At 43.3% G+C, this 60,948-nt stretch overlaps 1 protein-coding gene across 1 annotated transcript; it reads right to left on the bottom strand.

Annotated features, from left to right (window-relative positions):
- Positions 1–1,265: 1,265 nt before the first annotated feature.
- SBSPON (somatomedin B and thrombospondin type 1 domain containing) lies at positions 1,266–47,859 on the bottom strand. The gene is made up of 5 exons (XM_073583834.1): positions 47,307–47,859; positions 20,646–20,840; positions 19,711–19,801; positions 4,072–4,248; positions 1,266–1,827 (listed from the first exon to the last, which is right to left on the bottom strand). Exons 1-5 carry the CDS (start codon positions 47,575–47,577, stop codon positions 1,710–1,712), a joined length of 852 nt encoding a protein of 283 aa, XP_073439935.1. The 5' UTR covers positions 47,578–47,859; the 3' UTR covers positions 1,266–1,709.
- Positions 47,860–60,948: the final 13,089 nt, after the last annotated feature.

The following is a 60,948-nucleotide window of genomic DNA, read 5'->3' as shown; positions in this document are numbered from 1 at the left end:
GCATATAACAGTTTTATTTAATTGGATTTTTTTTCCATTTTCCAGTACACTATATAGTAAAATTAATGGTGTCGTTCAAAAGTACAACTCTTCCTGCAAAAAAAAAAACAAGCCCTCACAGGGCCATATTGACAGAGAAATAAAAAAAGGTATGGCTCTGGGAAGAAGGGGAGCAAAAAATGGAAAATACCAAGGTAGGGAAAGGAATAAAATCGGCTAAACTTTCAGGTTTTGTATGTGGGAGGATCTCCTCACAATCTCCCTAAAAGGAAAGTTAGAGAAATTTGAATTCATTATACAGTAGGTTAGACACGTGACCCACACTGAGAACCGGGCCACATTGCGGGCCTCTCACAGCGGGAAGACTTCTCTTCATTCATTTGTATGGGAGGTCAGAAAATTACACAGCTCGTTAAAGGGCCCACAACTGTTATACATGTGTAGTGTATCGTGGACATGCTATAAATGGATGAGATGAGAATGCCACAAGGAAGAGCACATGGCGTCCAGGTGACATTCGTTTATCTCATTGTTTGGAATGACTGACGAGAACATCTACAAGTATATCCTGCTTTTTTTTTGTGAATCCAGTCTAATTTTAGCCTTCGGAAGCTGACAGATCTATCTTTCAGACATTCAGGCATCCGTTTATTTTTTTTTTTTATTTTTCTTTCCTGTTATGTTATTTTTGCTTGTTTACAACCATTTACATAAACCTGCTGAGTCTTCCTGAGCCTATTTGGCACGGCCGGCCTTATTCTAATGCAGACACATTGTTCTTGGACCCTAACAAAGGCCATAAGCAATACATTTCACAGAAAACAGGAAAATAAAGGACATTGCAAAATTGCAAAACCTTTTTTGTTCAACAGCGAATAAGGCCTTACATCACATTTGTTTGTTATACATGAGGAAAGTTCTGAATATTTATACACACGCTGTATATGTGGGTTTACATTTCTTTCACACTTCATCAAATAGGCCCAAAGTGGAGGATGACATGATCGCTACCACCCGTAAACGTTACTTGCTTTTTTCTTGCGGTCCTGGGGAGAGAAGCTACAAGGATTCTGAATTGTTTGAAGCTGTGCTGTATAAATTAATTTGTGCCGCTCATAAACAGCTGTATAATAAAAGACTTGCTGATGATATAACTACATAATAAACAAGTGAAAATGAAAAACCTGTAGAGGAAAGGAGATCTGTTATGTTTATGGCCCAAATATGACTTTCAGTAGTGAATGCTATATAAATGGCATGCGACATTATTATTACATAAAATATTTTATTATAACGATATTTTTACAGTTATTTTTGTGCATTATAGCAAAACTGTATACATTCATCACATAAGTTGTTTATCCTCCAAAAATTAGAATAGTGGCAGCCACCGCAAGTATACCAAATAAAAGTGATATTTTAATAGAAAAGAGCGGTTGTCATGTAAGTGACAATTCAGATTGATAAAACAATTACCATAAAGAAAAGATTATTATATTTATGGGCTCTTAGAAAACAGAGCCCTACAATTATAGCGTGGTAAGGGCCACCTGCTAATAGTACCAGTTATGTAGGAAACCAGTTATGCCCAACCTTTGATTATTTGATGGAAATACATGCTGAATATGTTAGTATTTTAAACATATTTACAAAAATATAACAAATATTTTTTTTTTCCCTAAGATGGCATTACAACATGTTATCTTACATCATGTAAAAATAAAGCTATGAACCATGGGGCAGGAGCAGCTCTCAACTTCTCTAACTTTTTGCCACGTGCCATAACACTTGCCGTTTCCCACAGCTTGCCAATGAAGAATTTGGTCCCTAAAACATAGAAAAAGCAAAAAAATTGTCAGTGATGAAAAACAATTGTTCATGGCTGAAAGATAGAAAAGGAGGCTGGCTTAGCTAATGAACTGAGCTAGCGTGCACCCTTTTTTCTTAAAGGGGTTGTCTCGCATAAATCGATAAGTCTGCAGTCACTCTGTGTGACTTTGTCACTCTGTGTGACTGCAGACTTATGAATCCCCCCAGCATGCACAGACTGTGCTGAGAGAATTTGCCGGTTTCCAACCAGGGACCGGTAGGGTATGTATGCGTTGTACATATTCCCGGACAGGGCCTGTCCAGTGAAAGCAGCCTCACCATACGCTTGTATTGAGCAAGGCCACACCCTGGCTAGTGGCATGGCCAGCCGGTGGGCATGTCTGACTAGAGGATGCGGCCTCGTTTCTCACTAGTGTATGGAGTGAGGCCGCTTCCACTAGACAGGCCCTGTCCGGGAGTATGTATAACGCATACATACCCTCCAGTCCTAGCTCAGACATCGGTGACTTCCCACAGCGCACAGTGGTGCTCTGGGGTGATTCATAAGTCTGCAGTGACCAGAGTGACTTCAGACTTATCAATTTGGAGCGGACAACCCCTTTGAGAATATCACTATGCACTGCAAACATCTTCAATCTGCAGTACATCATTTTATATTGGGAAGTCATAATCTGCCTGGCATGTCAATATCCATGTGGATTTTTTGTGTAGTGCCGCACTTTTCCTCTAGTGTAATATAAAATTCCCCTTCAGGTGGAAAATCCTCCTATGTCAACATACCCAAGGGTCTGACAGCTTAATACAAATGAATCTGTAAGTGACCCTCTACTTCAAAATAGAAATTTAATTATACATGGCAAATGTTATGTCATCACTATATGGACAAATGTACTTGACATCACATTGTAAATTGTAAGAGGTCCTGGCACATAATGTCTGTTTTAGTTCATAATATGAGGTGTTTGACCTTGAGGTCGGGCCTCTGTGCTGCCAGTCAAGTTCTGCACCAAACTTGCCCACCCATGCCTTCATGGACTTGGACTTTGCTTTGGGCACTGGGGAACAATCATACAACAACCCTTGGCAAAAATTTTGTAATCACCGGCCTTGGAAGATGTTCATTCAGTTGTTTAATTTTGTAGAAAAAAAAGCAGATCACAGACATGGCCCAAGACTAAAGTCATTTCAAATGGCAAATTTCTGGCTTTAAGAAACACTAACAGAAATCAAGATCAAAAAATGTGGTAGACGTTTGCAGCTAGAATAGTCATTTACCACATTAACAATGTATAGAGTGTATTTCTGAATCATTTAATGTTAGCTTCATTGGAAAAAAATGTGCTTTTCTTTCAAAAATAAGGAAATTTCTAAGTGACCCTAAACTTTTGAACGGTAGTGTAAAATTCATGGAGGCCGTGACAGATGCTATAAAGTGCTATCCATCATCCAAAGAGCCCCATGAAAAAAAAAAAAAACATATTGCATGGCATACAGTTTTTGTTGGATTTCAGTGAAATATTTCAGCAGCACTTACAGAATTCAGTGACCCGGAGGTAGTGATCACAGCCATGACAGGCGCTGCACAACTGTAATAGCATGGTGCTCCATTGTACACCAGTTGCGTAGCTCTTACATAATTTGAGTAGGTGACCCCATAAGAAGGTGTAGCCAGAGCACTACTAGTTCATTACAGCTGGTAAGACAACAGCTGCTGTATCTATACAATTATAAACATCAGGATGGATGGTACTCTTGCAAGCTGCTGGCTAAGTGCTTGTTCAGCCGACAACTACCATTTCATAACTCCCATACACAAGCATTATCAGCTTAGCCAAGCATACATTTTTCCTGACCGGAAAGAGATAAGCAAGTTCCTGCCAGACATTTTTGGCAGTGGCTTATCCTCCCTAAAAAGAAAATGATCAAGCATGTTGGAATCCAATGGCCAATCCAATACATTGGTTGTCCGGTTGGCCTACGAGGTGAAGGATAGATTTCTATGGTCTCATAGCTAGCAATGAGTTTGTGAGATCGGAATATCATGACCTTTTAGGTTTAGTTGGCCGGCTACAGATACCTATACTGTATATCATGTCTAGAACTGATTCCCCATACATCAAGTCAGCAGTCTCTTTTTTTTACTCCAAGATATAAGAATCGCCTCCGAGGAAAAGGTTTGCCTTTTTATGTTCCAGGTATGTTTGTTCAGCTGAGATATACACAAAACTATTGAATTCTTACCTGTTAGCATCAGTGCCATCCCCATAGCAGCGATGGTTCCGGATATTCATTGCAGGATCTTGGCAAGCCACACAGACAGTGTAGCCATCTCGGATGTACAGCATCCAGCGAGCATGTGGGCGATCCTCAGTCAAGCAGGCTGGAGAAAAGGATTCAATGCGGAATTCAACACAGTACCTGATGTAAAGATTAGAAGATAAGAATCTTCACCTTTGATTCTAGCCCTTGACATAATTCATACATTAAAAGGGCAATGTGCAATGTGATTTGATGGAGTGCAACATGAACCCCTTCCCGACCTAGCGATTTTCCGTTTCCAAGTGCCATAACTTTTTTCTGTCGACATAGGAGTGTAAGGATTTGTTTTTTGAAGGATGCGTTGAACTTTTTAATGACACTATCCATTTTATCATGTGATGTACTGGAAAGTGGGAAAAAAAATTATTATTATTCATTTTATGTCAAAAATGATCTGGCAATATGATTCTCCAGGTTGGTACAAATACGGAGATACCAAATGTGTAGTTTTTGTTTTATTTAAGTAGTAGGAAAAAATTCAGAAATTTGTAAAAAAAAAAAAAAAAAAATTTGTTTGCCTGTGTCAAAATGAAGCTGTATGATGGCTTATTTTTTGTGACCGGAGCTGGTGTTTTTATTGATATCACTTTGGGGGTAAATATGATGTTTTGATTGCCTCTTACTACATTTTTTTGTGTTGTTTCTGGGGCCATAAGCTGCAGTTCTGGCGTTTTGACTCTTTTATCATTATGACGTTTACCGATCTGATTACCGTATATACTTGAGTATAAGCCGACCCAAGTATAAGCCGAGGCACCTAATTTAGCCACGCAAAACTGGGTAAGCTTATTGACTCAAGTATAAGCCAGGTATGCATTGTCCCCTCATCCCTGTCCTGCTTTGCTCCCCTGTTATGATTGAGTCACCGTAGGAGGCAAAAACAGAAATGCTAGCTAAGTCCTGAAAACCAGAGAAGTTGGCAACTATCAGATTGCAGACCCCTGAACCTATCAACACAACTAGCAGTAGCCATGGGGGGTTCCTACGATGACCTAGACCCCTCGATCACAGCCGGAGAGATACATAGGCCTAAAGAAGGAAAGGGGAAATCTAACTGCCCCAGAGCAGACCCCAAAGCAATAGGCAGCCCCCCACATATAATGACGGTGAAGCAAGATGAAAACACTTACACAGACAAAAAGACAGGCTGAGCAAAGACGGGGCCAAAAAACTACCTAGATAGGAACGGATAGGAAGGCTGCTGTCTGCAATCTGCCAAAACCCTATCAGAGACAAAAGCCAACAAGCTGATATAAAAATGGCCCTGAAGCAACTAAGCTTCAAAAACTAAATCAGCACTCAGGTACTTTCAGAAGACAGAGCTCAAGGAACACTGCACACTCCAGCAGGGAGTGGCAGAATCCAAAAAGCAAGAAAAACAAAACTTAGATGCAAAAAGGCAAAACAGAAAACTTAGCTTTAGGAGAGCAGGAATCAGACTGGTGTCCAAGAGTCCACAGAGAAATCACCCGCAGGGCAGAAAGGGCGTAGGCTGCCTTAAATCCAGTCAGTGACTCCACTCAGCCAATCGTCTTCATTAGTCCCAGGTGCCTGATAATCAGGCTCACTACCTTCCTTCACTAGAATAGGGAGTTCACCAGGCCTCAGTGACGGAGGGGAAAATGAACTCACAACAGTACCCCCCCTTGAGGAGGGGTCACCGAACCCTCAACAACGCTACCAGGGCGATCAGGGTGAGCCCGATGAAAGGCACGCACCAATCTTTTGGCATGAATATCAGAGGCAGAGACCCAGGAATTATCCTCCTGACCATAACCCTTCCACTTAACCAAATACTGGAGTCTCCGTCTAGCCAGACGGGAATCCAGAATTTTCTCTACCTCATATTCCAAGTTACCTTCAACCAATACAGGGTCCGGAGGTGCCACCTCAGGCACAACTGGCTCAACAAACCTCTTCAACAAGGACTTATGGAACACATTATGGATCTTAAATGTGACAGGAAGAGCCAAATGAAAGGAGACAGGATTAATAATCTCCAAAATCTTGTAAGGTCCAATAAATCTAGGCTTAAACTTAGGAGAAGCCACCTTCATAGCAATATTTTTTGATGATAACCACACCATATCACCAATCTTAAACTGGGGACCAATGGTCCTATGTCGATTGGAAAACCGCTGGGCCTTTTCCTGGGAGAGAGATAACTTATCCACCACTTGGTCCCAGATCTGATGCATTCTCTCCACCACAGTGTCAACACCTGGGCAGGCAGAAGGCTCCACCTGCCCTGAAGAAAATCGAGGGTGTAAACCAAAGTTACAAAAAACAGGTGACATCAAAGTGGCAGAACTAGCCCTATTATTTAAAGCAAATTCGGCCAAGGGCAAAAATGAAACCCAATCATCCTGATCAGCGGAAATAAAACATCTCAAATACGACTCCAAGGTCTGGTTTGTTCTCTCTGTCTGCCCATTGGTCTGAGGGTGAAAAGCAGAGGAGAAGGACAACTGAATTCCCAACTTGGAACAGAACGTCCTCCAAAATTTAGACACAAATTGAACTCCTCTGTCAGATACAATGTTCTCAGGAATCCCGTGCAAGCGAACCACCTGTTGCAAAAACAGAGGCACCAACTCAGAGGAAGATGGCAACTTAGGGAGTGGTACAAGATGAACCATCTTAGAGAACCTATCACAAATCACCCAAATAACAGTCATTCTTTGAGAGACCGGCATATCAGAAATGAAATCCATTGAAATATGGGTCCATGGCCTCCTGGGGACCGGCAAAGGCAACAACAACCCACTAGAGCGAGAACAAGATTTAGACCGGGAGCAAGTCCCACAGGACTGCACAAAATTCCTGACATCATGAGACAAGGTGGGCCACCAAAAAGAGCGACTCACCAGATCTCTAGTACCAAAAATACCTGGATGACCAGCCAATGCAGAGCAATGAACTTCAGACATCACTCTCTTCTTCCACTGGTCAGGAACATACAACTTTCCACTGGGGCAACGCTCAGGTTTGTCCTCCTGGAACTCTTGCAGAGCAAGTCTCAAATCGGGCGAGATGGCAGAAAGAACTACCCCTTCGCCTAAGATGGTGGCAGGCTTGGTCACCACAGGAGAATCAGCAAAGAAACTCCTAGAGAGGGCGTCTGCCTTGACATTCTTAGTTCCAGGAAGGAAAGAGACCACAAAATCAAAACGTGTAAAAAACAAGGCCCACCTAGCCTGTCTAGGGTTCAAGCGTTTAGCCGACTCTAGGTAAATCAAATTTTTGTGGTCAGTGAGGACCACAACTTGATGTTTGGCTCCCTCCAACCAATGTCTCCACTCCTCAAATGCCCATTTCATGGCCAACAGTTCCCGATTCCCCACATCATAGTTACGTTCAGATGAAGAGAACTTACGGGAAAAGAAAGCACAGGGATTCATTTTAGATGTTACCGGATCCTTTTGGGACAACACCACTCCTGCACCAATCTCAGAAGCATCCACCTCTACCTGGAACGGGAGTGAGACATCAGGTTGCCGCAGAACCGGGGCGGAGGTAAATCTACGCTTCAGCTCCTGAAAGGAAGCAACCGCCTCCGGAGACCAATTCAACACATCCGCACCCTTCCTGGTCAGGTCAGTCAATGGTTTGGCAATACTAGAAAATTTTGCTATAAATTTCCGATAAAAATTAGCAAAACCCAAAAACTTCTGGAGGGCCTTCAAAGAAGTGGGCTGAACCCAATCATAAATGGCCTGTACCTTGGCCGGGTCCATTTCAATAGTTGACGGAGACAAAATAAATCCCAAAAAAGAAATTCTCTGTACTCCAAAAAGGCATTTTGATCCTTTGACATACAGAGAATTCTCTCTCAAGATCGGAACACAGTCCGAATATGTTCCACATGAGAATCCCAATCCTTGGAGAAGATCAAAATACCATCCAGATAGATAATCAAAAATTTATCGACAAAGTCTCGGAAAATATCGTTCATGAAGCACTGGAAGACAGAAGGGGCATTAGTGAGCCCAAAAGGCATCACCAGGTACTCAAAATGTCCCTCCGGAGTATTAAACACCGTCTTCCATTCATCCCCCTGCTTAATGCGGATAAGATTATACGCCCCCCTGAGGTCAAGCTTGGTAAACCAGCAAGCACCTCTGACTCTAGAGAATAGATCCGAAATCAGGGGTAACGGATACTGATATTTAATAGTAATTTTATTGAGGGCACGATAATCAATACAAGGCCTTAAAGAACCATCCTTCTTGGCCACAAAAAAAAAAACCGGCACCTAAGGGTGAAGAGGATGGTCTAATATGACCCTTCTCCAACGCCTCCTTAATATAGGACCGCATAGCCTCGTGCTCGGGTACAGATAAATTGAAGAGCCGACCCTTAGGAAATTTACACCCCGGGTTTAGTTCAATTGCACAGTCATAACTCCTATGAGGAGGCAAGGACGCAGACTCATTCTCACTAAATACATCATAGTAGTCCGCCAAATAGTCAGGAACCTCATGCGACTGAGGAGAGGTGGAAAAAAACGGAGCCTCACTAAAGGTACACCGGCAACCCCAACTCACCACAGACACAGACTTCCAATCCAAAACTGGATTATGAATCTGCAACCAGGGAAACCCCAGAACAACGGCATCATGCAGACCATGCAACACCAAAAATCTGCAATTTTCTTGGTGGTCTGGGGCGACCCGCATGACCAACTGGGTCCAAAACTGAGGTTTATTTTTAGCCAGAGGGGTAGCATCAATCCCCCTCAAAGGGATAGGCGTCTGCAGAGGTGTCAATGGAAATCCACAACGTTTAGCAAAATCCAAGTCCATTAGGTTTAGCGCTGCTCCCGAATCCACAAAAGCCTTGGCGGAAAATGTGTACTGGGAACAGATCAGAGTAATCGCCAAAAGAAACTTAGGCTGAACCCCACCAACAGAAAACGTGTGTGCAAAGCGTTTCTCACGTTTAGGACAAACGGAAATAACATGTGAGGCATCTCCACAGAAAAAACACAGCTTATTATGCCTTCTGAATTCCTGACATTGCGCCTTAGACAAAACTCTATCATATTGCATAGGTTCAGACGTCTGTTCAACCGGTGGCAACACCTCTCGTGTAATCCTGCGTTCACGTAAACGCCGATCAACCTGAATGGCTAAAGGCATAGAATCGTCCAGACCAGAGGGAACAGGAAATCCCACCATAGTATCTTTTAGGGCTTCTGACAAACCCTTCCGAAAGAGAGCAGCCAAGGCACTATCATTCCAGGTAGTAAGGACCGCCCACTTTCGGAGCTTTTGACAGTACAACTCTGCAGATTCTCGACCCTGGTTCAATGCTAACAGGGTCTTTTCAGCCTGATCAATAGCATTAGGTTCGTCGTACAGCAACCCCAAGGCTTGAAAAAATGCGTTCACATTAGTCAGAATAGGGTCATCTGGTTTCAAAGAAAACGCCCAATCCTGGGGATCGCCGCGCAGCAAAGAGATGACAATTTTAACCTGCTGCGCGGGGCTCCCTGACGAGTTAGGCTTCAAAGCAAAAAATAATTTACAATTATTTTTGAAACTCAAAAATTTAGATCGATCCCCAAAAAATACATCAGGTGTGGGGATCTTTAGTTCAACAGCATGTGAACGAGCAAGATAGGCGGAAATTCCTCGCACTTCAGCAGCGAGCTGCTCCACACGATCAGACACTTGCTTTATCTCCATTGAGAGAAAAAAAATTCCCCCTACGGCCTCAGAGATATAGAGGAAAGAATAGACACACACCTTTTTTTTTTTTTTTAAACACAATTCTTTCCTGCTATTGAGTACCCCAGGATCTGCGGTTTGGCAGGTGATTCTGTTATGATTGAGTCACCGTAGGAGGCAAAAACAGAAATGCTAGCTAAGTCCTGAAAACCAGAGAAGTTGGCAACTATCAGATTGCAGACCCCTGAACCTATCAACACAACTAGCAGTAGCCGTGGGTGGTTCCTACGATGACCTAGACCCCTCGATCACAGCCGGAGAGATACATAGGCCTAAAGAAGGAAAGGGGAAATCTAACTGCCCCAGAGCAGACCCCAAAGCAATAGGCAGCCCCCCACATATAATGACGGTGAAGCAAGATGAAAACACTTACACAGACAGAAAGACAGGCTGAGCAAAGACGGGGCCAAAAAACTACCTAGATAGGAATGGATAGGAAGGCTGCTGTCTGCAATCTGCCAAAACCCTATCATAGACAAAAGCCAACAAGCTGATATAAAAATGGCCCTGAAGCAACTAAGCTTCAAAAACTAAATCAGCACTCAGGTACTTTCAGAAGACAGAGCTCAAGGAACACTGCACACTCCAGCAGGGAGTGGCAGAATCCAAAAAGCAAGAAAAACAAAACTTAGATGCAAAAAGCCAAAACAGAAAACTTGGCTTTAGGAGAGCAGGAATCAGACTGGTGTCCAAGAGTCCACAGAGAAATCACCCGCAGGGCAGAAAGGGCGTAGGCTGCCTTAAATCCAGTCAGTGACTCCACTCAGCCAATCGTCTTCTTCATTAGTCCCAGGTGCCTGATAATCAGGCTCACTACCTTCCTTCACTAGAATAGGGAGTTCACCAGGCCTCAGTGACGGAGGGGAAAATGAACTCACAACACCCCCCCCCTTCGCTGTCCTGCTATGCGTGGCTCCCTCGTCCTGTCCTATTATGCGTGGCTCCCCCCATCGCTGTCCTGCTATGCGTGACCCCCCCGTTCTGTCCTGGTATGCGTGGCTCCCCCGTCCTGTCCTAGTATGCGTGGCTCCCCCCATCTCATCGCTGTATGCATGGGCTTCCCACGTCCCGTCGTTATATGCATGGCTCCCCCGGTCGCATCGTTCTTTGCATGGCTCCCCCGGTCCCGTCATTGTATGCATGGCTCCCCGAGTCCCGTCGTTGTATGCATGGCTCCCCCGGTCCCATCGTTCTTTGCATGGCTCCCCCGGTCCCGTCATTGTATGAATGGCTCCCCGAGTCCCGTCGTTGTATGCATGGCTCCCCCCTCCCATCCTGGTATGCATGCTTGCTATTACAAAACAACCTTTAATCAGTCAATTAAAAATTATGCGTCACCCCTGTGAAAATAAAACAGCATAACACTGTATATCCAGCATATAGGCCTACAGTTAAGAAACAAGACAAGACCAATCCTGGATTAAGGATATAGAAGGTCACCTAAAAAATGAATTAAATAGGTGAACAAGAAAACATCTAAGAGGTACAGCAATCAAAATACATTTGGGACATCGCCTTAGGGAAAGTGCAGGGCATGTGCAATTAGGGTCAGCTGTGGACTGCCCTTGTTAGGGCAGGAGTCTGGGGAATAGCTTATTATAGTTGTTCAGGGATGTGACAGGGTATTGTCTCCCCCATTTGGACCCTCCAGTTGGATTGAACAGAGGATCTTCTTTGACTCCTGACCCATTTGTCTATTTGGTGAGATTGTTCCTTTGTTTACTTTTCTCACCTGATTGTTATTTTTGTGGTTCTAGAGACCATAGCTGTATGTATTCACATATATGAGCAAAGGGGTGACAGCATTTATAAGGCAAAAGATTTTGATTGCTGTACCTCTTAGATGTTTTCTTGTTCACCTATTTAATTCATTTTTTAGGTGACCTTCTATATCCTTAATCCAGGATTGGTCTTGTCTTGTTTCTTAACTGTAGGCCTATATGCTGGATATACAGTGTTATGCTGTTTTATTTTCACAGGGGTGACGCATAATTTTTAATTGAATGATTAAAGGTTATATTTTATTATTTTTTCACCTATGCTTTATATTCCTAATGTTATTTGGGTGTTTATTATGGCAGTTCCGAAGGGAATCTGTCTAGTGCTTTATACACTATTACAAAACAAAAAACATCCTACTCACCCTAAATCCAGCGTGCCCTCGCAGCATCTCGCTGGCGCCGGCTTCCAGCAGCTCTTATTGCTGAACGATTGTGGCCCCGCTCATTAAGGTAACGAATATGCGCTCCACGCCTATGGGAGTGAAGACGTGTGCATATTCATTACCTTAATGAGTGGTGCCACGTGATCACTCAGCACAGGAAGAGCTGCCGGCGACGGGACCAACGGAGATGCAGCGATGGCGCTGAGGAGGGTAAGTATGATGTCTTCTGGAAGCCGGCAGCTGCAGCTGTCACTGTGCGTGCTATTTAGCAACGGCACAGGCTTTAGCCACAGCCGCTGGCTCCTGATGCTGATCTGCTGCTCCCCCTTCCTCGCCGGCTTTCTGGACAATGATTCATGTATAAGATGAGGAGGGCGTTTTCAGCACAAAAAATGTGCTGAAAACTTGGCTTATAAACGAGTATATACGATAATCTATTTTATGTTTTTGATAGATCAGATTTTTATGTACGTAGTGATACCAAATATGTGAATTTTTTTATTTCTTAATTTTTAATGGGGGAAAATGGGACTGAGTTGAGCTTTTACACTTTTTTATTTTTTTCATATCTTATAAAACTTTTTTTTTCACTAATCACTGGATTTGTAAGTCTGTAAGGACTTGAACCTCTGATCACACTGTGTTACCAAGGTTTTGCCCCTCGGAGAATTTTGAGTGTTCCTGATAGATTTTTTCATGCTGATCTCAGAAATGACTTCAGATTTTTCCTATCATGTAAGGTTTTTGAGAAATCATGCAAAACATTATAATATTCTGTTATAATTCTAAAAACTCATATATGAACTTTTTATGAAACAGTATATTCTGAATTTTCCACTGAAATAACATAAATCGCTGATCTACACATATGCAAGCACTTATTATGCGAATCCCGGGCAGGCGCAGCGAATCATTCGGCTGACCATGTACAGAGCATACCACATCTCCTGGGCAGGGGAGGAATCAAAAGACAATACTGACATGCTTAGAGCATGGCTGAATGGATCACGTCCTTCAATACCGTTCGCTGTCCCAATGATATGGAGAGAGCAGAGAGATCATGTAACAGATTGCTACAGTACTTCTGCCTTACAAATGTAACAGGATATTCAGCAAAGAACAAGAAATCAATAGAATATCCTAATGTTCCTTCAGCCATAAGACCAGCGCAACACGATGAAAGTCTTCATGCTCCAAAGCCGCCCAAAGTATGGACAATGGAGGACGACGAAGATGAACTATCAATGTCAGTGGAAAATGAAACTGCTGCAGTCCCAGACTTTGAGCCTTCTACATCTAATCCATATCTGTTCAGACAAGCTGATCTGAGTGACTTGGTCAGAGATTTGAAATTGTCAAACAGGCAGGCAGAATTTTTGGGATCACAACACATTTATGTAGTGTCTCAGACGTCATAATGTAGACTATAAACTTGTTTCTTAAAACCTTACGTAATACAGACTTTTGGAGCACATATTCATGTTCAGCATATCAAAATCTATAAGATACAATGAAATTTTCTCAGGGGACAAGAACTTCCCTAAAATTTGTTGCGCGGTGTCATCTGACAGCGTGTGCTATATACCACAGTAGTGCTGTATATAGCAAAAATCACAGTCTCCTAATAACACCAGCCATGGGCTGTTTTTCACAGGCGTGCCATCAGGACAAGCACAGGGGTTTTCAGTAGACCCCTGGCTGTCATGACAACCCATCGGCATAGGTGTATAGAATGACGCCCCCCTGTTGGTGCACTGTAAATGACACTGTCAGAGATTGACACTGTATTTAACAGGGTAGCAACTGCGGACAGAGCTCCATTTCACCTGCGGCTGTTAGAGGCAGATGATGGCTGCATGTCACAGCCATCATGTGCTGACAGCTGTGGGCTCAGCTTGCATCAAAGTCAGCGAGCTAGCGTAAGTCGTTAATGGGTTAACAAAAGACTGTTTTTAGATTCAGTATTATGTGCTGATTCACTTCTTAACACTATGTGTTTATTCTTTAACCCCTTCTAATCAATGTCAATTTTTATCGTTTTGTTTTTTTACTCCTCTTCTTCCTCCATCCACAATCTTTTTTTTGTCAGTGGAGCTGTATTAGGAAGAGGTGAGATTATATTTATTCTAAATTACTATTAATACAGTCTTAAAAAAATTTGTACATTTTTTTTAGTTCCCCTAGTAGCATTGAACCTGCAATCGCTTGATGACTTGTACCATATGCTGCAATACTTTAGCATTGCAGTATATTATCAAATTATCAATCTCCTATCAACAACAAGAACAGGTTTTGTGAGGCCAACGATGCCATTGTTGCCACTGGCAGCATGCAATTGCATCACGGGGCAGCGATTGACAAAAGCATTTAAGTGTTGTAGTAATGCCAGGTAGGCTAGACTAATCTCCTAGTTCTGCAGGCTCTGATTTTGGGTACCTGGCTAGCACTGCATATAAACAAGCTAGGTGTTCATGTAAGGCAGTGAGCTGGGGAAGCTGAGCAGAGTGGATGTGTGTTGGAGCTAAAGAGAGAGACAAGTCAGAATCTCTCTGAGAAGAGTGTGCACAGGTCATGTGCACCAAACTGCAAGTTTCACTGGTTGCTATGGATGATTTCAATTTTGTGTGCCTGAGCTGGGACTAGCTCAGCAGTGTCTGAAGTAGTCAGGGTCTGTACTATTTAGTCAGTGCCTGGACAAGGCTAGGGATTTATGTTTATGATATTCTTTTTGGTGTTGTGCAACCTGGGGAAATAAAAGTTATCCTGTTTTTGGCATCAAAACCCTGTGCCTGTGTGAACACTGCTTTATTTAATTGTGCACCTGTATCTGAACCTGCATTGCCCTTCATCTATGCTTGCTGGTCAGGCAATGTGTGGAGGCTAAACCTGACACGTCTGCATTCAGACCTGGTTGGCCTTCATCCGCACTTGCCTTTTCTGGCATCATGGGAGCGATCCAGAAATGCTCAGGTACGGATTGCATTTAAAGTGGTCTTGCTTTTAATGTATCTAGGAGGCCGTAATGGCACAGTATTTATTAAAAACGTAGAGTAGGACCCCCCACATGAGATTGCCTTGGCGCGGCGGGGTGGCTCAATTGAATTGATCAATTTTTTTGCTAAATATCTCATTTTGAATACAGTTAGATGTTATGTGCAAATGCACTTTATGTTATGCGTTCTGACCTTGGCAACGCTGGCTTCTCTTCTCTTTTTTAGTGTGCCAGGAGGCACCACAAAGCAATGCAGAATCCAGAGCTAGCAAAGGAGCGTAGGCCGAAGCCCAGAGCCAGGTCAAGGAAGAACCTTGAGACTAGCCTGGAAATGTGCTGGAGAAGCACCATCGGTCAGGGAGCAGAAATGGTGCGTGTGCCAGGAGGCACAACAGAGCACCAGGCAGAGAACAGGGCTAGCAGCGGAGCGTAGGCCGAAGCCCAGAGCCAGGTAAAGGAAGAACCTTGAGACTAGCCTGGAAATGTGCTTGAGAAGCACCATAGGTCAGAGCAGGGATGGTGCGTGTGCCAGGACTCACAACAGAGCACCAAGCAGAGCAAAGGCAAGACATGGCACAGCAGGCAAAGGCAGAGAACACAGGAAGGACTACAAGTCAAAGCATAGCAAAGGCAAGACATGGCAAAGCAGGCGAAGGCAGAGAACACAGGAAGGACTACAAGTCAAAGCATAGCAAAAGCAAGACATGGCAAAGCAGGCAAGGCAGAGAACACAGGAAGGACTACAAGTCAAAGCATGACAGAGACAAAACATGGTAGAAAGGACAACACAAGACAAGACATGGCACAGGACAAGAGGCAGAATACAAGCACAGAGCGTGTGCAGAGACGCACGACAGGGCAGAGTGCAGGGACACAGAATACGGGGAGCGACCAAGCAGCCATGCAGGGAAGCAACACGGTAATCAGGCCCCGACCATAGGAAGGGGTGGTCTGATATAGGGCATTAGCACCTGCACTTCCGGGTCAGGACCAGGAGGGCACTTCCGGTTCAGATCCTCCAGGATCATAGAGAACATTGCTAGATCAGACTGGGCTGGACCATAGAGAAGGTCACATGATCAGGGGCTCCAGATACACAGAGAGGACTGCTGCATCAGACAGTGCTGGAAAGGTCACATGATCAGGGTCTTCAGGAACACAGAGGATTGCCGCAGGCAGAGCAGAGACAGCTGGTCACACAGCCACGGCATGCAGCCACGAGGTGAGGTGCGCATGCACACTGTTCCAGGCATCTTGCAGCACAACAGTCACGAGGTGCATGTGCACACTGCTCCAGGGATCTTGCAGCATAAGACATGAGAGACCTCCAGGGCGCCTGCAGGGACCCGGCACTGGAGGCAAAACGGCATGACAGGCATGGCAGGCGTGACGGTTATTGGCTAGTGTGTAATTTACTAGAGCCACACATACACATCAGATAGTCGCGGGCCGAACGATGGTTCTGCCAACAGCTAACTCTCCTGATTTCTCCATACACAGGAGCACTAAGCTTGGCTGATTGTTCATTTACCGCTGTTAGACTCACCTGACTGCCGCTTATCTCCCAGAGAACACAAGGATCGGTCATTAGAAATCCAACAGGTCATATTCTTCTCTAGCCCAACATCATCTGTCACTGACTATACTTGTCAGCCCATATTGACGGATTCGGTTGACTTAAATGTGTGCAGGATCTTTTTGTTCTCCCTGAGATAAGTCACCACGTGATGTCTGGTGCAGGCTCTCACATAGAGAACACAGGAGCGCTCGGCCAAAAAAGCACTTGTGTGTTTGGTAGAGCCAGCCGAACAATCTCATCTGTGAGACAGGCATAACTTCGCCTCATATTATAGAACCATTTATGCTGTTAATGGCTGATGCCTATTGCATGGGTAGTTTCAACCAAAGAGATAATTGTGATATATGAGAATGGGGAGAGTCTTATGTAATTTGTTTATAATACGTTGTAGTTTTTCCAGGAAGAGTGAATATATGGGAACATATAACATTAGATATCTCCGTTCATCTGGTTTAATACTCTACCTCGAATCTTCTGTATAGGACGTCAAGTCTATCGGCATATCTGATATCCTACTCTGCCCCCATCTATTTCGAGGTCTTCTGACATATAGTGAGGTGAACTACAAGAGTTAGGAACTATCCTGATTGGATACACGTTGTTGCGGCGGGATGGCTTTCATGCAGTTTTTATCAAAATAGTGTCAACTAAGTACACTAACTTACATACAGTATAGGAAAAAAAAGACCAAAATGTGGCTTCCCAAAGCGCTGCCAATGATGCAAGCAAGAGATTAGATTGTTTATAAAATCTTTAAAATTTATTGAGATACATGTTGCAAAGACGGTCCAGACCCTTCATTGGGCTCATACAGATTGATTAATACATGTCACCATTTACAGTGGGGAAAAAAGTATTTAATCAGCCACCAATTGTGCAAGTTCTCCCACTTAAAAAGATGAGAGAGGCCTGTAATTGACATCATAGGTAGAACACAACTATAAGAGAAAACTAATCCAGAAAATCACCTTGTCTGATTTGGCAACATTTATTTTGCAAATTTTGGTGGAAAATATGTATTTGGTCATTAACAAAAGTTCATCTCAATATTTTGTTATATGTCCTTTAGCAATGACAGAGATCAAATGTTTTCTGTAAGTCTTCACAAGGTTGTCACTCACTGTTGGTGGTATATTGGCCCATTCCTCCATGCAGATCTACTCTAGAGCAGTAATATTTTGGGCCTGTCACTGGGCAACACGGACATTCAAATCCCTCTCTATGGGGTTGAAATCTGGAGACTGGCTAGGCCACTCCAGGACCTTCATATGCTTCTTACAAAGCCACTCCTTCGTTGCCCTGGTGCTGGTGTGCTTGGGATCATTATCATGCTGAAAGACCCATCCACATTTGATCTTCAATGCCCTTGCTGATGAAAGGAGGTTTGCACTCAAAGTCTCACGATACATGTTCCCATTCATTCCTTCATGTACACAGATCAGTCGTCCTGGTTCCTTTTGTAGAGAAACAGACCCAAAGCATTATGTTGCCACCCCCATGCTTTACAGTAGGTATGGTGTTCTTTGTATGCTACTCAGCATTCTGTCTCCTCCAAACACAACCAGTTTTGTTTCTACCAAACAGTTCTACTTTGGTTTCATCAGACCATATGACATTCTCCCAATACTCTTCTGGATAATCCAAATGCTCTCTAGCAAACTTCAGATGGGCCCAGACATGTACTGACTTAAGTAGGGGGACACATCTGGCACTGCAGGATCTGAGTCCCTGGCAGCGTAGTGTGTTACTGATAGTATCCTTTGTTATGGTTCCAGCTCTATGCAGGTCATTCACTAGGTCCCCCGTGAGGTTCTGGGATTTTTTCTCACTGTTCTTGTGATCATTTTGACCCCACAGGGTGAGATCTTGCGTGGAGCCCCAGATCGAGAGAGATTATCAGTGGTCTTGTATGTCTTCCATTTTCTGATTATTGCTCCCACAGTTGATTTCATCACACCATGCTGCTTGCCTATTCCAGATTCAGTCTTCCCAACCTGGTGCAGGGCTACAATTTTGTTTCTGGTGTCCTTCAACAGCTCTTTGGTCTTCACCATAGTGGAGTTTGGAGTGTGACTGTTTGAGGTTGTGGACAGGTGTCTTTTATACTGATAACAAGTTCAAACAGGTGCCATTACTATAGGTAATGAGTGGAGGACAGAGGAACCTCTTAAAGAAGAAGTTACAGGTCTGTGAGAGCCAGAAATCTTGCATGTTTTTAGGTGACCAAATACTTATTTTCCACCATAATTTGCAAAATAAATCTTGCCAAATCAGACAACGTGATTTTCTGGATTTGTTTTCTCATTTTGACTCTCATAGTTATGGTCTACTTATGATGTCAATTACAGGCCTCTCTCATCTTTTTAAGTGGGAGAACTTGGTGGCTGACTAAATACTTTTTTTACCCACTGTATACCATCCCTAGTGATCTCATAATCTTGCTGATTGGTTGGCCTCACAAAGCTAGTTGATTACTTCACCTGTTTTAAAAAACATACATCAAATAGCAATTTACCTATGCCATTTGCAAATCCCTATGGACATATCCACACTAGCTGAAGAGCCCAACGTTTCCCGGGCATAGTAACTAACTGTGGTTAGTTGTAACAAATTATAATGATCATTCTCCATCCCATAGCCCAGTGCCCGTATACCCATCATAACTATCCTCCAATCCATAGGACTGGCTCTGTAACACAATAAATGTTAGCGTATTTTAAACATTATAATCTCTCCCTTCCATCCTTGGCAGTGCTTTTGGAAGCCCAATTTTTGGTCTCTTTTTCCTATATTTTCTATACGGATCTCCCATTGAGGTTCAGATGGCGAAGTTGCGGCGGTGGAGGATCATTTCTGCAATTTCCAGGGTTGCGCCTGCTACTGCACAACCGATCCAGGTGAGTAGAAGTTACTCACTCTTTTTCAGAAATAGCTTTGTTTTTATCCTAGGTTTTGGCCACAGTGTGAATGTGCACCTACGCATTACACTTATATCAACATTTCTTCATTTCATTAGTTTTTCTTTTTCTTGGATACGTGAATATATTGGAGCATATAATATTGGATTTCTCCACTGATCAGGTTATTACCGTACCCAGAATCCTCCGTATGAGATGCCCAGTCTGCCGGCACTGCGCGCCTCCTTCTCTCTTTGTTGTAGTCAGACGTAGTAATAAATGCCGGGACTATGGGGAAACGTAAATACAATGTTATTCACATTTACTATTTTTCCGAAGATTTTAATCTTTCTGTTACTACTGTGTGGGAAAGGATAGTGAAAGTAATGGAAAAGCAAGGTCTTAAGGCCCCATTACACATAACTATGTTCCAGCGATCCCACCAGCAATCCGACATGGATGGGATCGCTGGGACATCGTTAGGCTGATCGCTGGTGAGCTGTCACATAGACAGCCCCTCCAGCGATCAGGACCAGCGTGCACACTGGTTTCCAATGTAAACATCGGGTAACTAAGAGCCGCCGCGGCTCTTGATACCCGCTGTTTACGTTGGAAACCAGCGTGCGCTGATATCTAGGGTAAACACCGGGTATCCAAGAGCCACGCGGCTCTTAGTTACCCGATCTTTACGTTGGAAACCAGCGTCCAGTGTTGCTGATCGCTGGTCTCTCGCTGCCACACACAGCAATGCGCGCTGGCCAGCGGGAGACCAGCGATCAAAAAATGGCCCTGGACGATCGTGCACGGGGCCGGTCGCTGATCGCCATCACACACAGCGATCTCGCCAGCGAGATCGCTGTGTGTGATGGGGCCTTTATTTCTGTTCTCAGATAAGGGATTAGTGCTCAGCCTCCTGGTGTTACCAATCTAAGCAATGGTCTGAGAATAGACAAGGCTGGAAAAGTGAAGTGCCGGAGGAAATACATGACGACTGGTAATCACAAGAATATTACAATAATTAAATAATCTGTATAATAAAGAACAAAACATTGAGTACTTGGTGATATTAGGATAATAGTTGTCTTATTTTGCTTTCAGATCCTAAATAAAATCCTTTATATTTTTTTTTTACCATGCAAGTGGCCACATTCAATGCCCTGATTTGTGAAATATTCCAGACATCCAGCCTTCTCCTCTAGGTTTGGGCAGGGCTCTCCTCCATTTTCAGGCTCCTGTAACACTTGACGTCTTCGCACCCTATATGTTGGGCTGCACTGGATCGCACAGCCACTCCAATGGCTCCATTCACTAACGACACATGAACGAGCTGGAAAAACAAGCATAGATGTTTAGTTAATAACAACATATTCCGCAGCGCTTTACAGTTTAACAGTTTAAAAACACAAGTCATAAGTAACAACTTTAAGGGCCCCGTCACACATAGCGACTCACCAGCGATCCCGACAACGATATCAACGTGTCAGGATCGCTGGTGAGTCGCTACATGATTGCTGGTGAGCTGTCAAACAGGCAGCTTCACCAGCGATCAGCACCAGCAACGCCGAGCGTGCGGCGTCGCTGTGTACTTTAGTTACCAGCGCGCTGATGCAGGGAGCTGGTAACTAACGTACACATCGGGTTTCTAAGGGGCGTGCATCACTTAGAAACCCGATGTGTACCTTGCGTTTACCTTAGTTACCAGCACGCTGATCGCTGGTCTCCCGCCTGTCACACGCAGCGATGCGTGCTGGCCAGCGGGAGACCAGCGATCAAAAAAATGTCCTGGCTATTCCAGGACGATCAGCGATAACCGGCAGGGGGATCTGTCGCTGGTCAGTATCACACACAGCGATCTCGCTGGTGAGATCGCTGTTGCATCACAAAACTTGTGACTCAGTGTGACGGGGCTTAACAATACAATAATTAATGCAAAATAAGCCGCCCCTGCTCGTGAGAGCTTACAATCTACAATGAGGTGGAGGTAGTTAAGTGCTTTTATTATGTTTATTATGTTATCCTTTGTGCTTCCTTTATTTGCTGCTTTCAGTATTGTTTCTACATTGTAACAGCAAGGTGTTTCTACCTCCACATTGTTGTCACACTCACTCCACATATGAGATCTTGTTTTTACTATGTCAAAGCTGACCTATTAATGAGTATGTTTTATTTTAATTAATAAAACATCATCTATCTCTATCTATCTAAACAGGCAATCTCTGCATGTATTGTGGCTGTCTAACCTCTGCGAGACATGCAGCCATGGGGCACAAGCATATTATTTGAGCACACGGTAGACACTTGGATAGCGCATGAGCATGTACGCTCATCACTAATGTGCACGAGAGCGGATGTGTGTTCATCACGTGATCTGTCACATGTTTTCCACAAAATATCATATCACATGTCACGTGAAACATTGGGTACTGGGGGGCCCATGCACCCTAAACTGCCCGGGACCCTGGCTACCCTTAATCCGCCCCTGTTGTACTGTACATTAAGTTTATAATAGTCGTTACTATATTACGTATGTTTTCTCCCAACAGGAATCAATTAGCCCTGTAAAAAGTGTATTGCATCCATATTTGTTAAGAAATAATAAGTGAGGAATAAGACAACGTAGATCTTATGGACAAACACAGACTTGATATGGAATAGAATCCTGAGCTAATTATGGGCACACTACAATGTATTTTCTGCCCTTATTTTTCTGCATATTGCCTATATCTACATATACAACTGAACTGAACCCAGTAAACAGGGCAACAAGCTGTTTTGTGCCCACATTCCTGATCAGTTTTAGGACGCACTTTGCCGTCAAGTGGTTGTGTTGCTGGCATCTTGTTACCCACCACCGCCTTATTTTGAGTGCTTTGCAGTTTGTGGATTTACTGTGGAGCAAATTGTTCTCATCTCATCAGGCTGAAATTCTTCTAACAGCTTCCCAAGAGACTTTATCTAATCCTTTGCCAAGATTTTTCTGTTTGTCATTTTCTAGAACTGTCAAAACCAAACAGTGAGGAGTTGTGTTATTATAAGCCATTGTTAGTAATACGGCAGATGTACAGAAAGTCAATGTACACTTCCTATAGACGATGTCACATTTCTCTACCCTGGTGATAATAGAGTGGCGTAAGCTGAATCTACTTTGTTTTAACAGAGAAATGTTTCAACACTGTAGGATAACAGATGAAACTATAATAAATACAGAAATCCTCAATCGAATAAATTATAGAAACAAAGGGAGTTTCAATATTCCTACAGTGCCACCACAGGGCAAATTAAGAATTACATGTGACAGGTCCTCCGAGACACTATTTTTAGAGTGGACACATTGTGTCATACAGCAGATACTGGTTAGGGGCAAGTAGCAATCGAGAAGCAGAATGGGAAAACAATCTGGGTCAAATGCATATGGCAGAACACAAACCAGCTTTGCAAATTAGCATGAATCAATAACCTTAGTCTCTAAAGGCCCCGTTACACATAACGATGTCCCAGCGATCCCACCAACATTCCAACATGGATGGGATCGCTGGGACATCGTTAGGCTGATCGCTGGTGAGCTGTCACATAGACAGCCCCTCCAGCGATCAGGACCAGCGAGCTCGCTGGTTTCCAAGGTAAACAGCAGGTATCCTAGAGCCGCGCGGCTCTTAGGTACCCGATGTTTACATTAGAAACCAGCATCCAGCGTCGCTGATCCCTGGAAATATTCAGCCATAGTGTCACGGGTTTACTGCGACAGAGAGGAGCCAGAAGAATGCAGCATCTGATTTCTCCTATTCCTGCATTTATTAGAAGCACTTCATCTTCTTATTAAATGGAGTAAATTTCTTTTGGGAGCGCAGGGGTTAATCTGCTCTGTTGAGAGCTTCTGGAGCGTTTAGGCTCTCAGCTGTACACTGTTAGCCATTCCCATCTCCGCTTATGTTGCATGGCTGGAGGTTGTTGGTTATTATAGTAGAAGGCGGTTGGTGGATTTATCTGTGACTTGCTAGGTTTTGTTTGTGTGATAATTCCCTTTCTTCTCCTACTTTGCTTTAACCCCCTCCTCCACTCCCCGATGCATTCCTCTGTTATATGTGTGAGAAAATTTGTATGTTTGGTATTTTTTGTTATCCCTGTTCGTATTACCTTGTTAGTCTGATGGGTATACTAAGGTATACTACTACTCCCCTCTTCTCTGGGTGGGGGAAGGGTACAGATGAAGGGTGGATTCAGGCACTAAGGCAAGGTACGGGGCCCCAGCAACTTCACCATCAGTAGTAATCCGGGGAACAGGGTGAGCTTGGGCGCCTCAAGCATTAGGGACAGGAAAGGAGCCCCTGGTCCCGAGACACCAGGCAACAGAGTCATGACACATATCCTTGAAACCATCCGACTGCCATATGTCTTATAGTGTTTGGCATCTGTGTTTACCTTTTTAGAGAATGATGTGGCAAAACCGAGAGGAACGACGGCCACACAGATAGGCACTGTAGCCATCGGGCTGGTATAGCGCTCTCTGCTTTGGTTAACCAATGTACAGTAGGTCCTGAATAAAATCTTTTCCTGTATTACTGTGGCTGATTCACACAATAGCTTTCCTAGATTGAATTGATTTGTATTCACTCTACACATCACAGTAGCACAAGGCATATACAGTATATGTGTGCAGCCTGTAAATACAACAGATTTCCTTTCACTGACAGAAAACAGATCCTTGAAAATTATGAGAAATTTAAACACAAATTATTTTAGCAAGTTAAATAACATTTCCAATTTACTCAGTGATTATGTCTTGTTAATCTAAATCCAGAAAACCCTTCATGAAGCAGAAAACAACTATATCATCCATGTGAAAAATGAACTTCCCTCTTAAGCATAATTACTGGTTGCGCTGCTTTTAGTACGATAATTACAACCAAACACATTTAATTGTATTTCAGTCTTTCTTTTGGCTGCTGAATCCCCACTATATGCTGAGCCTAACCGGTGAGATAGAACACTTGGCATGTTAGAACTTTCAAAGGTTAAAATGATTGTAAAGAATCCAATGTAAAAAAATATAAAAGGAGGTTACATCATAAAGTCTTACCGGAGGATCCTAAACTGGTAAAGCCTATATAGGCTTTACCAAGTTATTAGCCAGAGGTAAGTGTTCACACTAAGCAGTTATGTCAAGGACCCATTTGATGAGATCACCTTGACGTTGGTGAATGGGCTCACATTTTTTGGCCAAAATTTGTGCTAAGCATCTCCTGTGTTTTTCCTAAATTACAAAAGCCATTATGCTATTCACACTTCATGTATTTCACATTGACATGCCTTATTGCAATTGAGTGCAACCATTTTCTCATTTTGTTATGTAAGCTGTCTTTTGTTATGCACTTGTTCAGACTAGTTCTTGATGTGCCGTCAGTTTTCTGTTATTTGTAAAGAACCCTGTTAGCCACACACTATAGATAAAGACCATAGAAATTAGCACTAAATCTATAGGGCTATAGCTCTGGAACCATATGGAGGGTTTCAACAAAACAAAATACTGATTATTTGGGGGACAGCGAGATAAATTTGAGCAAAAACCCACTTTGGTTCTGGTGACAGGCGCTCTTTAAACAAATTGTCTGGGTAGGAGATCCCATAATCATATAAACTTTTAGGCATTCTTCTTTAATATAGGAAAACACTTTATTCAGCCCCTGCATTGGTAAGACAAAGCATAGAGTGATTTAGTGCTTTATGCTTATGTGCACTCTCTTTTTCAGCGCTTTTACATACGATTCCAGGCAGAATCCACCTAAAAATGACATTGTGTACTCCTATAAAGTCATGCACCTGTGCAGGTTTTGCCTCTTCATAAGTCTTAATAGCAGATATCATACTTATTATAGAAGCTCTCCACTAGTCTTTTATCCCATAATATCACACTAGATACAGTGGGTACAGAAAGTATTCAGACCCCTTTAAATTTGTCACTCTTTGTTTCATTGCAGCCATTTGGTAAATTCAAAAACCAGAAATGTAGACATTTTTGCAAATTTATAAAAAAAATACCGTAACCGAAATATCACATGGTCATAAGTATTCAGACCATTTGCTCAGTATTGAGTAGAAGCACCCTTTTGAGCTAGTAGAGCCATGAGTCTTCTGGGAAATAATGCAACAAGTTTTTCACACCTGGATTTGGGCATCCTCTGCCATTCTTCCTTGCTGATCCTCTCCAGTTCCGTCAGGTTGGATGGTGAACGTTGGTGGACATTTCAGGTCACTCCAGAGATGCTCAATTGGGTTTAGGTCAGGGCTCTGGCTGGACAAGTCAAGAATGGTCACAGAAATGTTCTGAAGCCACTCCTTTGTTATTTTAGCTATGTGCTTATGTCATTGTCTTGTTGGAAGGTGAACCTTCGGCCAAAAGTCTGAGGTCCAGAGCAATCTGGAAGAGGTTTTCATCATTCATCATATCTCTGTACTTGGCCGCATTCATATTTCCTTCACGTGCAACCAGTTGTCCTGTCACTGCAGCTGAAAAATACCCCCATAGCATAATTGTGCCACCAACATGTTTCACTGTTGGGATTGTATTGGGCAGGTGATGAGCAGTGCCTGGTTTTCTCCACACATGCTGCTTAGAAATATCACCAAAAAGTTCTAACTTCATCTCATCAGACTAGAGAATCTTATTTCTCATAGTCAGGGAGTCCTTCATGTGTTTTTTAGCAAACTCTATGTGGGCTTTTATATGTCTTGCACTGAGAAGCAGCTTCCGTCTGGCCACTCTGCCGTAAAGGCCCAACTGGTGGAGGGCTGCAGTGATAGTTGACTATGTGAAACTTTCTCCCATCTCCCTACTGATTCTGTGGAGCTCAGCCACAGTGATCTTTGGGTTCTTCTTTACCTCTCTCACCAAGGCTCTTCTCCCACGATTGCTCAGTATGGCTGGATGGCCAAATCTAGGAGACTTCTGGTCATCCCAAACTTCTTCCATTTAAGGATTATGGAGGCCACTGTGCACTTAGGAACCTTGAGTACTGCAGAACTTAATTTGTAACCTTGGCCAGATCTGTGCCTTGCCACAATTCTGTCTCTGAGCTCCTTGGCCAGTTCCTTTGACCTCATGATTCTCATTTGGTCTGACATGCACTGTGAGCTGTGAGGTCTTATATAGATAGGTGTGTGCCTTTACAAATCAAGTCCTATCAGTTTAATTGAAACATAGCTGGACTCCAGTGAAGGAGTAGAACCATCTCAAGGAGGATCACAAGGAAATGGACAGCAAGAGACTTAAATATGAGTGTCTGGGCAAAGGGTCTGAAGACTAATGACCATGTGATATTTCAGCCTTTCTGTTTTAATAAATTTGCAAACATTTCTACATTTCTGGGACTTTTTCAGTCAAGATGGGGTGCAGAGTGTACATTAATGAGAAAAAAAATGAACTTTTTTTAATTTACCAAATGGCTGCAATGAAACAAAGAGTGAAAAATGTAAAGGGGTCTGCATACTTTCTGTTCCCACTGTATGTTGTAATTGCAGCCTAAGTGTATTGACTGATGGGCCACAAACAGCATGTTCAGTGCTGGGTGAAGATTGGGCGTTTGGTAGCCCATTAATTACACCTCTCTTGACATAATTACACTAGACAGAGAGTGACTGTGTCGGAATAAGACTGATCTCGATAACTAGTGGATATTAAAATGTGAGTTTTGCAACTATGCTTACATAGAGGTGCATCTCACAAAATTAGAATATCATCAAAAAGTTAATTTATTTCAGTTCTTCAATACAAAAAGTGAAACTCCTATATTATATAGAGTCATTACAAACAGAGTGATGTATTTCAATTGTTTATTTCTGTTAATGTTGATGATTATGGTTTACAGCCAATGAAAACCCAAATGTCATCATCTCAGTAAATTAGAATACTTCATAACAACAGCTTAAAAAATTATTTTAAAATCCAAAATGTTGGCCTACTGAAATGTATGTTCAGTAAATGCACTCAATAATTGGTCGGGGCTCCTTTTGCATCAATTACTGCATCAATGCAACGTGTCATGGAGGCGATCAGCCTTTGGCACTGCTGAGGTGTTATGGAAGCCCAGGTTGCTTTGATAGCAGCTTTCAGCTCGTCTGCGTTGTTGGGCCTGGTGTCTCTCATCTTCCTCTTGACAATACCCCATAGATTATCTATGGGGTTAAGGTCAGGCAAGGTTGCTGGCCAATCAAGCACAGTGATACTGTTGTTTTTAAATCAGGAATTGGTACTTTTGGCAGTGTGGACAGGTGCCAAGTCCTACTGGAGAATGAAATTTCCATCGCCAAAAAGCTTGTCGGCAGATGAAAGCATGAAGTGCTCTAAAATTTCCCTAGTAGATGGCTGCGCTGACTTTGGTCTTGATAAAACACAGTGTACCTACACCAGCAGATGACATAGCTCCCCAAACCATCACTGATTGTGGAAACTTCACACTAGACCTTGGAAATCAAGGTCCCAGAGTCTGGAGGAAGAATGGAGAGGCACACAATCCAAGCTGCTTGAGGTCTAGTGTGAAGTTTCCACAATCAGTGATGGTTTGGGGAGCCATGTCATCTGCTGAGTTTTTAAGAGGAAATTGCTCTTTCTTTGGGAAGGTATTGATGTTTTTTGTTATCTGAAGCATTTCTTGTAGTGCTTTTGAAGTGTTTTTCCCAGAAGCTTTTTTTTTTAAGACTTTTATTTGAACAATGCCTAGCTTGAAGCTTTTTTCCATCAGAAGTGATATACACTTCTGATGGAAAAATCAGTATGAACATAGCCTCAACATCAGCTCCTCCTCACTATGCTCCATTCCATTGGCCTCAAGGACAACATTCTCTCCTGGTTCTCCTCCTATCTCTCTGACGGCTCCTTTAATGTATCTTTTGCTGGTTCGTCCTCCTCTCATCTTCCCCTTACTGTTGAAGTTCCTCAAGGCTCAGTCCTAGGCCCCCTCCTCTTCTCTTTGTACACTGCCCCTATTGGTCAAACATCAGTAGATTTGGTTTCCAGTACGATCTCTATGCTGATGACACCCAATTATACGCTTCTCCTGACATCATGCCTGCCTTTCTAGAAAACACCAGTGATTGTCTAAACGCTGTGTCTAACATCATGTCCTCACTATATCTGAAACTGAACCTGTCAAAGACTGAACTCCTTGTGTTTCCTCCCGCTACTAATGTACCTATACCCGACATTGCCATTTCTGTTGTGAATTCTCTCTCTGGCTTCCCTCTGGTAATTACTGAAGATAGTGGAGCTGGTCAGATTGAGAGTTCTCTTTCTGGGCTCCCTCTGGTGGTTACTGGAGGTAGTGGAGCTGATCTGATTGGCAGAGGCTTGCCACCTGATAATGAGGAAGACGATTCGAGATCTGGGGTTTCTGATTGGGATTTAAGACAGCTGACTCCCTCTATCTCTGCTGGGGATTTTCTTCTTGTGCCTCCTGAGGTCTGATGTCTCCTGCTCTTTCCCTGCATGTTCAGCTAAGTGGTTAATTTGCTATTCTGTTTGCATTTGATCTGGTTTTGTTTTTCTCTACTTTGTCCGGGTCAGCTAGCTCCGGCTGGGGCTGTGCTGAATCACCGCCCATATGTTACTGCATTTGCCAGTTTGTTTTGTCCCCTTTATATTGTTTTTTTTTTTTGCTTTGCTTTCAGAATATACCAGAGTGCTGATTAGTGGGGGTGAAGTCGTGCGACATCAGTGTTTTTGTGCATCAAATGTGTTGGACTTTTTGCAGGGTTTTTTGCGTTATTGCAGACAGTGTCTTTCCTTTCCTGTCCTGTCTAGTCAGTGTGGGCCCCATTGTTTGCTCAGTCTATTTTTTTTCCTGCATTTGTGTTTTCATCTTGTGTCACCGACAGTATATGTTTGGGGCTATCTATTCCTTTGGGGTCTGCTCCGGGGCAGTTTAGATTTCCCCTTTCTTGCTTTAGGCTTAGTTAGCTGTCTGGCTGTGCCGAGGCGTCTAGGATCATCATAGGTACGCTCCACGGCTACTGCTAGTTGTGTGGACAGGATCAGGGGTCTGCATCCGCTTAGTTACCAACCTCTCTGGTTTTCTGTGGCTTAGCCTGAGCCTGCTATCCTCCTCGGTGACCCATTCATAACAGAATCACCAGCCTAACAGTAGACTCTAGGGTACTCTAAAGAAGGAAAGAATTTTTTAAAAAAAAGAAAAAAAGTGTCAGAATTTTTTTTTTCATATATTTTTTCCTCTTTTTTTCTGGGGCTGTAGGAGGATATTTTTTGTCTAAATGGAGATTAAGCAATTGTCTGATCGTGTTGAGCAGCTCTCTGCTGAAGTGCGGGAAATTTCTGCCTATCTCGCTCAATCATCTGCTGTTGAACCAAAATCCCTACTGCTGATGTGTTTTCTGGGGATCGGTCTAAATTTTTGAATTTTAAGAATAATTGTAAATTATTTTTTGCTTTGAAACCTATCTCAACGGGGAGCTCTGTGCAGCAGGTTAAAATTGTCATCTCCCTGCTATGCAGTGATCCCCAGGATTGGGCCTTTTCTTTGACACCCGGAGATCCTATTCTGGCTAATATGGACGTGTTTTTTAAAGCCTTGGGATTGTTGTATGATGAACCTAATGCTATTGATCAAGCTGAGAAAACTTTATTAGCATTGAACCAGGGTCAGGATTCTGCAGAGTTATATTGTCAAAAATTCCAAAAGTAGGCGGTCCTTACTAAATGGAATGACGATGCCCTAGCAGCTCTCTTTCGGAAGGGTTTGGCAGAAACCGTAAAAGATGTTATGGTGGGATTTCCTGTTCCCTCTGGTCTTGACGACTCTATGTCATTGGCCATTCAAATTGATTGGCGTTTACGTGAACGTAAAACTACATGAGAGGCATTGCCGCCTTTCGAACAAACTTCTGAACCCATGCAATATGAGAGGGTTTTGTCTAGGGCACAACGCCAGAAGTTTGGAACGCGTAATAAGTTGTGTTTTTACTGCGGGGACGCCTCTCATACTATTGCTGTCTGCCCTAAACGAGAAAAGTGTTTTGCTCACACATTTGCGGTGGGCAGTATACAGCCTAAGTTCCTTTTGGTGATTACCTTTTTCTGCTCCTTGTCTACATTTTCCACTAAGGCTTTTGTTGATTCAGGAGCAGCTTTGAATCTGATGGATTTGGACTTTGCTAAACATTGTGGTTTTCCCATGATACCCCTGCGGACTCCTATCCCTTTAAGGGGTGTTGATGCTACTCCCTTGGTGGAGAATAAACCCCAGTTTTGGACCCAGGTGATATTGCGGGTCACCCCGGACCACCAAGAAAATTGTAAATTTTTGGTGTTGCACAATTTGCATGATACTATTGTTCTGGGTTTCCCTTGGTTGCAAACTCATAATCCTGTTTAAGGATACTTTCACACTTGCGTTTTTTTGCAGTGCGTTTTTTGCGCACACAAACGCATGAAAAAAACGCATACAAATGCATACAAACGCTGCGTTTTTTTCCAGCATTTTTATGCGCATGCAGGAAAAAAACGCAGCATTTGTATGCGTTTTCAGTGCATTTGCGTTTTTTTGCACATTGTTTTTCCTCACCCAAAAAAAAATCTAGATAACAATCTTGCAACACACACCACCAATGGGACATCAGTGGCGGTGTGGTATGTTAATATATAGACCCTGTCTACAGTATTCTTCACATTTGCTTGATTTTTCTCATGTCAACATGGATCTGCGCTGGAAGAGTTTTCACTTCAACTAGGATTTGGACATCGCGATGGCTAGGGCATATGCAGTCGCTTGCCATGAACAAAGGAAGAGAGAGAGACAGCGAAGATGGCAGCGGCGGCGTATGGGGATACATCCGATTGTTGAACTCCGGGAGAGCCGTGGGGCGTACCACAACCTCTACAGTGAGCTACAGGCAAACCTGGAGAAATTTACAGATTATATCCGGATGTCCCAAGAAAGCTTCAGGGATTTGCTTGCTCGTGTCCAAGAATCCATCCGGAGACAGGACACAGCTCCGTCGTGCGATTCCTCCTGAGGAACGGCTCCTGGTGACATTACAGTACGTAATATTTAAAAACCAAGGGGTGGGGTCTGATTTTTTTTTTTTTTTTTTTTTTTTTACATGTACTACTATTCAAAACCTGGCCTAATTATTTTTCGTGAATGTACTAATTTTTTATTTTATAGTTCTAAAAAACCATATACAGAAATATTAATTTTACTTCTTTCTCTGTTTAGCAGATTCCTGGCGACTGGAGAGACCATATCTTCTCTACACTTCCAGTACCGTATTGGAATCTTCACCTTGTTTGGAATTGTTGCGGACACCTGCCGGGCTCTCTGGAACTTTCTTTGTCCAGAATTTATGCCCCTGCCCACCGCTGAAAAGTGGATGGAAATTGCTGACAAATTCTGGACAGTCTGCATTTTCCCCAACTGTTTGGGAGCTGTTGATGGTAAACACATACGGATCATCAAACCCAAAAGAACTGGATCTGAGTACTATAATTACAAAAAGTACTTTTCAACAGTACTCATGGCCATTTCGGATGCCGGATGTATGTTTGTAGCAGTGGACATTGGAGCATTTGGCCGTGGTAATGACTCCCAGGCAACTAATTTAATTTCCCTATGCCACGGCCTCTTCCCCACACCGAAGCTCCGCCACTGCCCTTTGTAGTGGTTGGGGATGAGGCTTTTCAAATGTGCGCAAACCTACTGAAACCCTACTCCAGCCGTGACTTGGACCACACCAAAAAAATCTTTAATTACAGGCTGACCAGGGCCAGAAGAACTGTAGAGTGTGCTTTTGGGATTCTTGTCTCCAGATGGTGAATTCTCGGCACAGCCATTAATCTTAAACTTGAAACAGTGGATGAGGTGGTGAAGGCATGTGTGGTTCTAAATAATTTTGTGATGGCTAAAGAGCACCCGCCCTTTGAACTCGATGATGCTGCTCCTAACCCATTGCCTGAATTCACTCAGCACCCTCTCAGGTCATCCGTTGAAGTTGGCCAAATGAGGGACCAATTTGCGGCCTACTTTATCTCTGATGTAGGACGGGTGCACTGGCAAGATTAAATGGTGTAAAAATGTTTTTGTGTGTGTATGTTAATAAAAAACATGTTTTGATACCTGTACCGAGTGCACTATGTTTTTTACACTCCAATATAATATACAACTTCCCATGTATACCTGTGAATTCATGATGTTCTCACACCTGGGCAGGTAAATACACATATGAGTTAAACTGCAGCATCGCTACTCTGCGTGAAATATATTGCTACGTAAGCGACACTGCAGGTTAAATATCATATGTTTATTAACCTTGCCATGATTGATAAATAGTTATGATTAGAGTTGAGCGACTTTGGTAGGATCGGGTTTCATGAAACAAAATTTGTTTCAAATGAAACTGGTCCGACTAGTGGAAAAAAAAGTCGGAGTTTCGTCCAAAACCCGACCCCAATGCAAGTCAATGGGGAATAAAAGTCAGCATTGAGTGGATGAATGTAATCCGCTAAATGCTGACTTTTATTTCCCATTAACTTACATTGTGGTAGGGTTTCGAACGAAACTCCGACTTTTTTTTCCCTACTTTGACCAGTTTCATTTGAAAAAAAATTTTGTTTCATGAAACCAGATCCTAGTCGTTCAACTCTAGTTATTATACTAGGCCTTGGTATTGAACATATGACGTGTATTTTACCCATCAGTAGGTTCAACACACACGTAATAAGAGTATGTTGTTAATTACAAGGTATATCTATAATCCCCCTTGCCTAGTATCACAATAAGTGAAATGAGGATGGTAAAAACAGCCAATCCTCAAAACACTTTTTATGACACCTTGCAAAGTTTAAGGCGCATTGTGTGTACGGTGCAGTGTGTGTAGGCGGCGCCAAAAACATTAATCAAACTTTGTTATGGTGAACCAGAAATTTAAATTTTTTTTTAACCAAAAAAATTATAAAAAACTTTATTTTTTTCTGCGTTTGGGGGCAGATGGTTGCAAGTTGGGGGTGTGCAGTGAAGATGAACAGCTTATAGTTGATGAAGGTGTTCTAGGGGAAGGGGCAACAAAACTTGTGGGGGAAGGGAGGCCAGTTATGGGAATGGAACTAGACACACTAGGAGGAGAGGACAGAGGTTCAGATACAGTTGTCCTAACTGTTTGTCTCCTTAAACTGGCCTGCCTGGACCTCCTTGAGCCCAATGCCCGCCTTGATTGTTGGCGCCTCCTGGAACTTGGGGCAAATATGGAATGTGGTTGCCCCGTCTGCTGCTGTGCCCGTTGCTGTGCATGCTGCTGCTGCTGTGGCTGCTGCTGCTGTTGTGGCTGCTGCTGATGCTCTGTGGTGGTGGTGACAGTGCTTGTCCTTGCAGGAGGACTGGTGGCAGCAATGATGGTACAGGTTTGCGGAGTGGTGGTGGCAGGGCTAGTACATGTTATAGTGTTTGCGGCAGGACTGTTCCACGTTTGAGGAGTGGTTACTGTGGCTGTGCTCCAATCACGCATGGGGGTGGCGGTGGTGCTCCAGACAGGAGCAGCGCTTGCCATAGTGGTGTTGGTGAAGTGACCAGCAGCACTCAGACTTGTGGTGGTGTAATGGTGGGTGTCCTGTCTTTGAATAGAGGTGTCCGTGCAGTGGTATGCAGCACAAGTCGGTAGTGAGGTGAAGCGAGTCAATGGTGGCACAGTTGGAAATGTCACCACTGACTGCTGCTCGTACCGATTATGCTGCATAGCCTGCAAGAAAGCATTGTTGCAGGCCTGCAGCACACTCAGCTGTTGCTCAGGACTAAGGTGTTCCGCCATGCCCTTTTCAATCTTACTAAAAAAATGGTGCGCTGGTCTGTTGAGGTCGGCCTCCAGACGGTCAAGGCGCTGTTTGACAGAGTGGAAGCGCTGTTCCATGTGGTTAAAACCACGCTCCATGAGTGAAAAACCACTTTCCACTCTGTCTGACAGCGACTTGAGGCTGGCATTAAAGGCCTCGCTCAAGTGCATAAACTCGGGCAAGACATTCCTGTCCAAGGCCCTCTGCCGCTGGTGTGTAGTGCCCGCATAACCAGTGGCAGAGACCTGGGACAGGGGAACACCAGATTGACCAGCTTCCTGGTCAGCAGCTGTTTGTGTTGCTGACGTGCAAGGTGCTTCCGGGCTGTCGGATGACTGAGATGGGTCCAAGGTCGTCCGATGAAGGACCACTCCAGGGCCAGGTTGCAGGGTGCTGCTCCAGGTGCTGTGGAAGAAAGGAAAAACATTACTATCATGCCTTTACAAGAAGCATCAGCTGTAGATTAGAAAAACACAGATTAATAAAAATAAAACCCAAAAAATTATAACACTTACGATCTGGTGGCAAGGACCGGTCTTAGGAACTGCAATGCTTGATAGTACCGGTATCTTGTTCTTGTCCTTGATGCTGAACCACTGCGAACCTGGCCCTCAGCACGAACATCACTGTTGAAGCGGTCCTTGATCGAGCGCCAACGTGTTCAGACTTTGTCCACTTTTGGAAAAACAAACAAACAACATTTAACAATTGAGTATGATGCACGATACAGTATATGCTATCACTAAACCCAACAGTGCCATCACGAAGAAGAGTCAATGCGGCACAATACAGCAATACAATACCCAAAGCAGTCACTGTTGAGCCAGATGACACTGTTGGGTTTCCTGCTAGAATATATCTAGCACGAAACCCAACAGTGCCATCAAGGACAATAGTCACTGCGGCATAACAGAGCAGGAAAATACTTGCTAAACGCCTTTTTGGAGGATGCAGTGGCACTGTCCCAGCCATCCATCAACGCTGCGGTCACCTCATTCCATAGCCGCCGGGTCACCACATTGTCCTTGTACAGCCGGTCAAGGCTGTCCCACAACGGGGCATGCTGCTGGACCAGGAGGATAAGGTGCTCATTATCCAGGTAGATGTCTTCATCCCATTGTGGAACCTAGACAAAAAACATTCATTAGAATATTCGAATTTTGTGTGAATAAAAAGTTACAAAAAAGATCCAGAAAAGAGAAAATATAGAAGATAAAAAATAAAGAACATTACAAATCATTTGATACTTACATTCTGTATCACCACCGGGACATGGCTTGGCTGCTCATGCTGTTCGCCCTCACTAGTCGCGTCCGCTGAAGATGACGATGTCTGAGAAAAAAAACAACAAACATTAGAGATTTTGAGAACCAGCATATATACTTACCAAACGCACGAAAATAATCACCTCACGGTATGCTTCCACCAGTTCCTGCCGGGATGGGGAATATTCAGATTCCAAAGACATACTGCATGTAAAAATAATGCAAAGCATTAGTACAGATACAATTTAAAAGGACAGGCATACATTTTTAGATGTAATAATACTCACATTCTTGCCGCTGAAGCTGGAACTGAAAAGGGGTCTTCTTTTGCAGTCTTTCTGCTCTCCAGGCTGTCTCTATAGTTGTGGCACAGTGCTGGCAGACACATACTTTTATATAGACATGAAGTTTTTTTAGGTGGGGATTTTTATAACTTGTCTAACCAATGGACACCAAAAAACGCATGCGCAAAAAACCGCATACATGCGCATGCGCACCCATAGACAATAATGGTATTTTTTGCTCAATACGTGCGCATGCATTTTTTTTAAGCGGTTGGGCGGACCAAAAAATGCAACATGTAGCGTCTGGAAATTAAGGACGCACACCAAAAAAAAATGTAGCGCACGAAAAACGCATACGTGCGCATGCCAACACGCACGTATGCGCACCCATATTAAATATAGGGGAAAAAACGTATGCGCAGAAACGCAGCGCGAAAAACGCAAATATGAAACCAGCCTTAGATTGGAAATCTGTGTCTATGGTGAGTTGGGGTTGTCAATGTGCTCTTAGTGACGCTCCTGTTTTCTCCACCTCTCCCTAGTCTCATGATATTCCTGACTATTTGGCTGATTTTTCTGATGTATTCAGTGAAATTAAGTCTGCGTCTTTGCCTCCTCATAGGAGTTATGACTGTGCAATTGAGTTAATGCCCGGGTGTAAATTTCCCAAGGGTCGGCTTTTCAACTTATCGGTACCCGAACATGATGCTATGCGATCTTAAATCAAGGAGTCGTTGGAGAAGGGTCATATTAGACGATCCTCTTCACCTTTAGGTGCTGTTTTTTTTGTGGCCAAGAAAGATGGTTCATTAAGGTCATGTATTGACTATCGTTCCCTTAACAAAATCACTGTTAAATATCAGTACCCGTTACCCCTGATTTCTGATTTATTTTCCAGAGTTAAAAGTGCCTGTAGGTTTACCAAGCTTGACCTCAGGGGGGCATATAATCTTATTTGCATCAAGCACGGGGATGAATGGAAGGCGGCGTTTAATACTCTGGAGGAACATTTTGAGTACCTGGTGATGCCTTTTGGGCTCACTAATGCCCCTTCTGTCTTCCAGTCTTTTATGAACGATCTTTTCCAGGACTTTGTGGATAAGTTTTTGATCATTTATTTGGATGATATTTTGATCTTTTCCACTGATTGGGATTCTCATGTGAAACATGTCCGGACTGTGTTCCGGATTTTGAGGGAAAATTCTCTGTATGTTAAGGGATCAAAGTACCTCTTTGGTGTACAGAGAATTTCATATTTGGGATTCATTTTGTCCCCGTCGGCTATTGAAATGGACCCGGTCAAGATTCAGGCCATTTATGATTGGGTTCAGCCCACTTCTTTGAAGGCTCTCCAGAAGTTTTTGGGTTTTGCTAATTTCTACCGTAAATTTATAAGTAATTTTTCTGGTATTGTTAAACCACTGACTGATTTGACCAAAAAGGGTGATGATGTGGTGAATTGGTCTCCAGAGGCAGTTTCGGCATTTCAGGAGCTTAAGCAGAGATTCACTTCTGCTCCGGTTCTACGGCAACCTGATGTCTCACTCCCATTTCAAGTGGAGGTAGATGCTTCTGAGATTGGTGCAGGAGCCGTTTTGTCCCAAAGAGATCCGGTGACTTCTAAGATGAGTCCCTGTGCCTTCTTTTCCCGTAAATTCTCCCCATCTGAACGTAACTATGATGTGGGGAATCGGGAATTGTTGGCCATGAAATGGGCATTTGAAGAGTGGAGACATTGGTTGGAGGGAGCTAGGCATCAAATTGTGGTCCTCACCGACCACAAGAATTTGATTGATCTTGAATCAGCCAAACGCTTGAATCCTAGACAGGCTAGGTGGGCCTTGTTTTTCACGCGTTTTAATTTTGTGGTCTCTTTTCTTCCGGGCACTAAGAATGTTAAGGCAGACGCTCTTTCTAGGAGTTTCTTTGCGGATTCTCTTGATTTGACTGAGCCTACTACCATTCTAAATGAGGGTGTAGTTCTTTCCGCCATCTCACCTGATTTGAGACGTGCCCTGGAGGAATTTCAGGAGGACAAACCTGAACGTTGTCCTATGGGAAAATTGTATGTCCCTGACCAGTGGAGGAAAAGAGTAATGTCTGAAATTCATTGCTCCGCGTTGGCTGGTCATCCAGGTATTTTTGGTACCAGAGATTTGGTGAGTCAGTCTTATTGGTGGCCTGCCTTATCTTGTGATGTCAGGAATTTTGTGCAGTCCTGTGGGACTTGTTCTCGGTCTAAGCCCTGTTCTCATTCTAGTGGGTTGTTGATGCCCCTGTCGGTGCCCAGGAGGCCATGGACTCATATCTCAATGGATTTTATTTCAGATCTTCCTGTCTCTCAGAGAATGACTGTTATCTGGGTGATCTGTGTGGTGCCCTTGTATTTTCAACAGGTGGTTCGGTTGCATGGGATTCCTGAGAACATTGTGTTGGACAGAGGAGTCCAGTTTGTTTACAGATTTTGGAGAGCTTTTTGTTCCAAACTGGGAATTCAGCTATCTTTCTCCTCTGCATTTCAACCCCAGACCAATGGGCAGACTAAGAGAACAAACCAGACTTTGGAATCCTATTTGAGATGTTTCACATCTGCTGATCAGGATGACTGGGTCTCATTTTTGCCCTTGGCCGAATTTGCGCTTAACAATAGGGCTAGTTCTGCCAATTTGATGTCGCCCTTGTTCTGTAACTTTGGGTTTCATCCTCGATTTTCTACAGGGCAGGTGGAATCTGCGGCCTGCCCAAGTGTGGATTCTGTGGCAGAGAGAATGCAGCAGATTTGGGACCAAGTGGTGGATAAGTTGTCCCACTCTCAGGAAAAAGCCAAACGGTTTTCCAACAGGCATAGGACCATTGGTCCCCGGTTTAAAGTGGGTGATATGGTTTGGTGGTCTTCAAAGAATATTCCTATGAAGGTTGCGTCTCCAAAATTCAAGCCAAGATTGATTGGACCTTATTAGATTTTGGAAATCCTTAATCCTGTTTCTTTCCGTTTGGCTCTTCCAGTTCCGTTTAAGATTCATAGCGTGTTCCATAAATCCTTGTTGAAGAGGTTTGTAGAGCCAGTAGTTCCAATGGCGGTGCCTCCTGACCCTGTATTGGTTAAAGGTAATTTGGAGTATGAGGTAGAGAAAATATTGGATTCTCGTTTGGCTAGACGGAGACTCCAGTACCTGGTCAAATGGAAGGGTTATGGCCAGGAGGATAATTCTTGGGTCTCTGCTTCTGACATTCATGCCGAAAGATTGGTTTGTGCTTTTCACCGGGCCCATCCTGACCGGCCTGGTGGCGTGGATGAGGGTTCGGTGACCCCTCCTCAAGGGGGCAGTACTGTTGTGAATTCTCTCTCTGGCTTCCCTCTGGTGATTACTGAAGATAGTGAAGCTGGTCAGATTGAGAGTTCTCTTTCTGGGCTCCCTCTGGTGGTTACTGGAGGTAGTGGAGCTGATCTGATTGACAGAGGCTTGCCACCTGATAATGAGGAAGACGATTCGAGATCTGGGGTTTCTGACTGGGATTTAAGACAGCTGACTCCCTCTATCCCTGCTGGGGATTTTCTTGTTGTGCCTCCTGAGGTCTGATGTCTCCTGCTCTTTCCCTGCATGTTCAGCTAAGTGGTTAATTAGCTATTCTGTTTGCATTTGATCTGGTTTTGTTTATCTCTGCTTTGTGAGGGTCAGCTAGCTGCAGCTGGGGCTGTGCTGAATCACTGCCCATATGTTACTGCATGTGCCAGTTTGTTTTGTCCCCTTTTATATTGGTCTCTTTTTGCTTTGCTTTCAGAATATACCAGAGTACTGATTAGTGGGGGAGAAGTCGTGAGACTTCAGTGTTTTTGTGCATCAGACGTATTGGACTTTTTGCAGAGGTATTTGCGTTATTGCAGACAATATCTTTCCTTTCCTGTCGTGTCTAGTCAGTGTGGGCCCCATCGTTTGCTCAGTCTATTTTTCTTCCCGCGTTTGTGTTTTCATTTTGTCTCACCGACAATATATGTTTGGGGGCTATCTATTCCTTTGGGGTCTGCTCCGGGGCAGTTTAGATTTCCCTTTTCTTGCTTTAGCCTTAGTTAGCTCTCCGGCTGTGCTGAGGCATCTAGGATTATCGTAGGTATGCTCCACGGCTACTGCTAGTTGTGTGGACAGGATCAGGGTCTGTATCCGCTTAGTTACCAACCTCTCTGGTTTTCTGTGGCTTAGCCTGGGCCTGCTATCCTCCTCGGTGACCCATTCATAACACATTTCCGTGTGTGGTTCCACTATTACTCCCCAGCAACATGCCCGCTGTCTTGGGGTCATACTTGACTCCTAGTTTTCCTTTGCCCCCCACATCCGATCACTGGCTCGCTCTTGTTATCTGCACCTCAAAAACATTTCTAGAATTCGACCTTTTCTTACTTTTGACTCCGCAAAAACTCTTACTGTTTCTCTTATTCATTCTCATCTCGACTATTGTAACTCTGTTCTAATCGGTCTCCCTCTTACCAAACTCTCCCCCCTCCAATCTGTCTTGAATGCTGCAGCCAGGATCATATTCCTCGCCAATCGTTACACCGACGCCTCTACCTTGTGCAAGTCATTACACTGGCTACCCATCCACTCCAGAATCCAGTACAAACTTATTACCCTCACCCACAAAGCTCTCCATGGCTCAGCACCACCCTACATTTCCTCCCTTGTTTCAGTATACCACCCTACCCGCGCCCTCCGTTCTGCTGATGACCTGAGGTTAGCATCCTCAATAATCAGAACCTCCCACTCCCGTCTCCAAGACTATACACGTTCTGCGCCAGTTCTTTGGAATGCACTTCCCAGGTCAATACGATTAGTCCCCAATCCCCACAATTTTAACCGTGCCTGAAAACGCATTTATTCAGACTGGCCTATTGCCTCAACACATTAACCTAATCTATCCCTGTGTGGCACAGCCAAAAGTTTTACCATAACCAGGTTCCCCACATCATGTTCCCACAAGCTTTATCCATTCATTAGCCCTCTGTGTCTGTACTGTTACACACTTAACATTACGGCTGGTCCCAGTGTCAGACTGAAGAACATTGGGCCCACCGGTGGTTTTGATCCTGAGGGCCCACCTTCCCCCCACTGAAGAGCCCCATAGCAACTGCAAGGTTTGCACTATGAACTCTATTTAAGGAGAAGCCAGGGCCCACTGGAGGATTCTCCGGTTCTCGGGTGGGCCAGTCCAACCCTGGCTGGTCCATACAATCAGGGCAATTGTTACCACCCACCTTTTCTGTCTACCTTTTTCCTCATAGATTGTAAGCTTGCGAGCAGGGCCCTTGTTCCTCTTGGTATCTGTTATGATCTATGTGATTATTGTTATGCTGTAATGTCTATTGTCTATACAAGTCCCCTCTGAAATGTAAAGTGCTGCAGAATATGTCGGCGCTATAGAAATAAAATGTATTATGTTATACCATTAAGGCTAATAATAATAATAATATGTAATTTTCTATAATTGTATGCTTGACGCTTAGGCTATGTTCAGATTGCATTTTTGCCACATTAGTGGCTCCTTTTGGGGCTTCCATCTGAAAAATGAAGGTGCAATGTCAGATAGAGGTGACTGATTATAATGAGGCAGATGGAATCACTTTGTGCTCCTCCTTGTCTCTGTTTTGACAGTGTCCACAAACGACTGATCAACTCAGTGCCTGCGTCAAGAAGGTGAACACTGCGGAAACGGAGGCATCATGAAAGTCAATAAGGGTTGGCATTGGAATCATGTTTTTCAGGGCTTCAGATTGAAGCTTCAACGGAACCACTGATATACAGCAAAAACGCAATGGGAAGTAGGAAAAATATTGGAGAAACCCTTTCCCATTCCATCATGACTGAGCCCCTTGCACAAAGCAAAGTCATAAACGGTTTGACGAGCTTTGTGTGAATGTAATGAAGTGGCCTGAGCCCTGACTGCAAATAGATCAGATCAAAAGCCTTTGGGGTTAATATTTTGTTTGTGTGTGTGTGTATATATATATATATATATATATATATATATATTGTAAGGTAGCGCTCACTGAGTGTATTGGGGGACATTCACTTAACAAGGTTAACAGCAGATTAACAAGGTCCGGCACGGGTTTTTCTCATAAATCAGTCCATGTGATTTATTATTAGACGGCATAAACTATAAACAGCAGTAGTCTTATATCAGACAGGTCAATGTTCATCAAAGGGCTTCGCTCTCTCAGCCTTGTGATCACACAGGCTGTGCTATGTCCAGCAATCAGGCTTTATAGTCTCACAGTTAATTCCCTCCTGTCCGGGGTGTTACCTCTTAGCTGCTTCTCACTCCGGATGTCTTTTTCCTCCTGGGGACTGTCCGAGATACACAGGCCATTACACACACAGGCCTCACATGGTCAGCGGCGTCCGCATGTGCGCTTCAGGAAGGCAGCACACCTTCCAGCACGTCGACCTTCCGGGACCTTCCACACGGACCAATCAGATCCAGGCACTCTCTCTCATGTGACCTACCCTGGTCACCTTATATGATCAATAGCCATGCCCAACGGTGAGATATGGATCACATGGCTGTGACCTCATCGCAGGTCCTATTTCAGACACCCAGCCATGCACACATATATACAGGCTTACTATGGGCTTTTAGACACACGCCCCTTGTTGGGTTTGTAGGTGACTGGGCCCACCCGTCTCACCAAGCCACCTGGAAGCTTTCCCTGATACACTGTAACAAAAACCTCAGCAGTACCTCTGCTGATGAACACGTTCAAGCTTCCATCCCAGGGCCACCCACCCTGGGATACATAACGGTCATTTACCATCCTGGCGTTCATCCTATCTCCATTACCACAATGGATATGCCTGTGTGCATGACCCATACAGCGCCCGCTAGCTGTCACAGCGGTCACTGTACCAAAATATATATATATATATATATATATATATATATATATATATATATATACACATACACAGGTACGGACTGGAGCCGCAATTCAGCCCTGGCATTTGAAATCACACAGGCCCATGTTCTCCGCATCCCCAAGAACCAGATGGGATATATTACTAATATTACCCTGGGTTGAGGAAGGGAAGATTTACTGCAAGACCAATATTTCTTATGATACCTGTGGCATGCTGGGGTAAGTGACGGAGTCAAGGAATTGGTGCTCGGTCAAAACTCTTAACGGTATGGATGTCTTGAGAACACCAATTTTGTTAACAATGTAGCAGACAAGGCGGCCCACGACCAGACAGGTCCTCCTGTCATTTGCCAGAATTGCCAGATCAGATCAGATCAGGCCAGTCCAGCCCTGTGTGTGTGTATATATATATATATATATATATATATAATGTGTGCTTCCATAACCTTCCCTGTATTTGTAGCATTGTTTTTCTGAGGTGTACACTACATTTTATAGCATTTTTATTTATTAGGCCAACTTTATTTTTTTTCTATTATCAAAAGATGCAGATAAAAATGTGAGAACATTTATGCATACTTATCTTCATTGCTTCAAAATGTTGGTTCTGCTTGGTCCAACAATCCATTTAGCTCTATTAGGGCTCGTACTCATCTGCGAGAAAAACGGGTGAGTGCAATCCGATAAAAAAAAATCGGATTGCACTCTGACCAATATGAAGCTATGAGTCACAGCTCATCTGCAATTTTTTTCTCAGCTGAAATCAGACTGAGAAAAAAATTGCAGGATGCTGCGATTGTCCTTGTATCTCGGATGGTACTCGCCAATGTAAATCAATGGGTGAGAGAAAAAAAAAATCACACGGCACTCAAGCCATGCAAGTGCCATCCAATTTCTACACACCGATGTCCTTTGAAAAGCCATCAATTCAGCAACCGCGTACAGTAAAATCACAGCATGACCCAACAGAACAGAGTAGATAGAATAGATATATGCACATAGAATAGATAGATGTAAAGATGTCAGTGACCTATATAATGAGTACAGTGTGTGTGCAGCTTACTGTACATGTATTTAATTATTAAATGATAATTTTTCTAAAAAAAAAAGGCGTGGGCTCCCGCATAATTTTTAAAACCAGCAGAGGGAAAGCTGATGGCTGGGGGCAGATGTTTATAGCCTGGGAAGGGGGTAAGACCAATGCAGCTTCCCAAGCTATTAATATCAGCTCACAGCTATATACTTAGCCTTTAGTGGTTATTAAAATGTGGGACTACCCCCAAAAACAAGCATAGGGTGCCATGGATACTGCACCCCCCCAGGCTAAAAACATCAGCTCTCAGCCACCCCAGAAAAGGCGCATCTACAAGATGCGCCAATTCTGGCACTTAGCCTCGCTGTTCCAATTTACCTTTAGGCTACATACAATGTTTTGATCGCATTTCATTTTATTTTTAAGGGTGATTTGGCAGCACCCCCCCCAAAAAAAACAGTGTTTAAATTTTTTTTCTCTATATGTATATTTTCATAGATTAGAATCTCATGGGTGTGACAATAATAAATATCCTTATGTTATTTTATTTTTTTCTTTATTATTAAAGGTGGGTCATCTAAAAATTTTATATATTGTTTTTAGATTTTTTTTAAACTTTTTTTTTTAATAAACCGCTTGCATTTGTCTTTGGAGGGTACAGCGGAATGAGGACATTGCAGGCTGCAGCATCTCATATCAGGAGTGAAGATGCAGATCGTCAGACTCTTATTTTTTATGGAGCTCAGCAAGTCAGTTTCATGCCCGCATTGCACAGCGATACACTGACGACAGAAGATATCAGAGATGGCGTAATGGTGTTGGCAGTGGGGGACATAGGGCAGTCTGCCCAGGACAGTGGCGGAGTCCCAAATATGGCTCTGTCCCATTGTATCCGGGATGGCTTTATGTTTTGTGTAGTGCTTGCTCTTTGGCTACATTTTAGCTAAGCACTCTTAGGACAAAGCTGTATGATGTGACTACATCTTAGCTGCAGTGCCTGCAGGGAGTCTGTAGTAGTCTGAGACACATCTCCTGCTCGATTACTGGTTCTGGCCTCAGATTTCTCCCTTTTACAGCTCTTTCTATAAACACAAGTCTATCACAGCTTTTACAAAGTGACATAACTTTCTAGGGACTATCGCGAAATGACATTCAATGGTGGACTTTTCCTTTAGAGTTAACTTTAGAAACGGTTTGACAGTTCCAGTACCTGTAGTGCTCAAGGCAAATGCTATCTAAACATGACGCTTGAGAGATTATTATAGTGGAAAGCTGAGGTTGAAAAACTGTTTTATTCAGGAATATAGCAATAAGGTTTTGCAAAGGTAGATGTAGCATCCAGTTCCCCGTATCTGACGAAATCAAAGACCCCTCTGCCAAATAAGAAGACACGGGTATTATAAAGAATGCATGTCAGGTAGGTGCCCTGGTATAGATTTTGCTTTGAGAGTATGAAGATTAAGTTGCGCCTCTAACTTTATATATCTGGGTCGCTATGGTTTAAAGGGCCAGCCACATATACAAAAGTAATGACTCCAGGGATCTGGTCCCCAAGATCCGCCCCGGTGTCCTCAGAGTAATCACCCACACTTGAAAGTCCTAACAAATACTTGTCATTTTTCACGTATGTATTGCAGGTCCATGATGATTTGGTCATTTATTCAGCACCATCAGGGATGAGCAAATTAAACTTTTTAATATCTATTTGTTGCCAGTATTATTAGTACACACCAACAAATACACATTCATCAAACTGTTCTCATTCATTTCCTAAACCAGGCATATTTTCCTTATTATGGGTCTAAGGAGCGAGTGAAAAATGTGAAATCAAGAATAGGATCAATTAGTCATTTCCTAAAGTACTAGAGCCAAGATTTATCCACCCAGATGAGGATATTAAAGGGAATTTGTGAATTGTTCCTTGTCTTCCTGAATTGCTTCTGATAAAATGACAGCCTGGAGCACAGACAAGAAAAAATTATAAATGCAACTTCTTGGGAGAGTTAGTGCAGGCTCTGAGTCTAAGGTTGAACTACAAGTCTCAGCAATTTTTAGACTATTCTTCAATAATCACAGGTCATCTTACCATTACATTTTACCAAGATTAGGGCTTGTCGGGATTTCAATGTAAAGACAATTAGGCTGAGTCGCCTTTTGATCATCCTCAAATTTTAAAAGGTTTTCTCATCTTTTGTAACATTTACCAGTTGTGAGACAGGAAGAAAATCTCTTGAAAGATCAAATAAAATATAAAAAAAACTTCTCAAAAGCCATGTTCTCACCTAGCATAAATGCTGCGTTTTTGTTTCTGCTGAGCTTTTTTTGTGCAGAAAATCCGCTCCACTTATCTGTTCAAGCAAAAAGGATGTGATTCCATGGGAGCTCATTCCTACCGTGCTGTTGAACCATGTTTTTTTTATTTTGTTTTTTTTTTTTGTAGGCTTTTATGGGGAGCCTAAAAAAGTCCAGAATCACAACTTTTCTCTACTAACAAAAGAATGCGTTGAATAAAGCAGCTTCAAATCTGCGCCAAAAATGCATAAAAAAAGAAAAGCGCAGCAATAACGCAATAATCAGACAAAATTGTTATTGTGTATTTGCGGTGCATAAAAAGCAGCAGAAAAAAAAAATCAAAACGCTGTGTATGAACAATACCTGTTCTCACCATGTACAGTTTGGCTAAGTTAACACTGAGCGTTTTTGCTGCTTTTGTTTTTTATACTTTTGTATAATAATTTTTGTATAATAATTTTCAGCTGCTTTTTACAGTGCCAGCTATGTCTATGAGATTTCAGAAATCTCATGCACACACATTGGTTTTCATTGATTTTCTTGTCATCAATATTTTGAGCTTTACCTGGGTTTTTGGACATAGAGCATGTCACTTCTTTCAGCATTTTTTCACCCATTTAATTGAATGGAAAGAAACGCATTAAAAAAAAACGCACCAAAACCGCAGCAGAACCTGCATTTTGCAGCTTCCTTCCTGCCAAGCACTCAGGTTTTGCTATCGGATTTCTACTGAGGAATTATTACCGTGTATAAGAACGAATATGATTAAGGTCATGCTTACCTATGATTAATCAACAAAGGACTTTTAATAATCTATTGTAAGAATATATACATTTCAAAGAATGTTCTTTTTGTTTTGCATTTAAAAATCAATAAAAAGATATAAAAAAAAACGCAGCAAAAACGCCCAGTGTGAACTTAGCCTATCTGTTTTGTATACGTGCAGGAAAAATCTCTTCCATATGGCACAAATGTATGCACCTGTATGATACCCACTCATTCACCTTATAATAAAAATGAACCATGCAGGATCCATGCTTTTTAATGCAGTGATATATGTTATGTGCCCTATGCCAGCCCACTGTCCCCTAAAATCACTTTCAGGGCATACATTAGCAGCATTGTCGGGATTATACACTGACCAGAGGGAATAACAGCTTAGCCGCAGCAACATTTCCTTACCGGGACAGGCCTGCGTATAGTCATGACAGCAGTCCTTGGTTGATGTGCACACTTGATCACAGAAGCAAGTCCCATAGTCTCTGTCCATCCTCCAGCCCTTGCTGACACATGTCAGATCTCTACCTTTGCAGCACTTTTTCGCCTCCATACAGCCACCTTCGGCCATGCCACCGAGTCCCAGCAATCCCATCAAACACACCCAAACGCTGTATCTTCTCCTGTGCTGATCCATTGTAATGTACTCAGCAGGTAAAGCAAGGGCACTTCTCATTTAGATGATGGACCGTGATGACATGGTGGCTGCACGTCTCCGGGTGTCCGGGAAGGATGCTGTACGTGTCACGTAAACTCTGTAGGACCGTCACTGGTTAAATAAGTTTGGATATATGACCATCTGGAAAATCCTCCAGATTATCCAAATATGATCAGAATAAATGTGCAACTGGGGAGAGCAGATTCGGATCTCCAGAGCAGAGCTGGCAGGTGAAGAACTGTCCCCAGAAAGTGACAGCCAGCAGTGAGGGTTGTATGGAGAGCTGCGTCCCTCCCAGGCTTCTCACTGGGTGGAATGTGAGTTTCGCCTCCTCCCTGAGCAGAGTGGAGGATGATATGTGTACAAGTATGCAATCACTAGTGGTAGGCAATGTACATGGAGCCTGCACCCTCCAGTCCCACTGTCCATTAATAAAGGACGTTCCTCGTCTGTGAGCGATAACCTATTGGGATCAATAACTTGAAAACTTTTTTTTAATATTCTTTTGTCGCAGATTTAGACGGATGCAGTTGCTTTCTTACTGTGTTGGTTTCTAAACAATACAATACTGTGATCATTCTTAAGGATGGGCAACCTCTGACCCACAGCTGTTATAATACGTGGACGAACCCTTTCATATGTCAACAGAAATAAGGAAAACTATTGGATTTATGGAATTTGTAAATTATTTATTCAGATGGAGCTAAAATTCCATATTTTAGTCCTATTTCAGTCTGATTTAAAGTTTTTCAAGTTAATTCTTTTGGTAGCATGTCAAATCTTAACAGTGTGTAGCATGGTCACAAGGTATCCAATATGGCTATGGTTGCCAGTTTGGGTAGTCTTCATGTGACCACGAACAAGCGATTTGCTTACTTATGGTCTCATGCCAACTAGATTCTTTTCCTACTTCTCTGTGTTTTTTAGAGCTTCTTTCACCAGGTACATAGTGCTCAATGTTCAGGGAGGGAATAGAAGCGAATCCGCTGCTGATGCTCCCATAGGATGTGGTGATAACATAACAGTTGGGGGTCTGCCAAGCAGTAGCACAAATGCTGGATCCACGCAGACCCTGATCAACTCTGCCTGGACTTCTGATAATATAAAGAGCTGTTTTTCGGAATACCTTTGTCTACTATAGATGCAGCCATTAAATCAGAAGAAATAAACAATAAAGTAAAAAAATATGTTCCCTAGTATAGATGACCAGGTCACTTCTCGCAACTCCTGTCCACAGATAAGGTCAGTGATCGCTGGCCGTGGACAGGAGCTGTGCGAATTTCCTTAGCTTAAGGAATCCCAGGCTTGGCTTATGATTTTGTTAGACCGGTCATTAAAGGAGTAACTTAGAACTGTAATATTCCATTTATTGTTATTGCCTTTTTTGTGTCTTGTATTATGACTGATGGATTCACTGCAAAATGTTGTTGCTGTTGACATCACGTGGCCGCTGCGATCAAATGATGTGTTGTGCAGAAAAGAAAAGGATGGTCCCACAGAGCATCAGTGGAGGAACAATTAAAAATGTAACCCATTCACGACCTTGGTTTTTTTTTTGCATTTTCATTTTTCGCTCCCCTTCTTCCCAGAGCTATAACTTAGATTTTGTTCAATATGGCTATGTGAGGGCTTGTTTTTTGCAGGAAGAGTTGTACTTTTGATCACCACCATTGGTTTTACCATATAGTTGTAACGAATGGAAGCGGAGGCAGAGATGGTGAAGTTCACATTCGTTTTTGATTTTTAAAGTGGAACCTCGGGACCACAGTCCGGGGGGCTCCGAAGGGGGCGTGACTAGTGAGCCCCAGGTACCCGTAGTAAAGCCCCTTGAGCAGGGCCAGAATGGAATACCCGGAGGACACAGGTGCTACCTCCAGTTAGACCCCGAACACGTGGCAGCTGTCCCAGCGGGACCAAAAAGGATAACAGCTAGTTACAGTAGAGTCCGTAATGATACGGGTCCTGGATCCGGGTAGTTGGTAAGGAGTTGGTTCCAGTAACCTTCACACAGGCCTTGGATGGCTGTTGGCGGAACGGGATGGCTTTCACCCAGATGGTTGCAGATATAACCAGGAAGCACAGGATACTGATACTCTGTGGAGACAGATAGCATTAGACAATGCAATGAGACAGCAGACGCAGTGCAGACAGATTAGCATGAGAATCAGCGTAGCAATGATTGATACTCGTTGCTCCGGCGCTCTCCCTCTGGAGGAGAGGCCAGAAATAGCAGCCAATGCGCTGCCATTGGATAATTGCATTTTTTGAAAAATGCACGCCGTCCCTTTAAGAAGGCAGGAGAGCAGGCGGGCGGGCCCTAATAGCTCTAGTTACAGATCTGACGACAGGATGCCAGGAGGTGGAGGCCGGAGGGAGGCCTGCATGCGGAGCAGCAGCATGGGACCCAGAGGAGGCCGGCTGCCGCCTAGGGACAGCGTGCGTGGCTGGAGGTGAGTGCCCAGAATGGAGGGCAGCAGCAGACTGGGGCGCAGCGCCAGGATGGGGACCGGGTGTATCAATAGCGTAGTGGAAAACGGGGAAAAAAAATTGAAAGTGTGGTGAAATTGCAAAAAAAAGTGCAATCCCACAATTGTTTGGGTTGTTTTTTTTTTACCATATTCACTAAATGCTAAAACTGACCTGCCATTATGATTCAGGTCGTTACGAGTTTGCAGACACCAAAAATGTCTAGGTTCTTTTTTATTTACGTGGTGAAAAAAAATCCAAAGTTAGGGAAAAAATTGGTGCCAATTCTGAGATACATACAGTCTCCATATTTTGCGATCTGGGGCGGAGTGAGAGCTTATTTTTTGCTCACTGAGCTGACGATTTTATTGATACCATCTTGGGGGTAGATTCGATGTTTTGATAGCCTGGTATTGCATTTTACTGCAATGTTGGGGAGACAAAAAAAAACGTAATTCTGGAGTTTTGATTTTTTTTTTCATTACACCGTTTACCGATCAGATTAATTATTTTTATATTTTGATAGAATGGGTGATTCTGAACACGGTGATACGAAACATGAGTGGCAAAGACAACGACAGGGGCCTCTCTGCAGACCCCGGGTTGTCATACCAACCCATTGGTGCCCAGTGATCATGTGACAGGGGTGGGTCTTATGATGCGTTTCCGGAGAGGTTGCATCGTGATTCCACCTGCGGCTGTTAGGGGCATATTTCAGCTTATGAAATCAACTGTCATGTGCTGGAATACATGCGGGCTCATCGCCGGAGCCCACATGAAGTGCAGGGACACGACCTATGACGTATTTATACATCATAGGTAGTGAAGGCATTAAAATCTAAGTAAATTGAAAAGTTTGGTGTTTTATGACTTTTATTTCTTCTCAAAAGTATTTTTACTTCCAAATAGCCCACTTTCATGAAAGTGAAAAAAAAAGTGTTCAATTTTCATCCAGCAATCTCAGACAATTTTGTCAGAGTTTGAGCTGAGCGTCAGTTTACTGTGATCCGATTGGTTCACATGTGAAAATCACAGCACAGATGTGATGAAAATGGAGAACTTAATTTCTCCATCTTCTCCATTGTTTGAGTTCATGGATGACATCCAAGTGCCATCCGATGTTTTACAATCACCCATAGATTTGTATTTGTGTGCGTAATCTGAATTCCGGAGCCACTCGCATCATGTCATCCTCATCCAATGATGCTTGTGACATATCTTCCAATGTATCTTGCATTTTCACTGGAGTTTGCATTTAATACGAACAGATCAACTGATGTCTACTAAAGATGGCCAGACCCTTTTCTTAGAAGGAGTTTTTGAATATTTGATCTTAAGGGCGATTGTTCGTCTTTGCCCACCACTAAACTTAGGGTCCCGCTACACTAAGCGACGCACCAGCGATCCCGACAATGATACGACCTGGTCAGGATCGCTGGTGCGTCGCTACGATTGCTGGTGAGCTCTCAAACAGGCAGACTCACCAGCAATCAGGACCAGCGAGGACGCTGGTATCCAAGGTAAATAGCAGGTAACTAAGGGCGCGCGTGGCTTAGTTACCCACTGTTTACCTTGGATACCAGCTCCCAGCACGAGCATGCTGGTATCCAGGGTACATAGCGGGTAAGTAAGCCACACGAGCGCTTAGTTACCCACTATTTACCTTGGATACCAGCTCCCAGCGTCTGCTTACAGCGCTGGGAGCTCGCTGATTGTTGGTCTCCCACTGCCACATGCAGCGATGCGTGCTGGCCAGTGGGAGACCAACGATCAAAAAATGGCCCAGGATCAGCGATACCAGGCAGGGGGTGCGGTCGCTGATGCATGCCACACACAGCGAGATCGCTGGGGGGGTCACAAAATTGGTGACGCATCAGCAATCTTGCTGGCGATCTCGCATAGTGTGAAGTACCCCTTAATCATACTTTGTACATTGAATATCAGCATACCTTCCAGATGCGGCATTTCAGTTGTAAGTCTTGACCCTCAACATCTAGTATAAGAATTACTTGTAAAGGCTTGCAGACATACGTCTGTGTCTCTCCTTCAGCTTTTTCCTCCATTGTGTCATTAAACAAAGGTGTCTTAGATAAATAGTTGTACAAGACTTGGAGAGGGGTTGTAAGTACTTGGCGCACTCAGAGTTCTATGTATGGTAATTGGCAGAAATCTTAGCATTTAGTTCCTATTTTTGTGGTCCGCTGCATTCTTTAGCTAAACAAAAGTGCTTTCTTTACCGATACTAATGAATAAAAGTCATATATCCATATTGTTGAGGAGGTAAAAGTGGCTGGGACCCTAGGAGGTAGCGACCATGCTATTTTAGAATTTTGGATAACTAGAGGCGGAAGACCTGTGAAGACTCAGACGTCAAGGTTAGATTTCAGAAAGGCAGATTTTAAGGGATTCAGAAAGAGAATTGGAGGGATCCAATGGCTGGATATCCTTAAAGACAAAAATGTCCAGGAAGGATGGGAAATCTTGAAAAATGAAATTCTCAAAGCACAGTTGTTAACAATTCCGAAAAGAGGGAAGAATAGGAAGCAGTTAAGGAAACCAGGATGGATGAACACAGAACTTAAGCACATGCTAAAAAGGAAGAAAAAAATGTTTATAAAATGGAAAGAGGGAGGCATATCTAAAGAAGAATATAATGCTGTCTGCAGAACCTGCAGGGCACAAATCAGATTAGCTGAAGCTGAAAATGAATTGAGGCTTGCAAGAGATGTCAAAAGCAATAATAAAGGATTTTGGGGATATGTCAAAAGTAAAAGAAAAGTCAAAGATGCTATAGGATTTTTACAGGATGAAAATGATGAAATGGTAAGACAGGATGTTGAGAAGGCTGAACTTTTAAATTCCTATTTTGCATCTGTTTTCTCTCAGAAAGGAAATGTAACATCAACTGTTATTCACTGTCCTATTAAGGGAATAGAAGAATCCAGGATATCTATAAACAGAAAGATAGTGAGGAAACACTTAGCTAGCCTAAATGAATTCAAGTCTCCAGGTCCAGATGAATTACACCCCAGAGTACTGAAGGAGATAGCAGAAGAAATTTTTGAACCCCTCTCTATAATCTTTGAAAATTCTTGGAGAACAGGAGAAGTGCCAGAAGACTGGAGAAGAGCAAATGTTGTTCCTATCTTCAAAAAGGGGAAGAAGGTGGACCCAGGTAACTATAGGCCGGTGAGTCTGACTTCTATACCAGGAAAGATCTTTGAACAAATTATTAAACAACATGTATGTCAATACCTGGATAAGAATGAAGTGATTAAACAGAGTCAGCATGGGTTTGTAACTAATAAGTCATGTCAGACTAACTTAATTTCCTTCTATGACGGTATCACTGATTGGGTGGATCAAGGAAATGCTGTAGATATAGTATATCTTGACTTCAGCAAAGCATTTGACAAAGTCTCTCATACAATCCTTATTGAAAAAATGATTAAGTATGGAATGGACAAGGCAACTGTTAGGTGGATTCATAACTGGCTTAGTGATCGGACCCAAAGAGTGGTCGTAAATGGCTGCACATCCAGTTGGAAGAATGTCTCAAGTGGGGTACCACAGGGCTCTGTCCTGGGCCCTGTATTGTTCAACATCTTTATCAACGATTTAGATGAAGGAATTGAGGGTAAACTGATTAAATTTGCTGATGACACAAAGCTAGGAGGGATAGCTAATACTAGAGAAGAGAGAGAGAGGATTCAAAAAGATTTAAATAAACTGGAGAAGTGGGCAGCAACTAACAGAATGGTTTTTAACAGGGAGAAATGCAAAGTACTACATCTGGGCAATAAAAATGGAAAAAGCATATATAGAATGGGAGGAATAGGGCTAAGTGACAGCACATGTGAAAAAGACTTGGGTATACTAATAGATCACAGACTGAATATGAGTCAACAGTGTGATGCAGCAGCAAAAAAGGCAAATGCAATTCTAGGATGTATTAACAGAAGCATACAGTCTAGATCACGTGAAGTCATTATTTCCCTCTACTCCTCTTTGGTCAGACCTCATCTGGAATATTGTGTCCAGTTTTGGGCACCACATTTTAAAAAAGACATCAACAAACTGGAGCAAGTTCAGAAAAGAGCGACCAGAATGGTGACCGGTCTGCAAACCCTGTCTTATGAAGAAAGGTTGCAGGATTTGGGAATGTTTAGTTTGCAAAAGAGAAGACTGAGAGGAGACTTAATAGCTGTCTACAAATATCTAAAGGGCTGTCACATTGTAGAAGGATCAACTTTATTCTCATTTGCACAAGGAAAGACTAGAAGCAATGGGATGAAACTGAATGGGAGGAGACACAGATTAGATATTAGAAAAAACTTTTTGACAGTTAGAGTGATCAATGAGTGGAACAGGCTGCCACGAGAAGTGGTGAGTTCTCCTTCAATGGAAGTCTTCAAACAGAGGCTGGACAGACATCTGACTGGGATGATTTAGCGAATCCTGCTTTGAGCAGGGGGTTGGACCAGATGGCCCAGGAGGTCCCTTCCAACTCTACAATTCTATGATTCTATGATTCTATGATTCTATTGTGCATTTACCATAAGTGTAAATAGATGTTAAAAAATATTTTTATTATATTGGGACCTGCTTGTTATAGTTGTCCTAGTCGTACAGTATTTGTTATCTGGCTGATATAACAGAGGGCAATCATCCATGGGATTATACATGACCTACATTTCTGTATGGAATACAAGCACTGAGGCTCTATGAGCAAGAGCCAAACACAAAATGAAAGAAAAAAGTTCTTCCTTTATTTTATAAAATGAAAGAGGGCAATAGGTAGAGGGCATAATGGATTACTAATAAAGAAGCAATTGGGGTACAGGTTAGGTTGCTGACAAAGAAGGACTTGGGTGGGCATAATAAGTAACTTTGTCATTCAAAAATATGAAAAATACCTATTTAACCCTTAAAATATGAACTTGCAAGTATGGAGAAGGTTTGATATGGGTGCGTTCAATTCATTTAGGAAGCTTTCAGTTGCATATAAATGAGTGGTAATGGATAGGGAAGAGCGAATAACTTTGGATAAGAGCTTATCCGACTAGCTATAGCGCTTACCGAATTTTTAAAATGTGTCCTTGAAGCTACAAAGGTCTGATGACCCCAAAAATTGACCGCAAGTGAACCACAATTACTCCCAGCCACAACCCATAGGCTCAGGAGCACCCCCAAAACGAAAGGGTTCATTAACTGATAAGCCTAACCCGGGGGGCTTGACATTCCTTTACCTCAAGCCCCACCAATCACCGAACCATAGAACCAACTTATAACAGAGGCACCCATGTCCTGATGAATCACTCATACCAATTTAAAACCATCTTAAAGGACCCCAATACATGCCCCAATTAAGTCTCTACATGGAAGAACCTCCAAATATTTCGCAACCGATAACCGCTTTTTCTCTTTGAAAACTGAACTGCTTTCCGTCTCTTCTAACGTCCGCCTGAGCAACTCCCCAATAGAAGAGGGAATGGCCCTTAACGCAGCTCAAAAGGGGGAACCTGTATAAAAACAATAGCATTAGCAGCTGTAACATACTTAAATTTAATACATTACTTAACTAACTTCAACTAGTGCGTTAGACCTAACATATAACAAAAAACTCAGAGATTCCACCTGTCTATTCGTCAAACAATCTTACCACACACTATGAAAAAGGAGAAACTGAGTCCAAAACTACATGCAAAATACCAATTTTATTGATTAAAGCAAAACAAAAGCAGGGGGCAGAGCAGGTAAAGGCACTAATTAAAATCGGATGTAGAAAACCAGTGTCATTAATAGCCGGATACAAAAAGAGAACCCTGAGCGGTAAAGTCAATGGCAAAACAGGGTAAATTTACATAAGAATATCTCATTCATAATACTGGCAAAAACGGTATATACTGTGATGAAAAGACTCTCTAAGATTTGATCAATATAATCATATGGAGACATTACACTCCTAAACAATAGCAGGGTAATGAAGAGAGAAAAAAAGCGATCTAATCACATATTGCACATTTGCCCAATATAATGGTCATAGATAAGGTTACAGCTTACCCATCATGTCAGCCACTGAGAATACCGCTGTCCAGGGAAACCCCAACGAGCGTTTCGCGGTATATCCGCTTCCTCGGGGGCGTGGCTTACATAATGATATATGCCCTATTAAATACCCGATCTCAAAAGTCACATGGATGCGGTGGTCCAATCATAAGGAATGTAAATCGCGCCTGTGCAGTGGAAGCAAAACTGTGCTTCCGCCCTCACTGCCCCAACAGGAAGTGACACCGATGAGGGGACGGCTGGCGCCTAGCCATCACCCAGCAACAGAGCACGCCAGAGGAGACAGCAGTGGAGGAAGGAGGAGTTCCACTCCACGGCGCTCAGCTATAATCATGGCAGAGAAAACTGCACCTTGATGAAACAGCGCTACTATGAACCACCAACATCTTTCTCAATTATATATAATATATAGTGGTTCAGGTGACTAATACCCATTGAAGCAAAATTATTACAAACAATAATAATGGAACAATTTCCATAAGATGTGCATGTAGATTGTACATAGATGGTAATAGTCAAAAAAAAGGTGGGATAAATAAGTGCACAATATTCCCAAATAGTAGGTACTATGCAAGTTTTATATTTATCAATGTACGCGTGCACACGCACACGCATGTACAAACTCAAATACCCCTCAAATACATAAGACAGAGAGAGGATAAGTACATATAAATATATCTATGCACATATAAACATGTACCCCGTAGTCCATGTAAATATCAAATTAATATGTACAGGATATAATATTGCATCAATACAGAGAATACTAAAAAATATTTTTTAATAAAGATTTTCTTTCTCTTCTTTCCTGATCACTGTATCATGATGTTCCAACCTTTTGAAAGGAAGAATCCAAGGAATGACCAAATGTTCCCATATATATGTGTAGAGTAACATCCAGAAAAATCACTGGATCCAAATAGAGAATAACATATTGCACAAAAAGTGACTGGAAGGACGGGTAGATAACTACAGGCAAAAATGATAAAAAAAAGGGGAGTTAAAAAAGACATATACAAACAACAATTAAAACCGAAATATACAAAATGAAAGGCAAAAGATGCAGAGAGGCAGGAAAAACCCAAAGAAAAGTCTCAGAAAAAAGACTCAAAACCCAGGGATTCATTGAGTCCATGAGGAGTCATCGTACCAAGAATGGTTATCCACCTACATTCGCTCTGGGCGAGAAGGCGTTTTATATCACCACCTCTAATCCCATTCTTGATGTGCTGAATACCCCTCACCATGAAGGATTTAGGATTACAGTCATGATAGATTTTATAATATCGGGGGATAGTTTTTAATTGGGACACATCCAATACATCCGCCGCCGCCATGATGTCCCGGGCGTGCTCTCTAGTTCGCACTTTTAACTGGTGAGACGTCAAACCAATATATATTTTAGAGCATCCACAGGTGGCATAGTAGACCACCTGGGTGGTGCTACATGTAATATGCTGGCGGATGGAGAAAGTGCGTACTCCATCAGCTGATTGAAAAGAAGACGTCCACAGGACATTTTTGCAGGCCACACAATGACCACCGGGAAAACATCCCTGTGGAGGCCCACGAGAATCAAAAGCATTTTTTATGTAAGGAACATAGTGGAAGTGCACTAAAAGATCTCCCAAAATGGGGCTCCTACGATACGTCATGAGTGGACGCCTTGACAGAGACCCTTTTAAACTGGGCTCAGTTTGTAAAATATCCCAGTGTCTATCAAGGCATTCTCTCATTGTGTCCCACTCCCCATTAAAAGTAGAAATAAATCTCACTGTATCTCGTGAATCCCTCTTTCTTGGTGGAGGATGTAAAAGAGCGGAACGTTTTAATTTTTTGGCTCGGTTGTACCCCCTTTTGATACTACGATGGCTATAACCCCTCATAAGAGACCGCTCCTTCAGGTCCTCAGCCTATTGCTGAAACCTTTGATCAGAGGAGCAGATGCGCCGCATGCGCAAAAATTGTCCAACTGGAATGGCCCTTATAGTTGCATATGGATGGCAGGAGTGTGCATGGAGGAGAGAATTAGCGGAGGTGGGTTTCCTGTAGACATCCGTTTGCAGATGTAACTGCGAATCCACTATAATTTTAATGTCCAGGAAATCCACCTCCATTTGACTATGATTATATGTCAATTTGATGTTAAATCTATTAGAATTTAGTTCCTCCATGAAACATTGAAGTTGATATTGTGACCCCTGCCAGATGACAAAAACATCATCTATGTACCATAGCCAGCACTGCACATGGTCCGCGGCCCGAACGCCCTCCCCCCAAAGACCTCCCTCTCCCAGTAACCCAGGAAAAGGCCAGCGAAGGAGGGCGCACAGGCCGCGCCCATGGCAGTGCCACATTGCTGTAAATAAAAAAAGTCTTTAAAGATGAAAAAATTGTGAATTAAAATGTATTCAAGTAACTCCAAAACCAAATCACACATAGGGCCATCCCAGTTGCTGCCCCTCAGAAAAAACCTGCAGGCTTCAATGCCATCCTGGTGGCGTATGCAAGTATACAAAGATTCTATGTCAGCTGTGGCTAGTATCATATCAGATTCAAGAAACATCCTATCAATCCTCGCCAGGATATCCATCGTGTCACAGGCGAAGGAGGGCAGTGCTTCGACCAACGGTTAAATTTGCAAACTGGTTCACACAAACCCCCGATGCCCGACACAATTGGACGTCCCGGCAGATCCAAAGGATCCTTGTGAATCTTGGCAGGAAATATATAGTGGGGATTTTGGGAAATTTTCTCAATAATCCCTCATAGATTTTTTTAGGGATAATCCCCTTATCCAAAGCTGCAGAGAGAATGTCCTCCAAATCATCGGAAAACGCTCTTACAGGGTTATGGTCCAATCTGAGGTATGTCCTCCCATCCCTCAACTGTCTAAAGGCCTCTTTCTCGTACTTGTTTTGGGGCCATATTACTATGTTCCCCCCTTTTGTCCGCTGATTTTATCACTATGTCTTGATACGACCGTAGTTCATTTAAAGCAGAACGCTGCTTAGCGGTCAAGTTGTCGGATCTCCGTTTCATGGTGATTTTCAGGAAATCCTCGACAACCAATCTAGTGAATATTTCCACAGCGGGACATAGGGACAAAGGGGGGAACCTAGTTGACCGAGGTAAAACAGATGAAGGGAATACTGCAAAACCAGTGTCCTGTTCCCTTAATAATTCCTCCAGTGCTGATAAGGCCTCATCCTTCATTTGGCTATTGGTGAGGGGATCCTGCTTTTCTCCGCCATATAGTTTTTTACAAACCAGTTTACGTGAAAATAAATGCAAATCCTTTAAAGCGGAGAAAAGATCAAATTGGTTAGTGGGGGGAGAAAGTTAATCCCTTTGACAATACCTCAATCTGGATTGGAGTTAATATATGAGTGGAGAGATTAGGCCGGTTTCACACTAGCGCATTTTCAACGCGCGCACGGCCGGGGGTAGCTCCGCCCCCGAGCCGGCTCTCTGCCCGGCGTGCCCGCCCCTTGCCTGTAGCGCCGCCTCCTAGCGGACGGCGGCGCCTGCGATCGGCGCACCCTATCTTTAGCATAGGGTGCGCCGATCGTGCGCAGGTCGTGCGCTAGTTGCGCTTTGACCTGCGCTGCGCACTTTTGACGGTGCGCCGTGCGCGCCAAAATCGAACTTTTCGGATTTTGGCGCGCACGGCGCACCGTCAAAAGTGCGCAGCGCAGGTCAAAGCGCAACTAGCGCACGGCCTGCGCACGATCGGCGCACCCTATGCTAAAGATAGGGTGCGCCGATCGCAGGCGCCGCTGTCCGCTAGGAGGCGGCGCTACAAGGAAGGGGCGGGCACGCCGGGCAGAGAGCCGGATCGGGGGCGGAGCTACCCCCGGCCGTGCGCGCGTTGAAAATGCGCTAGTGTGAAACCGGCCTTACCTGTGGGATCTGATTTTTAGCTTTGTCTGTATTTTTAGAGGAAACAATGCCTTTGAGCTTGTTAGTTTGAAAGTCACGATTGGCGCCAGGGCGTAACTCAACAGACTTAGAGTTAGATCTAATAGATCCCTCACTAGAGGCAAAAGAAGTGATTGATGTGGACCTCTTCTGAGAAAAATTCTTAGATTGTTTTGATTTACGATTCCATCGGTACACAGAATTCGATTGGTGGTCACCCACATCTCTCTGAAATTTTTTTGTCTTTAATTCACAAATCTCCTTTTCCCATTTTAAAAACTCTGCATTCAATTCACGGTTGAGGGCTGCCTGTCACGTCCGCCATGTCTGCCATGTCTGTTTGTCTCAGGAACTCCTGGAGCGATGTGCATGCGCATGTTTTGTCTGCTGTCCTGCATGTTCGCTAGAGCTGTGTGCAGACTCGCCTCATGTCTGAGCTGCAGGATCCCTGCGTTTCTGCTCTGCCTTCTGTGATCTTCTCGTCATGTCTGGAGTCCTTGATCATGTGATGTTTCTTAAGATCCTGCACTGTCTGGTTCTGCAATCATCTCGTCATGTCTAGAATCCCGGATCATGTGTTCTTCCTAGGATCCTGCACTGGTTGGTTCGGTGATCATCTTGTCATGTCTGAAACCCTGATCATGTGACGTTTCCTAAGATCCTGCACTGTCTGGTTCTGCTATCATCTCGTCATGTCTAGAATCCCGGAAGTGCTCCCCTGGTCCTGACCTGGAGGAGGAGGTGCTATGCCCTATATCAGGCCGCCTCTTCCTATGCTCAGGGCCTGATTATTGTGTGGCTTCCCTGCATGGCTGCTTGGTCTGTGGGGTTGCTCCCTCTATTCTGTGCCCTTGCACTCTGCTCTGTCGTGCATCTCTGCACACGCTCCGTGCTCGTATTCCGCCTCTTGTCTTGTGCCATGTCTTGTGTTGT

The sequence above is a fragment of the Dendrobates tinctorius genome, unplaced genomic scaffold (assembly GCF_039654945.1).
Source record: "Dendrobates tinctorius isolate UK_male_01 unplaced genomic scaffold, ASM3965494v1 ptg000082l, whole genome shotgun sequence".
Classification (NCBI taxonomy): domain Eukaryota; kingdom Metazoa; phylum Chordata; class Amphibia; order Anura; family Dendrobatidae; genus Dendrobates; species Dendrobates tinctorius.
Note: the sequence above shows the minus strand (reverse complement) of the source record. Positions and strands in the feature narration are given on the sequence as shown.

Excerpts from the sequence above, each read along its gene's own strand:
- SBSPON (XM_073583834.1), bottom strand. The coding sequence starts at position 47,577 with ATGAGAAGTGCCCTTGCTTTACCTGCTGAGTACATTACAATGGATCAG. Across the intron at positions 4,249-19,710 it reads TCTCATACGGAGGATTCTGG|GTACTGTGTTGAATTCCGCA; the intron begins GTACGGTAATAA and ends TCTTTACATCAG. Across the intron at positions 1,828-4,071 it reads GATGGCACTGATGCTAACAG|GGACCAAATTCTTCATTGGC; the intron begins GTAAGAATTCAA and ends TCTATGTTTTAG.